Consider the following 55121-nt stretch of genomic DNA (forward strand, 5'->3'; position numbering starts at 1 on the left):
ACAGCAGTGGATATGACCAGAAAAATAGTAACGCTAACAAAGCACTGCTGTAATGCTTTTTTTCCCTCATCAACAAGCTAAATCACTTTAATAACACAAATGACATTCATCAGAGAGCCATAGTCACCTGTACGAAGAAAAGACTATTTTGACATTGTGTTTGAATATCTGTCTGTCTGTTAGGCAATGGTTTAATTTCATTGCTAAGTTACAGGCACACTGACAGTCAAGTCACATATACTTACCTTGAAGCAAGAGTAAATAGGGAGCATGGTGGAACTTTGTAGCTGTTGTTACACATTTTCATTCTCCTACCCTGAAAAAAGAGGCTAAAATATATATTCACTGCCAATGATGAATAAGTAAAAAGCAGTTATAGTTATCACTACATCAAAAAACGCCTCATAAAATAAGCTAGTGCTAGATTAAACCAGAGGCAGTGCTATCCATTAACTTCACCAGATAAGCAACTAGCTTCTACTCCACTATTTGCCATTAGAGGGTATTCTCTACAATTTCAGCTATGAAATAAATGGACTGTCAGAACAACAGGTAGCTGATTCTGCCTCCCTTGTTTGCACCCTTTCCAGTGTTTATCTCACAACAGCACCACGTGTTTGCCCAGTCTCAAGGTCTGATTACAGTGAATTGTCACTTGAGGAGAGCAGGCAGGGAGAAGAGCAAGTCAGGCTGCACCTCCACTTACAGCCTCTTTGGAGCACAGCAGCATGCTTTCCTGGGTCTGAATTCTTGCAGCTGTATCCTGGTTGTTTAATTCTCTCTGCTTAGAAAGTAGAGGAGTCTCTTCTTATTGGTATATGAGGTTCTGAATGGGGATGGCCTTGTTAATTCACAGCTTGAAGTTTCTCCAAAACATTACTTTGCTCACTGACCTTCACCTACTCATGAATCTACTGCATCTGAACTGAGAGGGCCAAGCTTTGGCCATGGCAATCCCAGGGATATGCACCCTTCTTCTCCTGCCTCATCTCCCCCTCAGGAAGGCTCTTTCCAGTTCTCCTTTTGTAATGATACAGAAATCTGCAGTTTCTGGTCTCCTGTTGAAGTGATGGTATCTGTCAGTATGCAAACTCGGACTTACTTTCCCTCATCCTCCTCTTGTCTTTTGGTCTCCACATAGGATGGAAATCCATAAAAGATGCTGGCACTGGCTAGCAACAGAAGACTATTGACTTTCATATCACCCCCCTGAAAGGAACCAAGTTGGACACTAAACCACAACTCTTTTAAGAGCTGATTTGTCAAAAGGAGCTTATCTTGAAAACCAGTGGCATCTTGCAGGGATCTGAGACAGCAGATGATCAAAGAATCACCAGAGAGGAACTGAGGTTACAGAAGGGCAGGAACAATTCATTTAATCGCTCTGAACTGAGGGGGACTTGCCTGTATCAAGACCTCAATGAAACATGAGGAATCTGACTTACCTGAACACAGAGGGATTGCCAAAGACATTAAAGGAGACAGCAAGACTAAGGATATCATGAGTCTTTCTTCCCTAATTCCATCACTTTATCCCTCAGTTAAAAACAATGGTGTGCCTAAAGCCTTGCTCTGTGTATGTGATCATATTGCTTTAGTTCCTCCTAAAATCTGCGCTGTAAATCTGAGGGTTCCCACCTTCAGCTGCAGGGAGATTCTGCTGAAACAGGCAGCTGGACTGTGAGCTCGGGCGAGCACGACTGACACAGATCACAGCCTAAAAATACATGTGCATCTAATCAAGACTTAAGCAGAGTGACTAAACTTTTTTTTTTTTAAGCTTCCAAAGCTTAACACACAAGACGACTCAGTAAAAGGTCCTACTGACAGAAATCTAAATAATCCCCCCTCCCCAAAAAAAAAACATTATTCGTCTATAATTCTGTGCTCCTTCCTCTGCTCACTCATCATGAGTGTCTGTAGCTTAGATGTTTCTGGATAGTAAGACATTCCATCACAAGTTCACTTTACAGTCATGGAGCAAAGAGCCCTTTGCAGAAAAATTGTTATTCAATTATCTCCTTTTTTAAAAGATTCATTCCCTAGTCCTAGCTTTCACTCCCCACATGTGCTTCCTTCTCATCAGAGATGCTGAGCAAAGTACTGTGAGTATTTACAGAAGGAAGGTGGAAATTTAGAACAATCTGAAGATTAGATCAAGGGAAAATGTTTTGCTGGTGACTGTGAAAACCCAACTTAATTGGTGACCTGCTGTCTTAATTTTAGAGGGAAAAGAAGCCACTTTCAGCATTCTCCCCTAGCTAGAAATATATCAAAATTTATTTTTTTACCTCACAAAATAAAAAACAAAGGTTATTTACAATCATGACAATAAATAATACTTTCCTTGTACTAGGATTTTTCCTGCTACTGGTATTTACCTTTGGTAACCTGTATGCAGAAATAGCATATGTGACCATATGTGTTTGCATGTTTTGAAAGTTCACAAACATACTAATTAATAAAAAATGCTCAGATTAATTGACTTCTTATTTGTATAATCACTTATCATAAACTTGTACATAAAGTGTAAAAGGGGTGCAATAAAACAAGTACAGGTTATCTGCATACACAAAAGCAGAATTTGTATGGACAATCACTGCAGATGAGCACATACAGAATCACAGAATGGTTGAGGTTGGCAGGGACCTCTGGAGATGATCTAGTCCAACGCCCCTGTTCAAGCAGGGTCACCTACAGCACGTTAGACAGGATTGCATCCAGGTGGGTTTTGAGCATCTCCAGAGAAGGAGACTCTACCACCTCTCTAGGCAACCAGTGTTCTGCCACTCTCAGAGTAAAAGTTTTTCCTCAGGTTCAGATAGAGCTTTCCAAGTTTCAGTTTGTGCCTGTTGCCTCTTGTCCTCTAACTGGGCACCACCGAGAAGAGTCAGGCCCCATCTTCTTTATGCCTTCCCTTCAGATACTTGTACATGTTGATAAGATCCCCCCCGAATCTGGGTAGGAAGGAGACCTGTGTTTTGAGCTTCCTTCAGAGCACATACAGAATGCTGAGACGCTTGTACAGTTATCATCTAAAAAGCTTGACCCTGCTATGAATGACAGTACAAAAGAAAGCTAAACCATCTAAACCTCCCCCCCCTACCCCGCCTCGAGCATTGCAAGTTCAATAGCGTTTTGCACATCTGATTAAGCAGCCAATCTGCTGCCAGGTAAGCAAAGAATTTGTGATCCTGTTTGTACAACGCTGAATTCCAGCACACAAGAGGGCAAGTTGTGAATATTCTGTGGAGCCAATTTGATTAAATCTGTTATTTTTGTAATAGCATTTCTGTATAGAAAAAGTGTTTCCATTTACCCAGTCCTAAATTTAGCTTAAACAGAAATAGGAATAGATGCTCTGTATGAGGAAAAACCAAGTCATACTTGTGTGCATGTGTATACAAGTGTGTGTATAAAATAAAGATTATATAGACATAATTATGTTTATAATCATATGTACAGATATATATGCACACATACACCAAGATATAGGGCCTAACCAGCCAGTTTCATTTCAAAGTTTATGTTTGGGAAATGAAAAATCCTTTTAAAATATTCAATATTTAATAGTTATCAGTCAGTCCTGGGCTTTTCATTTTAAATATGACAAAAGCAAATAACATTTTTTATTTTCCAATATCCAGAACAGTAGTACTGCACTCAATACAGATAATGATTAACAACAAGAAATCTTCCCCTCTTCCCTCTTTTTCTTTTCAGATCTTTTCTGTCTACGCTGTCATTTTTTAGTTTGAAAACCCTTGTGAGATTTGCTGTGTCCAGTCTTGGCACAGTTTTCTCCTCACCCATCACAGCATCCTTAGATGTTGTGGGCGTGAAGGATGGATTTTAGCCTCTTGACCCGCAGACTTCAAAGTACCATTCTGACATACTTGTGTTTCTTTGTATTGTCTCTAAGGTTCAAGACTCAGCAATGAAACCTAGATTCCTGGTATTATAAGTGAGATCAAGGTTGAAATAGATCAGAAAAGCAAGTTCAATCATAATTATTCTTATTAGCAAGAATTAAAGGACTGAGTCCAGTGAAGAACAATGAAAATTATTCTTGTAATGGATTTCATGGAAGATGTAGGAGCTTCACTTGACGTTCACAAAAATTAAAGCTAAAAAGGGATAAAATTCCTCCCTCTACATACCCAAGGGATAAGTATCAGAGAAGCAGTGCTATTTAACCTAACAGACAATGTTAGTGCAAGGATATATCCAAACCAGCATGAAAAGATTAGATGGCTTCTAACCACCAGAGGTTTATGAACAGCCTCAGGATCTTTTCCACTTCTGTGTTTCTAGTTCAAGTCAGAGCTGCAAGCTCCTTGCTGATCTGACTTCTGATCACAATTCCCTCTAAGAAAAGTTTTGCACTGACATATTGGACTATCCAGAGACCCTTGTTTGGAAAAAACCACTGCAACTACTTTCTATTACTGCTACTTCAACCACACAAATACTGGACTACAAGAATGAGCTAAGTGGCAGTGATGAGGAATAGACTCTACTGGCTGTTAAGAAATTACAAGGTGAGCATGAGTCAACAGTAACACATGGGAGTGAAAGACAAATATAATCTCAGGTCTCAGCTGGTGTACAGCACTCAGCTTTGGAGTGCTATCCCTTAAGAAAGGGTCGGATCAAATACAGACAATCTACAGAAAAACAGTAAGGATGATCAGACATTTAGAAAACAAATTACAGGGAAAAATTGAAGAAACAGAGGTGGTTTGCCTGACAAAAAGACCACAAAGTCATTAAGCATTTTAAACAAAATGTAAAAAGAAAAAAGTGGTTTTTTACTTTTAATAACAGCTTATTTCTATTCATGGCCCATACCAGAAGAAATGGGCTCTACATTGCAGCAAGCAAGATTCAGGTTAAATATTATAAGCAGCAAGGACAGCAAAGTAGTTGAACAAATTATTGGGGAGCAGAAACTCCAATACCAGATACCTCTGAAAACAGCCCATACGTCTCTTAGGAAGAACAGAAGTGCAGCTAACCCTGCCTTACAGGGAAGTACAGACCAAATGACCTTCCATACCTATGATTCAGTGTTTGATTACTTCATATTCTACCATAAGGCCTAACCACTGACTCATGCCAAATCCTGGGATAGGATAAACATAAATGACAACAGTAGAATTGACAGACAGGGAGGCCCAAATAAACAGGAAGACAGCATTGATGGTCCCAAAGGCATGACAGCAAATAACTGAGGACTTATAGTCATTACATAAAAGTAGTAGGAGGGGATGTTTATGGGGAATTCCTCCTTGTTTGAAATGCAACAGATGTGCCAGCCTTCATCGTCTATTATACCAAGCAAAAGTGGTGGCTGACTCTAAAGGGAGTAAAGTGAGGTAGTAAGAAATAAGGCTGTGCAGGATCTGAGGTAAGGAGAAATACTTCCTATTCAAAGCATGAGACCAGAGCACAAAAAAAAGGGGGGGGGGAATGAAATAACAAACCACTATCTTGCACAATGCCCTCTGCAGCATTGCTGTTTATGGATGTGACACATGATGACATTTGTCAAGCCTACAAAAAAGTATATTCAAACGAGTGACTAACTAGATGGTGAGATCTGTTTTACATGTATGGATGGCTAAAGGTGTCATTTCTAAGATCTCATGTAGCAAGAAAATGGAAGTCTAGCCAATGCTACTTAAGAATAGAGAGAAGCTCGTTTCAAAGATGACGCCCAATTTGAATTTACACAGTAAGCAAATAAGGTTGCTTTATCTGCTGCGACCCAGATATCACTGATCAGGAGGACTGGCAGAAGATAGGGATCTCTGATTTAACTGTGCAATGCATAAGTCCATGCCTAATTTCCATAGACAATGTCAGAAAAACAACATGAGATTTTAAATTTGGGCAGAAAACAGAACTAGGTAGCAACTGAACTACTGGTTTGACCATTAGGTTTGTGCTTACGCAAAATGAGGAACAGAGGAAGCAAGAACAAGACTTTTTTTTGATTATCTACAGAAAACCAAAAGAGGGACAAAAATGACATGGTGAAGAAGCATCCAGGAATGTGAGAAAAGAACTGGTGGCAATCACAGATGCCATGGGAAAACAGAAGTCACAAAGAGCATGACTGCTAGTGGCAAAAGCAAGATGATTGAACCAATTTCTTTTTCTAACTAGTGAAGACTCTTGATCCTCTTATTAGAGAATACATACATATTTATTTTGGCTTTCCATCTCATTGTATATTATAGGCTGAGAAGTGTAAGTAGATGTAAGAAAAGCAAATATCATAACAAGTTTCAAAATAATGAAAATTGTTTTTGACTTGAACATCACTACAGTTGAGCCATGAATTACAATTTTCTTATCTCAAATGATTTATCGGGAAAATCATCTATCTCAGAACAGAATGGATAACTGAGCCATGTACTAAATTTAGTGGCATGTTACTTGTTAACCCCAAATATTCACCATAAAAACACTTGTCTTCCAGTGGACTGTTTTCACCTGCAATTTTATAAAAGGCTGAGGTACCACATGAATCTCAATTAAATAAGGTTCATACCAATAAACTTGAAAACACATTGCATCTTTCTAGAGGGCAAGAAACAAGCCAGCCATATCATCATTTATACATTCCTAGACAATTAAAGCAAAATCTTTTGTTCAGATCGCAGAACTCAGCTGTGTCAGTAGAACTGCTCTGATTGAAGTAATTTAGTTTCAATTACAAAACTGTTCAAGAACAGATTTGAGTATGATACTCAAGAGATTGAAGACTTCCTTTACAAATGGAAATGTATATTTGGGGGGTGGGGGGAGCAACAAACTGGCTATTACCCAGGAAACAACAAATGTGTAATAAAATTCTGTATACTGTAAAGGCCTCCCTTTACTAGCGTGGTATATGAAACACTTCCTGTGTTCAAACTCTCCTACCATGAAAAGGTAAGTAGTAATTCTCACTCTGCAGTCAACTAAATTAAAACTGATTTTTATCAAAGTCCTGTTTCATCCCCAAAACTACTTTTGTGTTTGTAGACACAAAATGCATATGAACTACAGCTTTATAGGACACAGAGTGCACAGGCTACTTGTAGAACTCCCACTTCTGCTACCAAGGAAGTCCATAACCACCTAGGAGGGAAAACAACAGGATGCAAACTCAGGAGAATCAGGATTCTCAGATGTTTCCAAAACTTATCTTTTAACTAACTGGCAGGACAGATCTCATGTCTGATGTCTACCAGTAGCCGCCACATAAACTAGCAGATTGTTCTTTATCCTCACTGTAGAAGTTGAAATTTAAGTGGCATATGAGCCAAAACCAAAACACTTATGAAGCCAATGGTAACAATTCCATTAACTATAGTAGAAGCCAGGCTACTGCATCCAGTACATGTTATTCTCCTTTTTAGCACCAGTTCATTATTCCAATATATCACCTCCTCATTAAAAGTATTAATGGTGCAGATACACAAGCATCTTTCTTTGCAAGGTTCTAAAAAGTCCTTTCTACTTTATCTTTACAAGTAGCTTGTTTTTGATAATAACTTCTAGGTTACAGATTTTACTTTCTTTATTCAAAGACAGAATAAAGTGGGAAAAAAGTATCTGCACACTCAGCACAAATCAAAACTTCAATTTGTTAAATTGTTTTTTCATTTTCATCCTGTATGTCTTAAAAGTAGCCACATTTATTTTCATAACTGAGCATAAAAAGGATAGAAGAGACATAGTATACTTGCAGATTAGCCTGCACATTTAAAAAGCATCAAGTATATTTTGGGATGGATAGCAGGGGTAACTTAACAGTTGGCTAGGATTAAGTTCTAATCTATCTTTGTTTCCCACAAGATGCATTTATCATTTACTCCACCTCAACTTACTCATCTACAAAATGGCTGCAAATCTTACTCCTAGTACGTGTATCTCATGGAGTGTTCTTCATGATTAACATGGTTATTGGCTGGATCTGTCACTGGCTCAACAAGTTCTTCGATCACTAGAAATATTACAAAACACCTTTTCAGAGAGCTGGCTAAAACAGAAGTTTCATATCCTCTGGTCACCTGTAACTGACCTTAAAGTTTAACAATGGAAAAATTTAGTTATGCAACTAGGCATGAGAGTGGTGGATGTACAATAAACAAAGCCTTTGCATTAGGAAAAAGAAAAAGTCACAAAGAAAAGCAGAGAAACTAAGCGACTTAAAAATTATTATTTCTTAACCTGCTTTGGAGACTGTAAAGCGCTACTTGTTGAGGAAAAGAAAGTCTCAGAGATGAGCTGATCACTTCTTAGACTAGCTGAAATTGTACTTCTCATTTTTAAAACTATTTTTGTTTATAGGTTTTAAAAAAGGATTACTTTAAAAAATAAGCCGTTCCCTCCATATTTGAAAAAGGTCAGAAGACGGCATGGAAAAAGGATTAAGCTATCCTTTTCAGGCTTGGGGTCTTTTTAACTGTAAAGGGGGGGGAAGACGCACCCACCCACCCACACACACCAACATGTGGTAAAATACATTTTGTACAGAATCTTATTTTTGAAAATGCCATCTAAAAAAGATGCATTAAAATGCCACTCTCCTCCTCATATTCCATTCAGGCCCTTGCCTGTGTTACCAGAGCCAAGTCAATATACCTTCCATCTGCATGGAGGCTGTTCTCTGTTTGAACACACACACACACAGCAGAACCAACACCAAAGCTAATAGCCAGATTGTTTCAAGTAACCAGCACTCATTTTTTGAGGACAAACTGACAAACACCTTGTGTATTTTCTTTGTTACAACTATCTTCCACAAAAAGGTCACTTTATTGGGGCTGAGCCCCAATACATACATATGTATGTCAGACATGAAAACTACAGATGAGCTAAAAGACTTACCATCATTCTGTCTGCAGTCAAGAAGTGTTTGGAGGAGTACAGGGAGTCTTTTTGCTCTATAGTACCGCTCAGTTCTGGAGCTTTACTGTAAGATCGATTTTCTGCTTGAATTTAAGTCTGAAAGAATTGTACTATAGCAATCAACAGGGGAAACAAGTCAGGAATGTTTACAGACTATTTTCACAAAATAAGTAACAATCTTGTGATAACTTGGTATACAAGAACTTTTGACTTCTATTTACCTCTCTCCTGAATCAAGCCATCAAAGTCTTTACTCAGGAACACCACATAAACTAAAGCAGGTCATTTCTTAAGAAACATGAGGTAGAGATGACAAGAAGTGTGTGTATAGATGATACTCTGAGGAGCTGGGAAGAAAGGCAAGTATTTACTTACATAGGGCAGAATAATTATTGCTATTGCACAGATAAAATTTTATGATTTTAAGGCAGATGTAGAGGCTAGACAATCAAATAGATCTGCTTTACCTATAAAACTCAGAATTCTAGACCCATCTTTAATGCTAGCCTGTTGTATAACTTTTGGTAATTCACTTTAAGCAGAAATTTCCAACACAGAAGATAAAGTACAAAATGAGCACTGATGATGTATATGTTAGAGAATATCAGAAAATATTTTTTCTCATTTGAACTAAAAACATGTATTAAATAAGCCTGGATCTAGCAGACTATTTCCTTTCTCCCACCCCACCTTTTTTTTCCCAAAATCTCCTTACTCCCAAAATTCTATTTTGGAACAGCTGTGAAAACTTTTACTCAACATATTTGGAAGAAATATTAATACTTCAAAATCTGACCTACATTTTAAGGAAGTGACAAACAGAAAGCATCACCATGAAGAAAAGGCGAAAACTCCTATTTATTACAATATAGAAATAAAGGTACTACTGAAATAAAATATTATGTATTCAAAGTGTCATAATGGCGTTTATATTTAAGGTTATTTATTTTTTGCCTGAATTTATTTGCAAAATTTGACTAATCATTAGAAAAATTCAGTTCACCTGAATCTTGGCCCTTGCATTATTATTTATAGAAAACACAAAACAAAACAAAATCTTGCCATCCCCAATTCCAAAATTTTAGTGCAGCCCAACATTTAAGGAAATCCTGTGAGGCTTTGATGTCAGTTTCAAACTTAGCAGAAATAGCTCCATTCGCTTACATGGTTTTGAAGTTGACAAGTGGAACAAGATATTACACTTCTGCTGCTCCCATCTTTATCACTTACACTACAACCAATAGAGCATTGGACACGACAGATTTTTTTAGTACTGGCAGAAGTTACTACAGCAGCTGCACTGGTAATTACGCTGGTAACTGTGTCCTATGAATCACATTCCTCTTGAAGTCCCCTGCCCAAGAACTGTCCTCACTTTCATCTTCACTACTTAAACTGTCAGACTTGAAAGCACTCACATCTACCACAGCAAGTCTAGTACAATACGCCCTTTCCACAGTAGGTGCTTCTTATTTTGAGTGTAAGGAAGATATATGCTCTGTTCTTTTGAGGTACTCTTTTGCTGAATCAAAACCTAACCATTGTGTAAGGTATAAAACCTGTAGAGTACATAACTACATTTCCTTTCTTTATTTCTTTTTTTTTCCCTTCTTCTTCTACCCCCACCCTTGGATAGGATAGAGCCAGGTAAATATTGCTAAATGTTTTTTTAAAGTCTAGCTAAATCATAAAACTCCTTTAGCTTCAGCAACATTCACATGCCTGGAAGACCAACAGCAGTAAGAATAGCTGAATACTCAGTTACAAAATATATAATATGTATACCAGTCTGAAACTATTCCTCTTCACTAACCACATAATTATTTTCATTGTTTAAACTCTGTAGGGGAAACTTTATGATAATAAAGTATCACAGCCATAGGAAAAACACTCATCTGTGATGACATCAGCCTATCTTCATAATAATAAAATGATTAACGTTTCAGAAAATAAATACAAAGAAATTTGCCAATTTATATAAAGAATGACTTGGCTACCTAGAGAACATCAAAAGATAAACCTAGTGAATATTCTTAAGCATTCCTTCTGCAAAAAAGGGACAATATACAATGCATCTATTAAAAAAAAATCCTAAATGTTCCACAAGTACAACAAACAGTCTTGGCAGGAAACAGCAAACATATCTGACAACCGAAAACTAGGAAAAAACAGTGTACTGCAAAAGACCGCAGAAAACTTTAAAAAATATAGTGTACAATTTGAGGAAGGTTTACAAATAGATATTTTCCTGTTTATCCTTATAGACCAGCGAAAAGTGTATGCAACTTCATTTCTCCCCTTTTGTTAAACATTATGAACTCCTAGGCTTCACTGGCCTGCCTGACACTGCACAGATGAAAAGGGAGCTAGCATCCTACACTAAACTCTGGAAAAAAAGCGCAGTTTTGACACCTACCAGAAATAGTATAATTGCATGCTAAAGACAACAGGAGCACTGTTAGACTGAAAAAACAGTATGTGCGAAGAGAGTGTTGCTTTATTACCTCCTGATATACGTCTTCAACGCGGAGCAGATGAAGGACACATTCTTCTCCCAACACCACAGAGTACTAGTAATAGGCATTATGGATATGACATGAAATAAAGCAATGATGGCAAACCACTGGCACCACAGCCAAACACGGCCCTGATAGCTCTGAGTTGGCAGTGGTGACAATACTTTCACAAACAAGCTTACGCACCAGAGGAAGAAAAGTGTGCTATGGGCTATGGTTGGAAAAGGGGAGGGGAAGAAGGAGGAAAGAGGGTGGGGGGAGGGAAAGTACTGCTACTGCTAGCTCATGTAGCCCAGAGAATAACCTACGTGTACAGAAAGGTAGGAAATTGTAATAAGAAACATAGGAAGATTAGTCATTGTTATTGTAATGCTATGTTCACTTAAAAAAAATGTTTTTCATTAACACGCTGCCTTCTGTGTAGAATCCTGAAAAATGTTTTTAAAACCATGTTTACATAAATTTCACTAAAGTGGTTTTTTTTTAAACATAGTATCCTCACATTACAGAGAGAGAAAAATGAGAACATGTTTTTTTCCAAGACAGCCAAGCATGATAGAAGGAAGCCTGAAACAATCAGTCATGCTGTTCCTCTGTAGTAGACTTTAAGATTTAAATAAAATAAAATTAAAATTTTGTCTCATTTTTTTCCCCTAGCTGGGTCCCTTTTTCATTGCACTTTTCATTCTCTGAAATGCCAGGGAGATGACAATCAAAATAGTGCAGAGTATCCTAATTCCTCCTTATATATGATTTTGCCAGTCAAAGAATATTTCTGCAGAACAGACTACAGTATATTAGTTCATTCCATATACAATTTTCTTCTTCACCTAGCACATTAAAGTAGTTCCTTCCCAGTCTGTACATTGCTTAAACAGCCTTTCTGCATTCCTTATCTGAGCTTCCTAGTTGTATATTAGTCTCTTATTTGAAATATAACTAGAAAACAGAACATTGTGACACAACTATGCCATATTTGCAAGCAATTAACGCAGAAACCAATGGGAATCATTCATAAGTCAGAATAATTACATACCAGTCCCAAATGTCAGTACTAGAAATCATATTGTTTTGAACTTGTCTAACTCCCTCAAGGGATTGATTACATCAAAAATTCTGAGCAAATAACAGCAGATAAGAACATCCCTGAATCTAAATTTGACCCTGCTGCTTGTACCTTGCTAACTGCTATTAACCTGGGATACACTTAAACAAATGAACTAGAGACAAAAGGCAGAGCACAAACATCCAAGCCTCTTAAAATGGTGCTAAGCTCCAGTGCTTATTTGCCTAAAGATTTCAGCTTTTTTTTTTTTTTTTTTTTTTTTTAATTCTGTCTATCACACTACCATATTGATTTTAGGACTCTCAGAGTATAAATTCATGTTGTCAGAAAACTTAGATATAGTTTTCCCCTACGCATTTTTGTTCCTTTTCCCCAGCATTCCTTGATACCCGTGATTAATATCATTGTAAATTCCCCTTAATGACCAATTATCCAGCTACACTGGGGGGAGGAGGGTAAGGGCAGGGAAGAACAGCAATTTAAGAGCAGAATTTTCTCTTTCTAATTACCATATTTACATACACAAGAAATGACTGAAGATGTTACACACACACACAAAAAAAAGAAGGAATGCTTTGTTTTGATGCAGTAGGGACAAATAATACTCCTTTGTAGATCAGCTGATATCTTATAAGCCACAAAATCCAGTCAGGAACTCATTTCAGCAAATGTTCAGCTACCCAGTAACTTTCTGACACAAGAAATTATACTGGCTTCTAAAGTACAAACCATTTATTTAGGGTTTAGCTGACCTTCGTATAAAACTTGTCTTGATATAAGACTGCAGTATTTCACGAAATAAAAAATAAAATAAGAATAAGCACAGAACTATGTTGCAAAATACTAATTCTGGATGAAGTGACCTGAAATCACCTAACTGATCAAATCAGCAGCTCTTAATAACAAAATAGCTCTTAATGCTAGATCAGAACATATCTAAAAGACAATCATATAGCAGCACATGAAACCCTAATTCAGTTCCAACAATAACTGGAGAGCTTCAAAATCTTTTAGAATGAGTATTTTTAATATTTTAAATTTTGGCCAGAATGCTGAAGTGTGATGGCCACTTCTACACGCAAACCAGCATTTACAATTCAACATCCATATAATTATTTACAGATTACTTCGAATAATGAGGAAATTGGACAAGTATGGGAACCATGTACAAAACCAAATACTAACTGTAGCAAATCCTACACTGACAGTTTTAACTTCTTTGTACTCAAGATTTGAGAACCAGAGCATATCAACAGGAATGGAGAAAATTTTCATCTTCCAATGGGAGACTAACCATGGATAACTAAAAAATAGTTCCCCTCTACTATAAGCAGAACTTTTGCTGCTTAGCCATTAAGACTCTTACGATACAGGATTCCACACATCTTGCTAGCACAGATGTTTCCCAATTAACAATTATCTATAACAGATAGAATTGACAGCTTTATTCATGGAAATATATAGTTTTTTTTTTTTTTTAAATCAACTAAGGCTTAATTTTGCTTCATCAAGATACAAGTTTCTTCCCCTATTACAAAGGGAAGAAAATTGGATTTCTAATTTAAATGGCATAATCATATCAATCTTTTAAATTGAATTACTTTTTCTTTTATTCTAATCTAATAACTAATTCAACTGACCAAAGATTTTTTATTATTATTTCAAGAAGGTTGAACCCACAAAAGTGTTATTTAAAGCTTATTTACCACCGTGATACGTTGCTTAGATATGTAGCCTTCAGAATATTTCATTTTAGTTTTCCCAATAGTTTTCTAAGACTTCTAAAATTCCTGTAACAAGAGTAGTGTGTGCATGCATAGGGCAGAGGGGAAGTCAACATCATTAAACATTTTTTTTTTTAATAAATGTCACTCAGTACTTTGGAGAACAATATGCAACTTTATACAACTTTATATAATCAAATATAACTTGAACTTACAACTCGTTCTCACTTGGGAGGAAACGAAGAGGAACACATTTCTGTATTCTCAGAAACTTTTTTTAATGGATGTTGGCTTAGTTAATTCTTACAGATACTTGGTTTCCTTGATAAAAGCTCTTTTCCAAAGGTCTTTGCCTGTGCCGTTAAAGCCTCCAGACTAAACCTTCCTCAGTGAAGCCTCAAACCAAGGGCCACTGCTTTTTGTTCAGACCTGGAAAGAAGAATTTAATAGAGCAAAAAATAAAACTCATGTCAGAGCAAAAGTAAAACTCACTCTAATCCAGAAGCCCTAAACGCTTTGCAAACTTCACGTTTCACAGCGATTGCACTAATTTTTGTTCTGTGAAGCCAGTGCCAGAGAACAACAAGCAAAATGACTCGTCCAAGAGCAAACATGCCACAAGACAGAAACCCAAGGGCTCCAGCAGCTAAATCACAAGAGGCCCTAAACCCGCACAAAAACATTGGCCTGTTGCAAAATACGATCCCAGCTACAAGTTGCGTTTGTTTTTACCTTGAGCGGGATCCAGCTCGACCTCTCTCCCAGCTCACAAGCACTCCCACCGAGTTGGTGCTCGCTTGTCAACTGTGCTACAGTTTATCCACCCCCGACACGGGTAAAACAGAACGAAATAAGAAAGGGGGGGGGGAGGAAAAAAAAAAAGAGGGGAAAGGAAACACGCCACACGCGAAACACTCCGAGGAGCCAGGCGGTTTCCCAGCGGTTCTCGCCTTTTTGCCAGCGCTTCGAGCGACTCGCGCGGGTTTTTCCGCCCTCCAGTCCTTCCCCGACCGCGCGCCCTTCCCCTCAGCGGCCCGGGCCCTGCCCGCACTAAATTAAAATTTAAAAAAAAAGGAAAAATTGAAGGAAAAGCGGGTGCGAGGCCCGCGCTCCCGCCGCCGCCCCTCAGCGGCGGCAGCCGCCCCTCCCCCCGCGCCTCCCTCACGGCCCCGCGCGCCATCGCGCCCGCTCCGCTCCGCGCCCGCTCCGCGCCTTTCCCGCCCCTGCCGCCTCGGCGCCCCTGCCCCGCGCCGGCCCTAGCGGCGCTGCCCGCGCCGCGCCTCGGCGCCTCCTCCCCCAGGATCCGGAAGGCGGGGGAAGCGCGGGGAGGAGGAAAGAAGGGAGGGGGGGGGCGGCGGGAGAGCGCGCCCCATCGCCGCCGCGGAGCCGCCGCCGCTCCTTCCCCAGCAGCCACCAGCACGGAATGATCCTCCGCTCCCAGCCGGGCTGTCCCCCTGGCCGGCTTCGCCGCTCTCCCATTGGCTCCCGCCGCCCTTTCTCCCGCCCCCTGGGCTCCGGCCGCCGGCTGCGGCGCGGCGGTTGGCGGCCGCGGACGTCAATCAAGCGTGAGCGCCCGCCTCCGCAGCTATCAGGTTAGTGTTCGCCGCGGCGCTGGGGCTCGGGATTCCGAGCGGAGCTGGTTGCGCCCTCACCGCGCTGGCTTTGGGGGGGTCTGCATCGGCGTCGGTGCACGAGCGGGGCCGGCGACAGCGAGCCACCTCCGCCAGCCGCGGACATGGACATGAAGAAAAGGATCCACTTAGAGCTGCGGAACAGGACGCCCTCAGATGTAAGCAATGCAAAAAAAAAAAAAAAAAAAAAAAAAAAAAAAAATCCATCCCACATTTTTTTTTTTTTTAGGAGGGGGGTGCATTCAAACCCCGGCGAGGTTTGGGGGTGCGGTGGCACGGGAGTGGGGAAGGTGCCAGCCGGCGCGGGGGCCGCTGCTGCCCTTGAGGTGCCTACCTGTGTGTGTGTATATGTGTCTGTGCACCCAATTTGGGGTGCCCGAAGGCGCACGCGTTGTGGTCTAGGGGGAAACTATAAGCTGCTCCTGACTCGGCTGGTGTGAAATGCATTAAAGGGGCTTGCAGTGCATTAAATAAAAATAAGTTGGTGCTCCTCTCTGGCGTGTTTAGTTTGCAAATATTTGTACTGGGTGCTGGGCAGGGAGAGACAGACAGAGACTGTGAGTGAGTTGCAAATGGTTTAGTTTAAAGTGCGTCTTCATTTCTTTGCAGTGATCAGGCAAGAGAGACTGGGGAGCCATATTTGTAACTTTGTAGTCCTCATGAACGCGCCCTTTCTCTCTCTCTCTCCCTCTCTCCAGATGCTGAGAAGATTTTTTTTAAAAAAAGAATTTTAAACAAATGCTTAGCGTTTTTAGAGATCTGATATCGTTGCCGGTAGTGTAAGCGTTGAATAAAAATATTGCAAAAAAAATGCACTCTCCACCCCCCTCCATCCACACACACACATACACACTCATACACACATATACACCACACACACAAAAAAGGCTGGATGCGTGTGTGTGCGCGTGTTTTTTGCTTTTTAGCTGTTTTTTTTTTTCCCACCTTTCCCCCCCTTCCCTCCCCTTCTTCCTCGGGGCTGGACTTAAGGTTGTTGTGCAGCGTCTGCCTGAATAAACGAGAACAAGAAACTTTGTCAGGACAAAAATAGTCCGGAGTGGGGAGGGGAAGGGGGGGGTGAGTAGATGCATGAGGAGGAGAGGGGGGGGCGCGCTGCCGCGGTGGCACCGGAGCGGCGGCGGCGGCGGGGCTCGAACTCGCGGCGCGGCGGCCGCGAGGCAGCGGCTTCCCCGCGCGGGGCTGGCGGCGGGCAGCGGCCGCGGCCGTTACATAATGGCTGGGGCCGCTCGCGCGGCGCCGTGCGCGCGGGGACGGGAAGGAGGGAGAGGAGAGGAGGGAGGGGAGGCGGCTCCGCGCCCCCCGCTCGCTCGCTCGCTCCATCCGTGCGTCCATCCATCCCTCCCGCCGCCCCGGCGGAATGGGAACGTACCTCTCCGGGAAGCAAGGGCGTGCGCGGGGCGAGGCGGCCGGACGCGGCCCCGCGGCTTTTCCGCTCGGCCGTTAAAACGCCTGACGGACAAAGATGGGCAGATTTATGTAACCTTGCTCTTTAAACTTTAAAAAGTCCTGGGCGAGGAGGAGGAGAAGGAGGGAGGAGGGCTCTCGCCGGAGCCGTCGCTCGGCGGCCAAGGGCGGCGCGGCCCGCGGCGCCTCATTGTTCGCGCGGGGACGGGCGGAGGGACAAAGCGGCTCCCGCCGAGCCGCCTCCGTCCCGCCGCCGGAGTGCCCCGCTCCCCCCCTCCGTGAAACCGTTTCCTCTCCGTCTCGTCGCGTTGGCAGCGCCACCGTCCACCCCAAGTAGGACGCGGCGCCATGTTTCCCCGCCGCCGCCTTCCCTCACGAGTCGCGGCGGGACGGGCGGCGGCGGCCGTTACCGAGCGCCGCTGGCGCCGCGGCGGGACGGCCCTCGCCGCCTCCCGCCGTTACGTGCCGGCGGGGGACGCGGTGGGAAGGGGGAGAGGAGCGGCCGTGTTTTGGTGGCGAACTGCGCCATGAGGCGCTGCCGCCGAGGGCGTTTTCCTGAGGCGGCGGCGGCGGCGGCGGGCGGGGGGGGGGGGGGGCAGAGGCGCCGCGCGGCCGTTGGGGCGGCCGTTGGGGCGCGGAGGGGGCGCGCGCGCCGCCGCCGCCGACATGACGGACCGCGGCTGCCATTTTGCCGCCGCTGTCGCCGAGCGCAGGGAAGGAGGGAGGGAGGCTCGTAACGGCGCGGAGCCGGAGCGGGGCAGCGCCGGGGCCGGGGCCCGGCTCGCTCCCGCCGCCGGGGGGCCGAGAGGGGCCGGCGGCGGCCGCGGAGCGGGGTGTTCGGGGCGGCCGGAGGCTCCGATGCGGCTTCCGCAGGGAGGCAGCGCGGTACTGACGAGCTGGGAATACGCCTTCTTCCTGGGCAGGGCCCTGCGAGAAGGTAGGTCTCCCTTTCCCCTTTTTATTTTTTATCTTTTTATTTATTTATTAAATATTTTTTTCCACTTTTTACTGATAAATCTCCCAGTCCTACTGCGGGAGATTTTTCAGCGCTTATTTACATGCCCCGTTGCAAACGGACCCAACGTGAAAATACGGGGCCCGAAGCCTCTCTGGTACAAGCCCCGCTTAGCTTTTTTTTTTTTTTTTTTTTTTCCTCCCCGCTTAGCTTTTGTTCCGTTTTTGCTCTGTTTTTGACTTCCTGCAGGAGAAAGTTGAGAGCGCGTTGGTTTGGGTGGCATTTTGCTTTCGTTTGTAATTCAGAGCGATTTTTGATTAAGAAATCTAGGCCAAAACGGCTGGTCATAAATGCTCATCTGACCTGCCATTTTTTTACCTGTCATTTTTGTTACCTTTAATTCTGTCAGTGTGTTCCATGTATTAGTCCTTTCAGGTAGCATGCGTAATCATACTTATTTTAAATATTTCTGGTTTCGTACAAAGAGGAGAATGTCAGTTGGAAATGCTGTGCTGTTAATAATCGATTTTGTAAAACTTATTGGCTATAGATGCATGCATACGCTGTTTTGTCATGGAGAATTACGTGTACACTTTGGACCCTGTCTGTCTTAAATACATACTAAAATAAAGTCTATTTACATCCAGCTAGTATTTTTGGTAAAATGTCTGAAATAGAGTTCTAGAAGTGATTCTGATGCCAGTATTTAATTTATTCATGAACTTTAATAAGTATTTCAACATGAACAAAATAATTCTGTAAATTTGTCTTTATTAGTCTATACTTTCATAGATAGGCAGTATTTGTCATATGTCCTGTGGGAATCATTATTTCCATGTTTCAAAGTTAGTATAAATACATTTGGGCGGGGCGGGGGAACCTTTGCTTGCACAAATAGAAGCAAATTAATTTGTCTTGAAGCTTCGGCCCTGTATGTGCCTAAGTTTTGCAGTGCATCTTACATTTATTGCATACTGTTATGTCAATTTGCAGTATCAAAACTTTTTTTGTAAATCAAAGTTAGGTAAGAGAATGTTGATAAGGTGTTTTACTTCTTTCTGAACTTGCACTAATATTTATAGTTTGAGATGGCTAATACAGTATTTGTGTAGAATACTGATTAATGCTATGTAACGTAACTGGCTACTTTGAGATGTTAAGTCATATAATCCTGTAGGGTCAGTATGCATATCAGTTAACAGAACTGTATGATTATGATCTCTGAAAGTGGATGGTATAGGAGCTATTTCTTTCTCAGCTTATTTTTTTCTTAGTTCTCCATTTTTATGGGAATTCAGTGTTGGTAATAAGCATGGGGTTTTGGTACCTGGAATTTGTTTTTCTGTGCTTAGACTGTGTTAGACAGTCAGCATTGAGCCTTTGCATCTGCTTCCTGCCTTGCCCAGATATTTCAACTTTTCTTTTTAGCCCATTGCTCATAATGATCACTTAAGGTAGTACATTTACTGTAGTCTTCATCACTTTGCTTATCTTGCTTACAATATTAGTTTTCTGTTAAAAATAACTATCTGCTAGGAATTAGTCCGGTACAATTACTTTGCATAGATTTCCTCCAGACCCATCAGCTATTAGTAATAAAACTACTTACCTCTGCAGAGAAGATGCTCACCTGGGCAGATTTGTGAGGTCTTTTTGTTTGTTTGTTTCATTTGTATAGCGGAAAGTGCAACTCATTAATAAAACACGAAAAATTTAACACAAGCTCATTACTAACACTCTTCTCAGCTGTGCGACATAGGGGTAGGTTTTTGAAATTGTGCACAAAATCTCATCTTCTGTGGTTTAGCGCTACCATGCTGGTTCACTTAGCCTGAGGAATGAATATTGCTTCTAAAAAGTTTTATCAGCTCAAAATTGTGACAGTGATAACATACTGACAGTAACGCTGGCTATTTCTTATGCTTTGTCAACTCTCTACTGCATTTTAGAACTCATTTGACAGTGTGATTTCTCTAGTTTTCTGTAGTTTTTAATACTAAAAGAAAATACAGTGCAAGCTTCTATGCATAGTGGTGTTTTAGACGAAAATATAAACAAAAGGACTCTTTTCCCCAAGCTAGTTCCGTATTGTGATGTATGCAATAACAGTGGAGAGTTTAAACTGATACACATCTCTTTAGAGACTTACGTTTAAAAAATTATTTTGGTATTGTAATGGGATATAGGCATATGTTTTTACCTTCCCCAGGCTGAACAATCTCAAAATAGAAGGGGAATGTACTCTCGATTTGAAATAAAGTGGAGCAAGCAATGTTGTGTGGTTGTGTCTAGAGTGGCATGAGATCGGCACATCCAAACTCTATTCAGCATGCTTGGATTAAATGATTCAAGACTGCAAAAATTCGTGATAATACTTATGTGGTTGAGGGAAGGGCACAACTGTACACAACTGTAGCAAAAAGAAAGCCTTTTTTTTTCCAGAATTCCCAAGCTTGCATATTAGAATATCTGAATTTCTAGTTGCAAACCTTTACAATAAGTGTCCTGTCACAACATGCATATTCCTCTTGGAACAACTACTACCCACAAAAAGCAGGCCTGGAGAAAGTATGTGATGTCTGAGCTGTCCTCACTGAAATTCAGTCTGATTTCTCCTCCAAGTACTGGACTGATCAGTACAATATTTGGCAAATCCTATTCCTTTTTTCTTAAGCTGGATCAAATCATAAGCATCTGAAAGAAACTGTGCACACAATTGAAAAGCACCAATAACTGGAGCTGAAACTGGTTGCCTGATTTTTCTGTTTTCTCTGTGATGTTGCTAGAAAGGTGTAACAGTGTGTGTGTGTATATACACACATGTATACATGTATACTCATGTATATATGTGTGTGTGTGTGTATATATAGTAAACATAGTACACATAGTAAACCTTCAAATCCTGGAAATTCCCTTTTGACAAGCAATAGCTAACATGCAGTCACAGTTACACCACCTTTTGGATGATTCAGGTGTGTGTCCAAAACAAGAAAATTTTGTTCTGAAAAATGATACTGGCTTGCTAAAAATGTATTAGGAGGAGATAACTGGAGTTTAAATGACACCATTGTGTTGTAGTCCATCAGGGAATGCATCTTCTGAAGAAACGAGATCTTATCCTGCCCAAGTGAAACAAGTTAATGAAGCAAGGGAAAAAAAGTACTTGTTAATACAAACCTTGTGGGGCCTCAGCTTGACCTAACTATTACAATCTGTCCTTGCAGCAGGATTTATGCATTATATATCAGTGGAAAAATAGACTTTTCTGTTTTTCTGTTTTAAATGTACACTAAAAATCTGAATGTTTTAAGGTAACATTAATCACATGCAGAAATTTAGGACTTTTCAAATACCGTGAAAGATAAAGTATTTTATAAGACCATATTTTCTACATCAGTGATGCATCTTTAAATGTGAGTTGAATTGGTGGCACAAATATCAGTGCTTGTTTTCTTAAATATTTGCAGTCCAGAAGGTTGATGTTGAATATTTCTTTCTATTTCACTCCATCTGTGGATTAATCTTTCACTTCCCCTCCATCCTCCCCTTGTAAAGGTATAGGTAAGTTGCAGAAGCCTGAGAAGTAAGAACTGGACCTGTGAAATATGAGCGGATGCTGCATCTTGAATATTCTTGAATTAAATAAGAATAAGGCTTTGGCTATGGGTATAGCCCTAAAGAAAGCAGTTTGCAAGCCATGCAGGAGTGTAATGCCTCTGCGATTCCATAGCTGTGTCCTGGAAGGAAGCAGGAGTAGCAGAGGGTGGCAGTGAAGGTGATCCTCTTACTGCTTGCTGCACTAGGCTTTCCATTTACAAAGTGTATGATGGCTTTCAGCAGTCTTGATTGACAGACAGCTCAGCTAGATGAACCTAACTCTGTGTCTGTAGCTAGAGACAGGTCTCCAATGGGAATAGACAGCGTTTGTATTTTTGTTGTGCTTTGGTATAATAGAGACTTATCATCTGTTTCTATGACACTAGTGGACTTGTTATGCATTTAATTTTTTTCTTGTCTCCTCCTCTCTTGCTCTGCTATCCTTCAAACAAAATAGCTAGTAGATGCTTAGCCTGTTTTTGACCAGGTTGCTAATATCAGTCATGAAGCTCTTCCATATGTAAGAATGACCTTTGAAATCTTAAACAAAACCCACCTTAGTAGCTTGCCTTTATGCCACTCTGTAAAAGTTGGGCTCTCTGCTGGAGCACTAATTTGTCCGTTGATTTGGCCTTTCCCTTCCAAAGGGCACTTTTCCTGCTTTTTTATGCTTTGGAAGGGAAAGCTTGTCTTTTCCAAGTATGATTTGTCAATGCATTCTGTAGCAGTTGATATCTTCAGAGACTGTTTTCAGTATTAAATATGCAGCTTGTGAAATTAGTATTAATTTAAATGCAGTGTTTCCTATATAAATATATAGATGCATATCTTAACAGTCCTTTGTTACTGAGGGCAATTCAGAAGATGTACAACTGAACAAACTAAATAGTTCAGCCAAATACTTAACATTTCTAACTGAAGAAATTTCAAATTCAAGGTGGAATGCAAATATATATTTTAGTTCTGCTGTATTTAATAATTACTGACAGTCAATGAAAAACACTGAATGTGGTATCAGACACTATTTCTCAAATATAAACTAAGGCAGAAGTAAAGTGACTTGTTCATACTGTCTGTCGAAAGAGGAGAAGAAAGAGACATTGGTGTGAATTTCAAAAGCACTTAATGCAAAAATCAAACGATTTAATCACTTAAGTATTTGAAACACTTCTAGTGAAATATTTCAGCTTTTTTAGTGTTATGCTCTTAACACAAGAAAGCAAAACAAAAACTAGCTATGCACTTCTGAATGAAACAGCTTACTGGGTCTCTGATGTGTGTTATTGATTTATTAATTAGTATGTTGCCTATGCATATAGCTATACTGACATTTCTAAATGTGAGAAAGTGTGTGTGTGTGTGTATATATATATATATATATATTTTTTTTTGAGAAAGGCATCCTAACATTATTTTTTCTGGAAGCTTCTTGCACTAGAAGTGCTTCATAATTAGATACGAGTTTAAGGTATAGTCAGACTTGTCAAGAGTCTTTGCCCCTCGATGGCTTATCTATTTCACTTAGAACTTTAGGTTTCTCATAGGTGCGCAGTAACAGGAAGTAAATTTTTTGGAGCCATATATATTTTGTTTTCAAGGTTTATAGCAATGCTATGCAAAATGTTAGAGTGTAGAAAAAGTAAATTTATTGATGTAGAGCCAGATTTTTCTAGGCTATGAAAGCAGCATTTGGCTGTCTATGAATGCAGGGTAGCTTCAGTAATAATAATCCATTTCCCTTCTTTTTTTCCCCTGCTTCTTTCCTTTTGTCAAGGTAGAGGTGATGCAGGGTCCCTGATACATGCAATGTAGATAAAAGAAGACATTAACTGCGTTCATCTTTGTGGGAGTTACCATAACAGAGCTCAGATTTCAAGTTGTGGATTCCTAGCATAGTGTTATCTTCAGCTTGGTAGCAGTTTAAAAGCGGGCTTTAAATTACTGTTTTACAGCACTGCATTGAACTTGGACACAGTAATTTGCCTGAACTGCTTGAATCAAGACTATGACAGATGTCCACAGAGGTGCCATGTTGTCATTGAATCATTCCTGATCTCTTGGCAAGTGTTTTTGTGCTATTCCATGCTTGTACCTTCTTACCAAGTGAATCCTATTGTTAGCCTCTTCCCTTGGCCATTTTTCATGAGTACAACACCCTGTTGATGGGAGGATGCTGCTTCTGGTTTTAGAAGCTGGCACTCAGCCCCTCGTTTTCTGCTAGGCACTCTGCAAGCAGAACAGAATGCTGGAATGGTTAAAGTCTGAGTACTGTATATGACTAACATCTAGAAGATATTCGGTTTTTCTTCCTCGTGTTAGATCAACTGTATTAAATACAAACAGTTTGCTAGAGTGTGGTTTACAAAAGCAGAGTAAACCTGTATGAGAACCATGGAATTAGCTATTCGAAGACAACAGTATCAGGATTTGTGCACACCCATGTATGTATATTTGTGCTTTTAGTGAAAAATAGCAGAAGCACGAAAATTGTCACCAGTAGGATACTGGAGATTCAATATTGGGCTTTTAAAATCCTCCACTAAAATTTTGAGGTAAATATTGCTGGGGCTTTCCAAGAAAGAGATGTGTAAGATATGAAAGTTTGATGGGGTTGCATCATTTGGAGAAACCATAGATGAGTTTCTAAGCCCACTAGTAGTTCCATGACCTTGTTGCAAAGATTTGGAGTTCCAGCTCAGTTGAGTGGATGTAAAATAACTAGAAATTGAACCTTTTGCCATTGAACGAGACTACACTGGAAAGTATAATGTTCAGCAGTTGTTAATTGCCTGATTTCGAAAGGGCCAGTTCCAAAGTGCTGTTGAAAGGGACATCTTTGTTAGGATTTGGGAAGTGTGCGTGGGGGAGATACTGTAGACTTAACTCTGAACTGCTTTGAAGTCCTGACATGCTCCTGGCCTTCAGCTGTGGTGAGATTCTGCATTTACACTTGGTATCCATCATGGTGATAATGGAGTGCTACTCAAAATTACAAGGTATACACATTAATTCTATCCAGTCTCTTTCCAGCTGTCAATCACTGCCTCTGCTAATACAGTTCTCAAGTACTCTGGCTGCTAGATATCTTGTCCTTATCTCAAGGAAAATAGTTTGTGCTGTGCAGCCATTTCTTGAGCAGTATTTCTCCCTGCCCCAGGATTTGTAAAGTTCTTTGCACAGCACAATAATGCAAGGAAAATAATAGTTGGTTAGCTAAAAGTTTAAGGTCTTTACTGTAGTTGATGGAAGAAGAAAAAAAAAAACCCAAAGCAGATTTTTGTTTCAGATACTTGTAATAACACTTGAAAGGACATACCAAAACCCCAAATCAAGTGTTGGTTTGGTAAGAAAACAAGTCATTGCTGCTGTCACAGGGAGTAGGCACATGCAAGTTTTTGTTCTGGCTTTCTCTTCACGTGCGCATTATGGGGACAGGAGGATATCATCAGCATGGGAATTTTCCCTCAGCTGTTAAATTTAAGGTAGGAAAAAAGATGTTGTGGTTAGATGCTCATCCCAGAGCATGTCCACTGAGTGATTCTGAGCTGCCCAGAAGGAGCAGCTGAGGATTACCCCGTGGAGGGGGAATCCCAGGTGGCAGAGCGCCAGCACAGTCAGTGCTGTGCCACCTGTTTCCTCCCCCCTTCCTCTCTGCATGTGGGCAGTATGCCAGGGGTAGGAGGGGGCACAGCCAGAATGTGCGCACTCCTGCAAGCCTGGAAAGGCAGAACAGCTCTTAAGGTGTGTCTTCATTGGCATACAACAGCCCAGTAGCTGTTCTAATTTGGGCTAGAGATTATTTTGCATTCCTCTGTCTCTTGCCATTTTCCACCATGAGCTGAACTTTGCATAGCCTGTTCCACTGTACCTCTGAATCACAGGGTGCCCTAACATGGCTGAAGATCTGTCTTAAATGCGGGTGGGAAATGACATGTGGTGCTATCTCTTCAAAAAATTAGCTCTTCAGGTGTCCATTGGTTACATTTTGTTGACTGTCCTAGAGCAGAAATTGCATCATGTCTTTGAGCCTTCAAAGGAGCTTCAGTTTTAGCACAGGGCATTAATCAGGCTGTTTGTTCAAGCGTTTTTGGCCTAGTCACATTCCAGATAATACTGGAAATGATAATTCATGAAATGCTACCTCCTTCAAGGAAAGCAGCTTTGGGGGAGGGTTATTTAAATTGAGCATGGTCAACATGATATGTCCTGCATCCTTACCATCACTTTTCTATACAGTGTTTGAGCTCAGCGTGATGGGCTCTTTGCAAAACTGGGGTGAGCTTTGTCAAACCCACTTGCATCCCCAACAAATTAGACTGTCATGACTGTGAAGGTTGGGCTTCTCTTAAGCTTTATGGTACAAATTGGGTGAAAACAAAAACCTGTATAGATCCATTTTTGCCCAGGGATCCTCAAGTCTGCAGGAGTGTAAATCTAGAATGCAGTATTGAAACTAGAAGGAAAACAATTATTTGGCAGTCTGGTTACAACAGGCAAGCAAAGCTCATTCTTTCACTCTTTACTCCAAAGTGATACAGGACTTTGCAAGGACTATGCAGACTTTTTAGGAGATTTCCCTACCCACCCATCTTCGCCACTCCCTCCCCAAAAAATGAAACAAAACAAAAAACAGAGGTATCATGAAGAAGTATTTGTGCATCTTGGAGAGAAAACCTACCTCGGCTTTCAAAAATAAGGCTGGACTTGGCTTCAGCTTATCACTGCAGACTTCCCTTGCTCTCCCCTCCGTTCTTTTCACAGCTCTGCCTTCCTCCAAGTGAAGCTTCCATCTGGGTAGGAGGTATGAAAGACCATAATTCTCTCATTGTTCCCATGGCCCATTTGGTTGGGAGCAGAGGAAGATAGTTAACACCCTCTTTACCTGTTCTTTGTGGGGAAAAAAAGCTACATGGTTCCTATACTAGGGGTATCATACACAATGTATGCTTCAGAAGCATCTGATTCATTGTACTGAAAATGAGAGGCTACAGCCTTTGCTGTTACTGTTTGTAAAGCCAGCAGAATGGTATTTGAACTTGTAAACTTGCCATTTACCTTTTAAAAATTGTATTCACGATTGTGTTCTTTTATCACATTATTGAAAGACTTTAGTCATTAAAAGACTTCAGTGGACTAAAGCTCAGGAGTTTAGTCCCTAATTCATGGATTTTTCTGCCCAGGGATTGTAGGTTCTCTGAAGTGGAGACTTTGCCTTTTTAAATGTTACTATACAAGTACAGATTAAAGGTTAAGCTGATAAATGTTTTGAATATAATTACACACAGATACACTGCTATTCTGTTGAGTATGTATTTGTTGATACAGAGTATGGTTGCTGCCAGAGATGCAGACTGCACTGAAAATGTGAGCTGGGGAAGGGCTGCCAGGTATCCTGTACAGTGAATGAGTTGTAGATGTTCCTTGTGATTATTCCCCCGAAATTCAGTGGCAGCTTACACATGGTTGCCTGTACTTATCCTAGGAATAAGATGGGAGCCTCACAGTACACACACTGTGCCTATATTAAGGAGAACATATACACAGTTGGGAACATAGCTTAATAGAGTAACCATACTAGGAAAAAAATAAGAGGCTTTGATTATCAAGTGAGGAGTAATGCAAAGCGTGATGTCATGAAAGACCTGGAGAAATATAGGGGATGCTGTAATCCACACTTAATAGTGCACAGGGGATTAACAGCAATGTGATGTCATGTTCTGAAAGCATCTGAGAACACCAGAAATAGAAATCAGAGTGACCACAGGAGAACAGGTCCCAGGCACATTGTCTAAAGAGTTTGGTGAAGAAGCAGCAGTCTATTTGCTTACATACGACTGCTGAAAACTAGGGACTGATACTAGCAAACCATAAAGCAACGCACAAGCAGCAGTATGCAGCCAACCAGGAAGCACCTGCTAGAGCAGATGGCAGCGAACTGAATGGACGAATGGGGCAGCAGAGCCCTGCAAGCCACCCCGGGGGGCAGAACAGCAGACCTTGATAGTAAGCACCTGACAATTGAAGCTGTGCAGTAACATCCCTACTCAAGTACACAACAGTGCCTTGTCATAAATACTGCTAAGACATGGTGTGTGCATGGCAAGGTCCAACCTAACCAGCTCTGTGGTTCTAGGCATTCACATGCAGGTTCCTTCTTAGCTGTTCTGGCAAGTATTGGTTTGTACACTGTTTTGTCCTTTGAGTATCCTTGTATTGCTGTGTTATCTCTAATGTTTAGTAGCCCACAGCATGTTGCTTTTTTGCTGTTTCTTACTATGTAGTAGGTTTTTTGAGAAGGAGGTGGAAGAGGTAGGAAGGGACAGGTCATCTGGCCTACTTATCGTGGCACTTACTTCCATTAGTGCTTTGACATGCTTATGCCTTGTGTAGTAGACAACAGCAAAACTGACTGTATGCAACTTCTGCAAGTTGGATCTTCCTGCCGTCAGTATAACTAAGCATGAATTTCTTCAGAAAACTTGTTCCCTTAGCCTAGCTATCCAAGCAAGTTCAGACTATCTCCCTTAGTCTGACTGTTCATTCATATGTCTATAACATTATGCAGATTGAAATATGATACAGTTAAATTGATTCAGACCAGTTGAGGCCCACTCATCTCACTCAAGAATGTAACAAGACTCAGAAAGGGTACTAGCGCCAGCTACTTATATCAGACAAATGTTTGTGCTGTGTTTTGGTAAGAAAATTTGATGAAAGAGACATGTAAAATGATAGTCTTACTGTGCATTTTCAATGTGTTAGTGGGAAGTCCAAGAGATGTTTGGAGAGTGATTCAAGGTCTGGATTTTTTTATAAAATACTAAGATGTCAGGAAAACAAACAGGGATAGATTTAGTCCCGCTGTCATACTTTTGTGGTAGTGAGCTGTTTTAGATGAAATGCAGCTTTTCTAAGGTCACCTTTTCAGTACTTAGATATGCTTACATAATTGTTTAACTGTCTAGTGTGCCCTGCTATAGTATGCCTGGATGAGGCCCATTGTCCTCGGAAGGGGACTACGTTTTGAGTAGACATCAGTGCAGCAGCCAGCATGTTGGTTTCTTTGGCCTATTGCCTGTGGCAGATCTGTCTCCAGTTAATAACACGCAGTGTGCCTGGAGCCTGCAAAAGCAGTGCCCTCTCCTGGATGGGATGACCAGCTCAGCACTGCAGTTCTCTGCTTACGTGCAAGATTTTAAGTCCCGAAGAGAAAGAAATAGCAAGCAAATGTGGAGTGGAAGGGAAAGAGAGCAGGATGTGCAAGACTGCTGGCTGAGAGGACATGGGCAAACAGCTGTGGATAATTTTAATATTCAGAAAATATGATAAGGTGTGGAAGTAGTTTGTTACTGTTTATACTGCCCATACAGGGACTGAACCTGTGACCTTGGCATTAGCAGCACCACGCTCTAACTAGCTGAGCTAAACCTGCATGTGCACATTGAAAGGAAGTCAGGAGAAGCCCCAAGTGCCCAGCTTATGCAGCTGTGTTACCTTCATGCTTTTGCTCGTGTGTTATTTTCCATAGTGTTCTTAAATCTCTTTGGCTCTAAAGCCACTTTGATTTTGACTAGACCACCCAGGCATTGCACTTGTATTGCTGCTGTTGCAGTTCTGGAGTGTTTGGAGCCTGTGTGCTGTTAATGAACTCTTAGATTTGACCAGGCTTTCCACCACTTGTAAACCTGCCCAGTTTTATTCCATGATAACTTCCCTGTGGCAGTTGTTTTCACTGTACCTTTACCCAGTGTCTTGATACTGGGCAAAGGAAACAAAGATTGCTGTTTTGTTTCAAATAAAGTTCTTGGAAAGGCAGAGAAGAAACAGCAGTCTTCCCCTAAGTGGAGCACACTGAAAGTAGAAGCTAGCTGGCTCTTCTGCTCCATATTAAAGGGTTCTTCTTCTACATCCATAGCAATTTCCAGCTCCCCCTCAAATCTGTTATCTGCCCCTGCAGAAGCTTTGTCTAATTCCCTGTTTGCCTTTTCTCTTCCTACTGTCCTTGCCAAGCAGTGAGGACAGATACCATTTTCTTTGGTCTAGTGCACGGTTTCTAGCCAAATCTGACTGTAAGCTCTGTCCTGTGCTGGTTGCTGAGCCTATGAGCATTGTCTCCCTCAACTCTGGCCTTGCTTCATCTTCCTACGTGTGTTTCTGCAAACTTCCTTTTCTGGCTCTTGCAGAGAGGATAAGACAAAAAAATATCTTGCTTTTTGCATAATTATCAGCCTTCCAATAACAGGATCAAATCTGTTTCCACAGAAAATCTTTTCTTCTGCAGCTGTGAAGCTCACTAGCCTCCACAGCCAGACATGAGACACACGATGGCTGGTGGATGGTGAAGTTGTGTGCTCTATGCAGTAGCACTTGCCTTTGCTGACATTATTCAGAAAGAAACATCTCTCGGTGATTCTGAAACTACAGAGCACTGTCTCAGATGAGCAGGCTGGCTGGCTAAAGGAGATAATGCGGCAGGCGAAGGCCTCTGTGCTGTGGAGCAAGGACACAAACAGATAGGGATGAAATTTAGTGGCTTTAAGGTTTGGTTTTGGGGTGGAGCTTATTTTATTTTATTTTTTCTACTTCTCTTTTCTTCTTTTTATTTTTTTTCCAGGGGCTCTATATGTGAAGCAATAGATGTGTGAGAAAACTGTTTGTCCTTGAATTAATCTGAGTACCCTGATACTTAAATACTGTTATACTAAAAAGATGCATGTGTATGCCTTTAGATTTGTTTTGGGGAATTTTGTTTTGTTTTTGCATTGAAATAAATTTAGGTAGGATCTTGATCATTTGACTTAATCTTTGGTTTCTTCTAACCAGTCTAAAATTCTGGAAGACTTGTGTATAGTCATTCCCTATCATTTTTTTTATTTATTTATTTTTTAGGAAAGTTGTAGAGACTTGGAAAACGTATTTCCTGTCTAACTCTGATCCTCCTACTCTCAATGAATCATTTGTACTTTTATGTTGCTTTGGGCTGACTTCCCTATTGACTTCAGTGCTTAGGATTTAATTAGAAATCTAAGGATGTTATTTGGAGCTGTAAAACTACATAGGATTCTTCTCCATGCTGCTGCACAGAGAGGGTTATAGTAATTTATTTTAAAAAAGGAAATTAAATATTTGCATATTAACTGTCCTTTTGTGTGAACTGAAGAGTTGCTTCATACTTCTATGTACATCATTCTTGCAAACTTTCTTTTGTCCAATACTCTCTGCTTAAAGCAACCCCTTCAAGCCTGTAAACAACCCCCAAACCTCAGCAGTTGAGTTTTGGTTCTCTGGTTGCCTGTTAGAGGAGGGGGGCTATAATGCAGTCAGAAGGATGTGTTTTTCAAGGTATTTGTGTACAGGGGAGAAATAATCCCCAGAAATTCTCCATGGATGTGAAAATATCTGGATAGTGTCCAGAAGGGTGGGGCCTTCCTGTGGTGACACAGACCATGATGCCAAGAGCTTCTAAAGAGCCCGAAAAAACTCATCTAATGTTTGCTACTAATGGACTTGAGTCTTGTAAGACTGACTTGAACTCTAGGGTGAAAATGACCTGTTTTGTGCAGGGTGGAGCATGTTTAGCAGCTCTTTTGCATCAATGCTCTTGTTTTGTGTCCGTTGAAGATAGCACCTGCAAAAAGAGTGCTGCTCAGTAAAGCAGATTGTAACTTGCTATACACATCCCATGTCAGCTGCCCTGCTCTCCCTGTTAGGCACCTTCTGTGTTGCACAGACATCTGGGGAAATTATCGCTGTCTCCCCCTCCAGTCTCCCTAATGCAGCAGGGCAAAGGAGATAAGTCAAGAGATGTGCTTAAGTAGCAGCAGCCTATATTCACTAAACCTCCCCTTCCAGAATCATCTGCAACATACCTTGTAATTCCCCAAGAAAATAGTTGCCTATGTGGAGAAGGTCTTGCCCTAAGGTATGTGAAGCTACCGTAATGAGAAGGAATGAGGATGAAATCCAGCAGTGCCTGCTTTAGGATTGCCAGCGTCTGTCTGTGGGTTTCAGAAATGTCTGAGTAGGCAGTGATCTGAAATACACAGTTCTCCAGTGTGAAAAGGTTGAAGAATTTTTGCACACAGGAAGAACCTGTTTTAACAGCTAATGATACATTGTAATAGCAGACAAGTTGCAAAAGTGTCAAAGTTGTGTGTTAGTTTAAAAATATGTATATTCTTTAGAGTGCTTATTGTTTTCATTTACCAAATGCAGTGCTACTTATAACAAGTAAGCTAAGCCAGGATTAATGTTTCTGAAGTCTAGCCTGTGTTTCTGAAGTGTAGCTGAGACCCTTCAAGAGATGCTAACCTAGCGAGCTAGCAAAATTAGGGATCAGATACTGAAAATAACCTGTAGCATGCTTGCCAGTTTAATTAAGTACTTTTTATTCAGGTCTGTTGCTTGAGTTGTGTTGTAGTTTGCTTATGAATGAACTCTTTATTTTCCATGCGGAACTTCTTATATACATTTTGCATTGCTCTTTTTTCAGGTTAAAGAACTCGTTCTTGACAACTGTAGGTCATGTGAAGGCAAAATTGAAGGCCTTACAGATGAATTTGAAGAGCTGGAATTCTTAAGTACAATCAACGTAGGCCTAGCCTCAGTTGCAAACTTACCAAAGTTAAACAAACTTAAGAAGGTAAATAAAATGCTGTATGCCATATCTTTCCCTCTCTGCAATATACTGATTATAAAATAGTTGTTTGCAGAAAAACTTTATTTAACCAACCAAATGGCTTTGTCATACATGTTTTGTGCCAAAAACTCAAGATGTTTATCTGCCTTTTAGCTCGAACTAAGTGACAACAGAATCTCAGGAGGACTGGAAGTATTGGCAGAAAAGTGTCCAAACCTCACACATCTAAATCTAAGCGGCAACAAAATAAAAGATCTCGGTACAATAGAACCTCTGGTAAGTTACTGTGATACAGAATGAAATCAAAACCTGTCATTTTGTGATGAGGAGAGGTAATGCACTGGCTTAGTAGCGCCTGAATACTTCGGACCTTGAAATTCCAAACCAACTTTCAGCTAAGTGTCTTCAGTTTTGGTGTTTATCTCTTCAGCCACTGGCCTTTGCTACCAGACTGTAGGGTGACTGTGGCTCTAGACTAACTGACACACCTAATAGGATACTGGTAGTCCAGCACCATTTGCAGGGAGCACAGTGTAGCCAGGACTGGTGCTGCATCTCAGCTGGGAGCGTGAGATGTTGCCTCCCTCTAGCGGCCAGCCCTCTACAAAAGAGGAGCCACCCATATCCCCGGGAGTCAAGACTTGGCATGGGGCAGAGATCATGCAGTGAGTAGGCAGCTGCATGGCTGTATCCACTGCATCCTACTGCATAGGCAATAGCTTGGGGAGGAGAAGACTGAGAGGGGATCTTATCAATGTATACTATTACCTTAAGGGGAGGTGTCAAGGGGATAGGGCCAAACTCTTTTCTGTGGTGCCCAGTGACAGGACAAGAGGCAACGAGCACAAACTGAAACACAAGAAGTTCCACCTGAATATGAGGAAGAACTTCTTTACAGTGAGAGTGACAGAGCACTGGAACAGGTTGCCCAGAGAGCTGGTGGAGTCTCCTTCTCTGGAGATACTCGAAACCCGCCTGGATGCAATTCTGTCTAATGTGCTCTAGGTGACCCTGCTTGAGCAGGGGGGGTAGACTAAATGATCTCCAGGGGTCCCTGCCAACCTGAACCATTCTGTGATTCTGATTCTGTGATTCACACAGGTTGTGTCCTCTAGGGCTGTCTGTTTGGAACAAAGCTGTGCACCCAGCAGTGTCACACTGCAGTCTTGTGCCCTCCCTGAAATATGAAGGCTAATGTCACTCAATCAGTGCATTTTAGAAGCACAGCAACTTTGCACCAGTGTAACTCACCAGAAGAGAGTAACCAAGAGTCAGCTCAAATGACTGGCATGTGTTGCAGGTTTGCCTCCCTTAGCCAGACTCTCTACTTGAACTGAATGTATTTTCTGTGAAGCATTCAGTCTAAAATTATCAGCCACCACTTCTGCTCAGTGGTGTGGGATGTACTGGTGATAGTAGAAACCAGCTGCAATGCCATGTGCTGCCACGCTTTGCCTGCTCACTTTCACTGTGGTTATTTCAAATGCTGGGTTTAAGTTTATCAGGTTGCAGTTCCAAAACCCATCCAAATATCCATTCCTTTAGTGCTTCTTAGAACTGTTCTTCAGTTTTTAGTTTCCGTGCCCTTAAATCTCCAGAATTGAGGAGTTTCAGCTTGTTTTTACTTCCAAAATACTTTCTCTAAAATGTCTCAAGGAACAGTTCTTAGATGAATTTGTCTTGGACCCCTTTCCTTTAACAGGCGAGGATAGCAGAGTAGTTAAACTCCTGTAGCAAACATGTGAGAAGGAGGATTGTAACTGCTTCCAGTTCAGGCTTATTCTTTTCTTGAAGTCATCATTGCTCTGTATCTTCAGCTCCAGAAGGGAGATATTTCATAAGACTTGATACAAATCCTTAACTGCTATACTTGTGTATACCTCTTTCTCAAAAAACAAACAAACAAACAAACAAAAAAAACCCACACCCACATCACTTTCTGTTCAATTTCCAACTGTTTTTTAATTCTTCTGAAAGTTAAGTAGACTACAATCATTAAAACTTTTAAAATGTCCCCTAGTAAAATTCTTGTGTCCAAAGAATAGGCTGTTTCTTTTTACATTGAAAGTAGTAGTTCAAAGGTATCTGATTGCTGGCTCCAATATCTTTCTTTGCCCTTTTGGGATAACTCACTGGACTGGTATTTATTCTTAGCTTGGCCCCTCACAACGTGTGATTTTGCACCATGACCTCTTTCCAAATTTCAGTCCTCTGCTTGTGAGATACTGAACTTTAGAAAGAGCATTTTCTATTCACAGATATCAAAGCAACAGTGGCTAAGCGTTGCAGAATTTTCTTCCACACCAATTTAGTAGGCAGAGAATGAAATGACCCTTTTGTCATGGGAAGCTGTTGAGCAGATTAACTCTGGCTGCTGTTGTTCTCTGTTCTTTAGGGATTTATTGTAACACTGAACTTCAGAAACTTTTCTTTCCTTGCAGAAAAAGTTAGAAAACCTGAAGAGTTTAGATCTTTTCAATTGCGAGGTAACCAACTTGAACGATTATAGAGAAAACGTATTCAAGCTCCTCCCGCAGCTCACATACCTCGATGGCTACGATCGGGATGACAAAGAAGCACCAGACTCTGATGCAGAGGGCTACGTTGAAGGCTTAGACGATGAGGAGGAAGACGAAGATGGTATATAAATTGTGTTATTTGGTACACATAAGTTAAGAGTGATATGCTGCCTAGTACTTTTTGTTTCCAGCTCTAACTTTTTGGCCGGAGAAGGGATCTCTCAGTAGCTCCTTTCCTGCCTGATGTAAAGGAGAAGTACGTATAGTACTTATAAAAAGAGTGTCCCCTGAAGGAATGAGGGGAAGGGAGATGGGCAGGGCTTGAAAAAGCTTTCTCAGTCTTATCTGTAGTAAAAGACGGGGAGTGAAGGGGTGGTAGAAGAAATGGGCCAGGAGGAAGAGTAAGACAAGCAATAAGACATTAAAAAAGAGTTTGGGGAACAGTGAACATCAGGGGAGGAAGACAGAAGGAAGAAGTGGATAAGAAAAGAAGACATGTACATACTGCAGTTTTCCAGGAACCATACAGTTGTGGAGTGTGTGCGGTTGTTTAGACCCTGATAGATGAAGGTAGGAGGGGGAACCAGACTGGGCATAGAAAAAAGCACCAGGATCAAGGAATGAAAGGAGCTGAGGCATTGCTTATTAGTAGGGGAATATTTCTGACTGTTAAAGGCAAAGTGAATTAGTTGGGTTAGGACAGAAGAGGGGAAAGCATGTGCTGAAGATTGCCTGGAGCAAACTCTGTGAAAGGCACTAATGAAGTGGCAAACAACTTTCTAATGTTAGGAAAATTAACTGTGGGTCCCACTGGGCTGTCAGTGCCATTCCGCCTCTCCGGCAGACTGCAGTCAGAGGCATCAGTTCACCAGCTGGATGAGTATTAGGCTGAGTTGGGGAATTTGCTAGACTCTTCAAACCCAGCTGCACAGCAAAAGCAGAATAGCTGGACTTGCACTTTTCTCTTGAGTGCTGAATGTGAGATCTGGTGAAAGGGATGAGTGTTGCAGCACTGCCTGGCAGAGTGGTGCGTTCAGCCAGGTTCAGTAGGGACAGGTTCTTTTCAGCAGAACACAAGCCTGGACCTGTGTTCAAATGTGTGAAAAAGCTCCAAAACACCCTTCCTACAATATGCAAAACACTCCTGGTTTGTTGCTTGGGCTAGATGTATTCAAACTCTTTCCTCTTGAAAACAGATTGAAAACTCCTAGGTTGGATTGTGTGTGGCCTTTTTGTGTTGCTCTGGCAGCACAAAGGCAAGGGGTGGCTGTTAGGGAGTGTTCCTAGTGTATTGTTGCCCTTTACAGTTCTGCTCTGTCTCTGGTGGGAGCAGATGGACAGAGCAGAAGAGCTGCAGCATCTTGTAGGCTTTAAAATGCCTGTTAGTAGTGGGAGCTGGAGCAACTTCAACTAAAGCAGTCCTGAGGCTGCTGTGACTTCCTGTCAAGGCCCCCTCCATCGTGGAGCAGGTCAGTCCATGGGTACTGCTGCCACACTGTCCTGTTGCGAGGCTAAAGAGACACAAGACTGTGTCTAGCCCTATGTTTGGAGAATTGCATGAAACTGTGTATGAAAGTTGCATGAAAGTTTTGCCTTTAAGCAATGCTTTCAGTTTCCTCCTTAAGTTACTAAGAAGCCACATCTCAAGTGGTAATGCTGAAAAAATAAATATCTGAGTGGTTAATCTTGTTTGCCTGCATAGAAGAGGAATACGATGAAGATGCTCAGGTAGTAGAAGACGAAGAAGATGAGGAGGAAGAGGAGGAAGGAGAAGAGGAGGATGTAAGCGGAGAAGAGGAGGTAAGGATTCATTGTAGTTAATAATGAGCATGGAGTGAACATTCTCTAACTTGGAATAGCTGGGCAAGAAATAGACCAAATATTGAACCTTTTGGTACTTGAAGCATGTACTTTTTTGTGGGGGTGGTGTTTGTTGTTTGTGTTTTGTTTTTTAACTTGAGAAGCATTAAAATTACAATGGGGGTGGCATTGAGGAGTGTCTCTGTGAGCCAGCTGCCATCTAGTGACCACTGACATTAAATCATTCTGTTTGCTGGGCTGATGTCAAAAAATATTATCAAGAATGTTTGTGGAGTTTTAGCATGTGGAGCCTTTGAAGAGCTGGAGTAACAGTCTCCACACAAGCAAAGGAGAGAGTGGGAGAAACTACAGCCCAGAAAGCACAGAGTGCCAGCACTGAACCTTTACACCATGGTGTTGATCTGAGTAAGAGTTAGAGTGACAATGGGATAAACAGGATGAGCACAAAGAGCAGAGAGTGAAGTTGTCTTTGTGAGGGCCTGTGGGTAACTGTTGCTCATGTTGTTCTTAACACACATAGAAAAACAGTGTAGCAGCTCTTTGTAAGAAGAGGCTCTGTGGAGTCTCTGAGACTGGAGTCAGGCCCTGCTCTAACAAGGTCACACTGATATTGTAGAAGTTACTGTGCTACTTGATGTGGTACATGAATTACTGACCATATGCTCTCAGAACAAGGTTCCTCGTTGGACATGTACTGTCTGATACTTAAGGATGCTTAAATTGTTAGCATGGTCTGGGTCCTGTGTGTAGGCTATGCTGAGCCTGTCACAATCTGCTGAGACTTTGCTGTTAGTAGAACCACTCAGAATGGGACTAAAAAGTGACTGTAGGAGATCATCGAATCCATCCTCTGGCCAAAGAATCTCACATACTTAGCTCTCACTCTTTCTGACTGGTTGGCCAGCCTGTTCTCAAAAATAACAGCAGCTTCTCAGGATCTGGAGATGTGTGTTCATCTTTTAACTCTCCTTATCCCTAGACATTGTGTCTTCTACTGTCCAATCATCAACTTTAACTAAGCTCAAACTTCATAACAAATTTGTAGCAACATAGCAGTGTGAATTATAAGATCACTTACTTGCTGAAGGCTGTAACCTGGAACTGGCAGCTATGACTGCTTTTGATTTCCTGCAGTGAAACCTGGGCCAGAGTCCAGTTATATTGTAGCTAACAACTTCAGCAACTGCACTTTTATATACGTATGTGGGAAGTGTCTGCCTTTTTGTCTGGTTTTTGTTTAAGATGCTTCAGGGATTTTTTCCCTGTTGTAAAATGCGGTTTGATATTGTGAAAGGTGCTGCATGAAAACCAACTTCTTTTTAATCCTTTCTTTTCTACCTAGGAGGATGAAGAAGGCTATAACGATGGTGAGGTAGATGATGACGAAGATGAAGAAGAGCTTGGTATGGCAGTAATCCAGTTTTTGCTAGAGATTAAAGAAAAATGAATAGTATAGTAAAGGCAGGCTCGCGTTTGTATTCCTGCTTCTTTGATAGCAAGCCAGCTGCTGAGTAGAAGCCTGTTGAGCTTGTTCAGCTTCTGAGTAGCATGTGGAAGCACTAATATAATTCAAGTTGCATTTTATTTTGCAGATGAAGAAAGGGGACAGAAAAGAAAACGAGAACCTGAAGACGAAGGGGATGAAGACGACTAAACTGAATAACCTATTTTGAAAATTTCCTATTGTGATTTGACTGTTTTTACCCTGTATCCCCCCTCCCCACACCCCCAAATTTTTTTTTTCCTGATTGTAATGTTGCTGTGGGAATGAGAGGGAGAAGCAGACTGGGTGGGCAAGGGAATAAAATACTATTTTTACTGCCACTCCTCCTCCTATTCATTTTAAATTTTTTCTTTTTTTTGTCCCTCTCTTAGTCCCTGTAACTGCAATAGTAAGTATAAACCAAGTGGTAATTTGTTTCTTATTATTGGAGTGGATAGTTTGACATTTTGAAAAATAAAAAGTTTAAGAACAGTGGATGATACCCAAAATATGCATAATCTGTTCTGGGACAGCTGAATATCTGTTTGTTGGGATTTTCCACCGCTGCCAGTCACTAAACGTATTGTAAGCATTTTTTAGGGATGCTGCAGATCTAGGCAAAGCATCCCTCCACAGCAACAGGTGTGAGAATGGCATATTGATAAAGTGATTTCTTTGTTGCCTGTCCGTGAATGACTGCCATTTTCAGCCAATGCTTTCCCCTGCTTCTGTAGGTACCTTTTATTTTGCTGTTTGTAAATAGTGACCAAATGTTTTCTCTCTTTCTTTTCTTTTTTTTTCTCTCCTTTCCTCAGGGTGTTCCTTTGAATTTGGTTCGTGGGGTGAACCTGCAATCCCCCTTCTCCCCATGTTGTGTTTTTTTCCTTTCTTTTTTTTTTTTCCTTTTCCCCCCCCCCCCCTTTTTTTTTTAGCTAGGGTATAGCCAATACACTGAAAATGGCAGGCATTTAAATATATATATAAATATATATAAAAAGTGTTCCTAATTCCTGAGTTACTAGTGAAATGAATTTGACAATTGTAATAAAAAAATGTTTCAACCCTTTTAAATAAGGTGTGTACTATTTTGGTCTGTAATATATAACACCTAGTCAATTTTAAGTGATGAGAAACTACTTCCACTTGTGCTATATACTTTGAAAATTTTTACAAACCTAAATACAGGAGGCAGTTCAGCATGTAGAGTAGGAGGTTTCTTTTCATACACTCAAGCACGAGATACTAATACAAAATTGTATTTTCTTACCTAGTGGAAGTCAGTAAAATGACTGAAAATACCTAGTGAATGTACAGTTTTACTTTCATATCCCTCTTTAAAATAGCTTTAGAAGTGACTTGTATTTCCTAGTCAATATTTCATCTGTATAAATACATTTGCAACAGTTTTTTTTCCCAGAAGAGCCAAACTTTGAGTTTTATGTCTGTTTGTCATTGATGAATTTCAATAAATCTTTTTATACAATTTTTCTGTGGCTTATTTGAGTAAAATGGGCCACTGGGAATGAATTGCATACCTTTTTAAAAAAGGCATTTAATAACCTATTCTGGTAAATTCCCTGATATTTTTAGTAACCTGATGATATGTTTTGCTCTATAAAACTACTCTTAGCCATGGTTGGGTGAAACCAAGGGAGAGGTTTTGGTTTTAATGCAAATAATGGTGTGCCATTTTTATTTCAGAAACAAGATTTTTTTTTCCCCTGTGTTGTCATCATGAATATTAGAGTTTAGCATGTTCGTGTGTACCTTGTGTTTGATCTGACCCCTATTAATGCAGGCTGAGAAGAAAGAATTCCTGGTTTCCTCTATCTGATTGAGAAAAATTTGTTCAGTGTATTAAGTAAGTTGATACAGGTAGGAGGTCTGCTGTGGCATTTCACTTGTGATTAACTGAGACAAAGGCTTCTTCCTGTTACGTCCTGACAGTCCAAAGCTAAGTTTCTCCTGAGTTTTCCGGTTGTGAATGGACTCTGCATTACAGAAGAACAGCAGAGCAGGTAGCATATGCCACTTGCTTGCAATAGCTTTTATGGGCCATGCAAGAGAATGAGAAGCTGTAGAAGAATTACTGGATCTCTAAAAATAGTTTTTATAAAGCACCCTTTTCCATAGCAGGAAACTGCACTATTGTCAAGCGTTTACGTAGGATGAATTTTCTAGCGCAAAAGAAGCAATAGCTGGCAAACCTGCTCCCTCCAAAGCCAGGGTCCGCTGCTATGAAACCAAAACCACGGACTGGCAGGGCCAGGCCGGGCCAGGCTCCTGTGAGGCAGACAGCAGCTGCAAGCCCTCATTAACGCAGGGGCCGACCCAGGAGCTCAGGAGCTGTAACCCGAATAGAGCCTTTGTGCTGCACTGAACCTCTCTATGTATGACTTCAATTTGGCTTTGTACTGGGAAACTCGGTTTTTAGCTTGGTTCCCCAAAGCTTAGCTTCTTGCTGGAGCTCTTAAAAGGACTCCTCAGCAGCAGGACCTGACCTTGTCTGCAAACAGCCACTCCAGTTCCCAGAGCCTTAGCAAATGAGCGCACCCGGATGAAGGTCCCCTTCGCGTGCAGGAAGTGCTGCGAGCCCAGGCTCGTGGCGATGGAGCAGCAACTTCTCTTCTGACCTTTGTCACGCACGGGCTCTAACGAGTTGCTTCTGGCTTGCGACGCAGTTTGTCTTGTCTCTTGGAAGCACTCTGAAACCCTTGAAGTTCCTCACCCTTCGTAAGCAGGGAGCGGCCCAGGTGTCCCTGAAGTGACTCTTCTTTTTGCAGTGCTAAATGTTTCAAAGCTTGCTGAGAGAAAAATAATTCCAAAGTAAACTGCAGCATAAGTAAGTCCTCTACTGCCCGTACCTAGTATTTACCAATTTCTGTGTGAAGTCCTGCTCACTTCTACTGAAACGCTAATCTTCCTGAGAGGCTATTAGCTGCCAACCTGCCCTCTCCCTTCTCACTGAGCAGCAAGGTTTTGAGTGCAACTGTGCTAGGAGGAGGTGGGACTAAGTTGCTTAGGCCACTGAAATATAACCAGTTATTGTGGACTGTTTCATAGTCATTTCTCAGCGTACAGTCTTGCCATGCGGAGAGCCAGTGGGCTTGTTTCCCCAGGTGTATTTGTTTATACGTGAATGCTGGCTAAATGTGTTTAACTTACTTGCAACCTCTTTTGGAAAAAAACATGAAGCTCTTTTGTAATAGCTCAGAAGCTTGAGCAGTGTGTGTCTACTGTCAGATATGCACGACGGGAGAGCTCATCTCCTTCAAATGCGAAGTTTTTGGGTCACGTAGCTTTTTCCGCTGTAAGTTTGCCTTTTAACCACACCTTAACTAAAGGGCCCTAATCCTGCCCAGACAAGGGCTGGGGAGTTGGAGCCTGCTCTTTTTCCAGGCTACCTAAACTATTCTTTTTGCACATTCAAACTTAAATGAATAAGCTTTACCTGGAACAGCTGGGATTGCTGTGGGAATCTCTCTCCTTCACGGAGATCTGGTGGCCTTCCTTGGCTTCCTATTTCAGAGATGCCCTACAGTTTGTTTCTGGGGTGTTTCAGTTTGTCTTGCTAGCCAAAGCTGTCCTCAAACTGCCTAGAAACTACTGCTGGGGCTGTGAAAACGATAGGCCTATTTCACACTCAAATTTCCTAAATACTTCCGCATTTGTGGGCAAAAGTAAGTACCGCCAGCAGATGCTGTGCATTGGAAGAGCACCTCTGCTTTTACCTATGGTTTGAAATGAAGTACAGGCCCTTTCTGTTGCATCCATAATTTGCTGCTGGGAGAGCAAATTTGACCCTAAAAGCTGCAGGAGAATGAAGCTATCCAAGATCATGTCGCAGTCACCACCCTGAGTGGTCTTATTTTAAGATATATTTTTTTAAAAAAACCTTTAGTTATACAATGTCTGACCAACCTTTACAGTGATAGCAAACGGAGCGCTCAAGCGCGTCTTTGGCAGGCTGCGACATGCTGATCAGCTCTCTCCAGCGCTCATCTTCCGGCCGGTTGCCTTTACTGGCTCACCGGCGGCGGAGACGTAGCTGCTGCTGCCGCGGAGAAGGTGGGGTCGCTGCCGCCGGCCGCTGGCCACCCGCCGGCCGGCTGAGCGGCGCTGCCCTGCGGGGACGGTGCCAGCCTCCCCGGGGCTTTTCCTAAAGCAAGTGCTGCAAACAGCTCTCCAAGTCAGAGGCTTGTGCCTGCGCTAGCAGGAATGGAAAATAACGCGCTAAAACAATCTATTGTCTCTCTCAAACACCTTGAATTTAAATTCTCTCTCTTTAAAAAGAAAAACTCCTCGAAGCCACCCCGGTACTGCCCGTGCTGTGCAGGAGCCGCTGCGCTAACGAAACGAGGTTTCTCGGCACCCGAGCGCCTCCGCCCCCGCCAGCCGCGCGGCTCGGCTGCCGCCGGGGCCGACCGCTCCGGAGCAGCGCCGCGAGCTGCTTCCCAGCCTTGCTTACAGCCCGCGTAGCAAACCAGCCATCACGCCCGTGCCGCTCTGCCCTGCGCGGCGCGCGCGAACGAGCGCCTGCGGCCCGGGAGCAACGTGATCTCCAGCAGAAACGCTAGCGCCGAGCCGAGCGCGCGGGGACGGCGCTCTGCAGGGCCCTAGCAACGGAGTGGCCTGGAGGTTTGCATTTCTGGCACCCTGGAGGAAGGCTTCTCCTTAGCTGATTTGATGGTGCTTTCCTGTACCTGAGCTATTCGTGGACTTTAAAGCAAGGGCGCAAGACTTCGGTGAAGGTCGGAAAGGCTTTCCAAGCCCAAGGGACTGTCAAAGTTATCCAGTCATAGGAAAAGAGAGAGACTGCAGGCTGTGTGGAGCAAAGGCCCTGTCTGGACTGTGCTGCAAATCTCCCACTGCTATTTTAAATGATGCTGCCTTAAAACTTTGGCCCTTGTGACAGAAAAGCTGTTCCTTCATCCTCCTGCCCCAGAGAAGGTCACTGACTTGCTTGGCCACGTTTGTTGTTCTGGATCATTTTGCACTGAGTTTTGGGTACCTGCAAAGAGGCAAATCCACTGGCTCGTAGCCAGACACGGCAATCAACAGTCCTCGCTGAAAGCGGACTCCTAAAGCAGTGATGCTCCATAGCCTTTAGCCTGCACGTTCTCGCGTTGTGACGATTTAGGTAGGAAGTGTTAAATTCTTTCCCTATTTTGCTGCAGGACAATACTGATTTTGGCCTTAGCTGCTTTGACCAAGAATTGCTCACAGCTGTCTTTAAAGATATTGTATGTCCCAGGAAGAATGAATCATGGTGAAACTTAGACCTCTGCAAGGGCTGCAGACCTAGGACCAGCGAGAAATTCAAGCCTAGGAACAAGACGGCTGAGGATGTTCAGTCCACAAAACTAAGGGAGGAAGCGTACTGCAGGGTTACTTAAAAATGAAGATTTACTTCATTAACAGGCCAGCTGCACGGAGCCCAACCTGACAGGCAGCTTCCTATCAGCTTTCTGGAAGCCAGGACTGCTTTGGCGACTGATTTCAGTGTGCCGCTATACCCGCAGCGGCAGGAAGCTTGCAGGATGGTGGAGAATTTGGCCTGGCAGGAGCTGTTTCAGCATCCAAGGAGGACTTCAGAGCTTGCATTTGGCAGGCAGCAAAGGGAGCACCACTGCAGCCACACAGCTGCTCTCTGGAGCCTGCCAGCTGGAAGAAGGTGGTCATTTGGCAGGTGGGACTGCATTGCTCTTTCTTTGGATACTGCCTGCTCATTGCAGGCTTACCCTCACCTATCCTTAACACTACCCCAGTGACTTGTCATTTGTTGCTCCTGGGAGCAGACAAGCCTCAGAAAATCAAACAGCAGCACCGGCTGCGAGGTTCGGGAGGCTCCAGGGGGATGCTGCAGTGCAGCAAGACGTTTTGAAGCACAGCAAAAAGCAGAAACAGCTCAGACAGGTGCTAGAGAGCAGCACGAAGCAGCAAAGCAGCTCTGCTTGCCCAGCGTCTGGGCGACGGCGGAGGGAAGGTGCCAGGGCAGTCTCGTGCTGTGCCAGTGCTGAGGCTCCTTTGCGCTCTGCAGGAGTGGAGCAGACCACAGGAGGGACGAGAAGTCACGGTTCTCCTACCAGCCGATCTTTAGGGCTCATCTCCAGCCCTCTCACCCCTCCAGACCATGACTGAGCCCTGTGCTGCAGCAGGAGCAAGCGGGCAACCTGGAAGCTGGCAGAAGGTATGGCACTGCCTGCAGCTCCCCGGAGGAGGACGCCGGGCAGGTCTGAGAGCAGAACCACCAATGCTTTCACGGTGGCCAACGACACTGGGGGCACTTTGGCGGTTCTTAGTCGGTATGCAACACAGCAGGCAAAGAAATACGGTGACGTGAGACACGGGCACAAACCCCACCCTCAGGGCCGCCCCCGCAGGGGATGGTCTGCCGGGGCGGCGAGGCTCGAGCCCGGCTGCCCTCCCAGCGCGCAGCTGGAGGAGTCTCCTCCTCCCCGGAGCGAGTGGCCGCCCGGGGCCCCCCCGGCCCACGTACCCCCGCGCCGCCGTCGCTGCGGCCCTCGCCGTTCCCTGGGACGAGCCTCTGCAGCAGCAACGCCTGCACGAAGCCCCGAGGACGATAAACTTTCAGCTGCCATTTCCCCCCACGCGTTGGACAACTGCACGATGGCAGCAGGGTTAATGGCGTGAATTGTGTTAAAACAGGATGGCGAGAACTTTCTCCTTCGGCAGCCCAGGACATAGACTAGCATCGAGTATGACAGCAGGCGTAGCTCACAAGCTGTAGTTATCAGTCCCCTTTGAATGAGGAAACTTGAAAACTGCTTTTCCATCCAAGCATCTCCTATTAATTCTTCCTCCAAGTGTATTTTGACTAGTTTTATTTAGCTTGGCAGTTCTCGCTCTCCACGGGGAAACATTTGGTCTAGATAATGTCCCGTGTCACCTCTCCGCCATCAGGCATTTCTTCACACCGTTGGTTTTGTTCCTTCTACACAGAGCCAATAAAACCAGTAAAGACCTTTTGGCAAAGCATTAGCATTTCTGCTGGGAGTTTTTGTTCTGCCTACCGACGCTTTCCACCTGCAAGGCGTTTGCACGGAGAAGGTGGCGTTAGCCGAGGTCGTGCCCGCGGGCGCTACAACCCAAATAGCCTCCTCGGGAGGGAGCCGCCTGCCCTCGCTTCGGCCACCCTCGTAAACCAGCTTCGCTGGAACTACCAGTTTTACTGTGATTTTTTTCAACTATGTTCAGCAGCTTGATGCTACAGGGCAATAGAGAAAGCGATGGGGTGTTTTCACCCTGAGCTGCTGCAGCCCCGTGGCCTTATGGATGTGCTAAACGTCTGGCACGGCCACATCTGGCACGACCACATCTGGCTGAGCTGGTCGTGCTCAAGCACCAAATTCCCCTTTCAGCTTTTGAGAGCTCCCTCCCAGGAGAGGCTGGAAGGAGCCGTATGCTGGGACATCACTTTGGATCAAAAAGTGACTGTGCCTCATTTTTTTTAAAAAATGGTGTTTTGCTATGAAAGAGTCGCGATGCCAAGGCGTGCTCGCACGCGCACAGTCAGAGCTCCTGGATCGAGCGGGTCCAAGCTCTGCTACTGCAAAACAGCCCAGTTTAAAGGCGTTGGCCATCGGAGGGACTGCCCTAATCCTCAGTGAAATGTCTCAATGGGAAATCCCTAATTAATTGAATAACGTGGTGTCTTCCTGTCTGAATTTGCTTATTTTCAGATTTCAGAGAGCAGCTCTTGTTGTATCTTTGTCTGTAAATTAAGAGGTTCTTAATCATCAGAACCTTTTCAAGTAGGCACTTGCAAGATGTTGGGAAACACGGAAGATTAGCGATAATCCCGAAGATAGGAAGCGTAACAGGAGCCAGGAGGTAACTCATCCCTCAGCCTCAGACACGGAACGAGGCCCGCAGGAAGCGGGCCAGGCTGAGCCGGACGAGCACAGAACGATCGCGCTGATACGGAAGGCAAAAAACAGCAGAAAAGCTACACGGCACCACAAAGTCATCCTTAACGACGAACCTTACAGAAGATTCGAGGTTTTTGATTAAAACCTGTTAAAAGGGCTTCCAATAAGTGAAACGCTTGGCGGGGCCGAGGCTGGACGGCGTTCCCGGCGGGACGGAGCCCGCGGGAGGGGCGGCCCCCGCGGTGCCGCCGCCGGGCACGACACGGCCCGGCGCCCACGCCGATGCCGCCGGCCTCGTTAATCACCGCCGCCGCCGCCAGCCGCGCTGGGGCTCCTTCCACGGGAGGAACCTTCGCTCCTCTCTTACAAGACGTAATTTAACCAAATAAATCCCAGCCCAGCTTGAATAAGGCCGCAACACGTAAGATTATAAGCGCAAAGGGGACTACGAGGTTCCTGCTCCGACCTTGGGTGCACAGCAGAGATCTGGGAGCAAACAGAGCTTACACAAGTAACAAAGCACCCAAAATTCGCTTAAACGGTGTTTTTTGCTTTGGGAAAAGGCAGCTTTGTGGTATAACACAGCCAAGCAGGGAAACGCAAGCGAGCACCCCAGGGAAAGGCACCGGCGTTGCCCCGTCCCGCTCTCGCGCTGCCCTGGCACCACCCCAGCACACGCCCGAGCCAGCAGAAACCCCCCCAGCAGCCCCCGGCCCATTTCCGAGCAGCCTTTTAAACAAAGGCCGCTTTCCTAAGAGCTCGGTGCTGCCAACACTGCCAGAGCGGCACCTGAAAACCAACAAACAGCAGCAGGAGAAACAACATGAGCAACCAAAAAAACCAAGCAGCTCCAGCCCTGCTACCAAACTACAACACGCAGCGGCAGAAAACAAATGCAACAAAGCCGCAGAGCCCCCTTCCAGCCCCACACGTGCACCACTGAGGCAGCACCGCTGCCAACACGGACTAAAGCCAAGGGGACGTCCCTTACCTGCAAAGCCACCTCCGCGCTCGGGCCGGGTCCTGGTGGGCACTGGGGACCTCAGCCACATTGCACGCAGCCATCCCAGCACAGCACCCAGCTGGGAGCAACCTCCCCACCGCCCCCCAGTGCAGCCCCAGCTTTAGCTGCCGGCTGGGGCAAAGGGCTGAGCCCAGCACAGCTGCCCCCAGCCCCCTCATTTGCAGGAGCCTCAGGGTTGCTAATTGCAGAAAGGGGAGACCTGGGCACCCAGGGTTGGAGCAAACCCTTCCCTGCACGGGGCTGTGGATGCAGCAGCCCTCGGTCCCCACAGCCAGCATGAGGCACCCACCAATGCTGCTCTGGGTGGTGGCATCAGCCAGGGCTTCCCGTTGGTTCGCATCAGAAAAAAGAACTGGGCCACTCGCAAGGGCTGGTATCTTTAAAACATTTATTTCATCGCTATTTTGTGGCAGCATAAATAAGAGCCGGCAACAGCATGTTGAACGCAAAGACGGGAGAGCGGTGGGTGCTGGGCACACTGGAGATCAACGGGGAGGAGAAACCATTGCACCGACGGTGCGAGGCAGTTTAACAGCTTGATTTACGTGAAAATATACACACACGCACACATATATATATAGGCAAAGTAACAATATTTGGTGTCTTTCCCTGTGCGAGAGGCCTAATTCACAGGCACGTGGTTGCACGCGCCTAGGGTCTTTTCATGGACGTATTTATCAGAAGATGACGCGCTACGTGCACAGGGGCACGCACAGACGCACGCACCCCTCCGGGAGCAAACCCCTTCCGTGGGGTCCAGCCTACAACCGGACCCGAAGGTGCTCCGGAGCGACGGGCCGGGGCGGCCCGCGGCCGTGCAGCGGCGAGGGGCCTTTGGCGCCGGCGAGGGGCTTTCCCGACCGGGCGGGAGGGTTAACCCGCAACCCGAGCTAATCCGCAGCGCTGCCCGCTTTCTCGGCGAGGGCGCTTGCAAACTTCGGCCCTTTCTGGAAACGGGCTAGTGGAGCGGAAACTTCCAGTTTTGTACCCAGGGGCATCTGCCCTCACGTTTTGCATAGGAAAGAAGTTAATAGCGACAAACCATCTTTACTTGCTCAAGGACACGCTGCGTTTTCCCGTGCCGGGTTTAACCGGAGCTGCGCCCGATGGGTTAGTGCCGTACGGAGGACACGAGGCTCTTCTACTTGCTCCAAGAAAAACGCCGGGGTGCAGGTCCCACCCCGCTTCCTTCCATGCAGTAGCTTTCAGCTATAGTGCAGAGGCCTTTTCTTAGTGCTAGACAAGACTACAAGGACATATTTCCAGTTAGCATGTGGGCTCTTGGCAGGTCACTCGACTTCTGGCTCATATTCTGTGTAAGTGGATACAATAAAATTAAAGAGCGAGTATAAACAAAGACAGTTTATTTATAAAACGTCCCGGGAAGTTAATTATTCTTCGGGCTGTTACGTAAATTTTTTAACTCCAACTGTAGCTGCCGGATGCGTATGTCCTTCTGCGAGAGCTCGTCCTTCAGCCGCCGGATCTCGTCCTGCTGCCGGAAGAACATGCGGAGCAGCTTGGGAGAAAGGAGACGGAGCTGCCGGGAGGGCGCCGGCGCCGCCCGGGGCTCAGCCCGCGGAGGGACGCGGACGCGGACGCGGGGGGAGAGGCGCCGGGCGGGCTCCTCGGGCCGGCTCCGCGCGGGCGCTCACCTCGTTCTCCGTGCGCGGCGGCACGTTCTCCAGCAGGTCGATGCCGTTCACCACCACGCTCTTCTTCTCGCGCGCCGGCGCCTTGAAGACAATTTTGGCCGTCTTCTTGTAGCCCTCCTTCAGCGACATCAGGATGGGATCTGGGGCAGGAGGGCAGGGGCTTGCGGCGGCGGCCCGGACCCCGGGGCCCGTCCCGCCGCCGCCCCCCGGCGCTACCTCTGTTCATCCCGCTCAGCCACTCGTCCGGCGTCAGCGCCGGCTCCGTGCCCGGAGTCATGGGGTAAATGTCCTCCTGGTAGGTCTCCGACTAAAAACACGGGGAAGAGAGGAGCGAGCGGCTCCGCGGCTCCGCTGGCGGGTGCGAGGGGGCACGCGGGAAGCGGGCGTTTTCCCGCGGGAAAGGCGCCGCGCCGCGGATCCCCTGGAATCTCCCCCCCCCCCCCCCAGGACGAGCCCTCCCGCCGCGCGTTTCCACAGCCCGGGCTCATTTTGCACGGAGCAACGGCAGCGAGGGAAGCGATGCAGAAACGCGGTGTTCCCAAAGGCCCGGGGTAAAAACTCAGGAGCGTCGAACCCGCCGCCCGGGGGGACCCGCACCCCGCGGGCGTCCCGCGCCCCGGCACTCACCCGCCGCGGCACGATCATGGAGATGGGCTCGATGAGGCCCTTGAGGGTGACGAGCTTGTAGAAGCGGAAGACCTCGCAGGCCGACACGTCCAGCCCGTGCTTCGGCATCACCCCTGCGGCGGCGGGGCGGCGTCAGCGGGCGCCTCGTCCCCACGGGGACGCCCGGATCCCACCCCGTCCCCGCGCCCTGGACGCCGCGGAGCCGAGCGCGGCAGCAGGACCCGTGCGAGGGCCGGGGCGTTTGCAAGAACGGAGGGAAAGTCAGGGGAAATTGCAAGAATCGCGGCCACTCGGGGAGGTTTTCCCGCAAAATCGCGGGACGCGGGGCCGCTCGGGAGCCGCGCGGTACGCGGGGCGAGCGAGCGAGCGTGCGCGGCAGGGGCTCCCCCCTGCACGGGGCACGGCCGGGGGAGCGCGGGGCCGGATCCTTACCCAGGCCTTTCTGCGGCGCGGGGGAGCGAAACTCCATCAGGTAGCTCAGGTAGGGCTTTTCCGAGCCGATCTCGTAGTAGCGGATGTTGCCGTCTCCCTGCGGCGGGGAGGCAGGGGCAGGGTCGGCGCCGCCTCGCCGGGCACCTCCCGCTCCGCGGCGCCGTCCGGGAGCCGCGGGAAGGCGGCAGGCTGGGGCGGGGGGCTGGAGCTGCCCGGCTCCGCACGCCCTGCCCCTGCCCCTGCCCCGGCCGCCTCAACGCAACGAGAGTTAATAAAACCCTGCAGCGGCTGCCGGAGCGGAGCTCTCCCTCGCGGACCCGCCGGCGGCCAGCGCGCCCTTGGCAGAGGTTTTCTCCCGGGCGCCGGCGGCACGCGGCGAGCAGCTCCGGCCCCGGCAGCGGAGCCCGCCTACCTTGCCGGCCAGGTAGAGCATGTGCGTGTCCGCGTCGTAGAAGGGGAAGAGGAGGCCCGAGAGCCCGTCGATCTCCTCCTCGATGAGCGGCATGGACAGGTCTTCCTGCGCGACGGCGAGAGCGTTTGACGGAGCAGCAGCCCGGAGCTCCGGCGCGGATGCTTCGGGGCCGCTTCCCCTCCCCAGCCCGCCCTCCTCCTCCCGGCTCGCAAGGGCGACGTTTCATTTCCCGAAAGGCCCGGAAACGCCCTTTGGGAACGCGGCCGGGATGCCGAGAGGGGCGCGAGCGCTGCCGCCCGGCTGCGGAGCCCCCCGTGCCGACCTGGTCCCAGAGGGCGATCTGCCGCGTGTTCCAGCGCGAGACGCCCGTGGTGAGCAGCCGCTTGGTGCTGCCCAGGAAGACGACGCGGTTCACGCGGTGGTTCTTGCAGCTGGCCTCCTGCAAGAGAGCCCGGCGCCGGCCGTCAGCCCCGCTCCGCGCGCCGGGGCCGCCCCGCCGCGCCCCGCGAGCCCCTCACCTGCAGCACCCGGCCCGAGCGCGGCTCCACCACGCGCAGCCGCTTGTCCTTGCAGGTGGTGGCCAGCAGGCTGCCGTCGGCGTTGAAGGACATGCAGAGGATGACGTCCGCGTGGCAGTCGATCATCTTCACCGGCTCCCCGATGTCCAGGTTCCAGATGAGCACCTGCGGGCGGGCGGGCGGGTGAGGACCCTCCCGGAGCAGAGCCGAGCGCCACGGGCTCCGCTCAGGACACCCCAAGCGTCTCCCCCAGGGCGGGGCGCCGGGATTTCGGCGCTCGCTCTTCCCACGGCGTCGGCGTTGCACGGTCCCCGCAGAGACCGCAGGACGCGCAGCGATGCACCGTCCTTCCCGCTTACGCCACGGCATCCCTCCGGCGCGGGCCGTGCCCGGAGCGCACCTCCGGTCTCCGTGCATTCCCGCAGTTTAGCGGTGCTCCGAGGCGGCGGGGCCGGGGGCACCTCTGCTCCGTGCAGCAGCTCGGCCCACCCCGGGAGCACGGGCAGCCGGGGCCCCGGGAAAGCCCCCGGGAAAGTGCCGGCGGCTCACCTTGTAGTCGTAGCCGGCGCTGAAGAGGATGTTGTTGGTGGTGGGGTGCCACTCGACGAGGCCCACGCGCCGGCTGTGCCCGTACAGCTCCAGCACCGCCTCCGTCATGTTGCGCTTCAGGCCGCCCTCGGGGATCTCCCAGATCCGCACCTGGAGCGGGGAACGCGCCGGTCGGGCGCCGGCCGCGAAGGGGCTGCCGCTTCCCGGCGCCCCCGCCCGCCCTCTCCCGAGCCGGACACGCGCGGCCGAGCCCGCTCCGTCCCGACGGGGCGGCCGAACCGCCCCGGTCTGCAGCGCTGCGGCTGCCCACCCTGCCCGAGGGCCTTCCTCCTCCTCTTCCTCCGCGGCGCCGCCCCGCACCCTCGGGCCTCTACTCACGGACGTGTCTTCGGAGCACGAAGCGATGATGTTTTCGATGAAGGGATTCCACTTGATGTCGAGCACGTTGCCCTGGTGGCCGCACACTTTGGGGTAGTTCGGCTCGATCCGACCGGTCTGCGATTAACCACGGGAAAAAAATATAAAAAGGCATGCAATATCGTATTTATATAGATAATTATACGTATAGTACATACATATAAAATATTTAAAATGCGTGTTTTATGCATAAATGTATATACAGGCACACTTTGCCCTCGGAGGGCGGGTGCGGGCGCAGCCGGCTCGCGCGGCCCCCGGCGCGGGTGCACACCGGGGCGGCGTGCCCGCAGCCGCTACGCCTCGCACAGCGCCGAGCTCGGGGGCCTGCCGCCCCCCCCGACTTACCGCTCAGTAAGTGAAAACTCGACGGCCATTTAGCGGCCGTGTATCGGGCCGGCGCCTGATTTTGCAGCTGCTGTGACTGCGCACGTCGTGCAAGGACCTGCGGGCGGTGGAAACGCCCCGGGGGCCGGGGAGCCGCGGGGGAGTTTTCTCGTGCATCCCTGCCAGGGCGTTTTGGGACACAGCGGGTGCCGGGCAGGAGCAGCCGTTTTTTTTAAAGATTCACGTATTTTATTTGCTCAGCAAAAAGCCAGTTTCCACTTGGATAAAACTGTTCCATGTCATCCTTCATAAATAGCATACATTATATATATATATATGTATGTATATATATATATATATATATACACGTACAAGACGAGCGTGCGGCTGGTCTCGAAGCCCGGGGGATTAGATATGTGGGTCACCGCATTACCAAGGTAAGGGAAAAACACAGGTGTCTGCTCTCATTACCCCGAAACGCCCCCAGCTGCCTCCCGGCCGGCTGACGGGGCCGTTTGCCCCCCGTGAAGCCCCTTACAAACTGCATTAAGTCCCCGCCGGCGACGGGCGTGGGATTACGGCCCCGGGCAGCGCCGAGTGCCCAGATGCTCCCCCCGGACGAGCTGCCCAAGCCCAAGCTCTTACAAAGCGCTTTAGGTTGCAAAGCCAAACCGGTGTTTTGGACGCCTTTGCCGTGGTGCCGTCAATTCCTTTCCAAAGGAAAGAATTCTGGAAAACGCTGCTTTTGACTGAAAAACATATGAATGCCGGAGAAAAACCTGAGCGCGTCCCCGTCCCGCTGCGGGTTAACGGCACGCGAAGCCCCGGGGCTCGCCGCACCCCGGGGCTCGCCGCACCCCGGGGCTCGCCGCGCTGAGCCCCAGCGGCGCGGGCGATCTCGCTTCCCCCCCGCGCCCCGACCTGCATTAGCACGACGCTGCCAACAGCCTGGAGCAGAAACGCGTGCAGCAGCTGCCGAGCTGCGAGAGGCCGGACCTTTCAGCTGCGCAACTCCAGATGCAATCGCTTCGATTTTTGAGCAACCGGCTGAGTAATTTTCTTTGCAAAGTAGATTTGATTTTTCTTTTTTTTTCTTTTTTTTTTCTTTTTTCAAAATTCACTACACTTTCCAGAGGGCAAAGCAGAGTCGGTTGCTAGCGACCGTGTCTGTCCGGGAATGCAAGGGTTTTGCTTAAAACGCGCCCAGCACGGAGAAAAGCGGAGCAGAGCCACGGAGCACCATCAGGGTGCGATGTCCCCAGCAGCCGGGCAGCACTTCCCACCTCCAGCTCCAGCACTTTATCACACAGATCTTTGATAAAATTCCCAGAAGATCTCCAAGTTCTCTTGTTTTCTGTGAAGAGCTTCAGGTACGCCCAGAACCTCCACCCAGCTCTCTGCGCTCGGACCAGCCACCCAGAAACCTTCAGAAAGAGCCTCACCACCCTCAAACCCCGTCCACGGGAGGAGAAACCCCCCGGGCTAAGGCGGAACCCCACCGGGCCGGGCCTCGCTCCGCCCGGCTCTGCCTCTCTCCTATCAGCCCTTCCAGGGGAGCAGCGAAGTCCTGCCGGAGCCACGGCAGATTTACAGGGTTTCCTCAGAAATCCTGGCGCGCCCGCCAGTCGCTAGCGGCTGAGATTAGCAGAGCAAAGGCATTTTCTGCTGTCACTTAAAGGTCTCCCCTGCTGCAGAACGAAAAGAAGGAAGCAGAGCAGATTTCACGGAACCGGGGCACATTCCTGCCTTTCTCCAGCCTAAGCTGAGGTTATTCCAGGTTTACTCCTTAAACAGCCGGCGGACGGCAGCCGCGCGAGCGTGCACGGCCGTGCAGTGCTTCTGCGTAGCCCTCGGCACTTCATCGCTCGCCCCCGGCCGGGCTCCGCTCCTCCGAGCCGCCGGTATCCCGGCCCGGGCTACGCTCCCGGCTCCCGGCTGCGTGCCTCGGTTTCCCCAGGGGAGAGGATATCGCCCGTCTCGAAGGCTTCTCCCTGGCGAGCTGCAGCTTCAGGGGCGCTCGAGATAAGCAAACGGCCCCGGATTTCTCAGGCTGATTTCTCAGCGCATCACTTCTTAAGGGATTTAGTTATTCTTTTAGCAATTACAAAGACACGCAAGTTACAAAGCAGGGAAAGAAAAACGCGCGTGGTGCGCGAGGATGCCGGCTCGGAGCCAGGCAGCCGCAGACCACGGCGCGCGGCAGCCGAAACCCCGGCGCCCCGCTGAAGCGCTGCTCGTCCGCGCCACCAAGGCGGCAGCCGGGCTCAAGCTTGTTAATTAAAAAGACAAAAGCCCGCATAACGTTGCTGTTAAATTGGATTACGGACATGAAAAAACAAATCCACGTTTCCCGGCCGCTAGCCGGCAGAGGGTGCAGGCATCCGCCGCGGCGGCGCCGGCTCGCGCCCCCTCCCCGCGCGCGGCCGGGGCTCAGCCGCAGACGCGCCCCCCGGGACAACGCTCGCGTCTCCCCCGCCGAGCGCCGCCGCCCCTTCCCGGGCCAAGGGTAAAACTTCACGTTTCCGACCCAAGCGCGCCGGAGCCGGAGCCGGAGGAGCCAGGTTTCCCGCAGCAGCTCGGCCCGCTCGTCTCCCTGCAAAGCGCGGGGAGACCGCGGCGCGCCGCAACGCCGGCCGGGAGCAAACGCAGAAGCACCGGTATCTTCCGTAGGCCTCAGGGACGTCTCCCGCAGCCTAAGAGCCGACGCAGTACACGTGCATTAACTGTGCAACGAGCTTGCCGTTCTCTGCAGTACAGGTGCATTAACCGTGCAACGAGCTCGCCCGTTCTCTGCAGCCAGGGCGCTCGGGCGTCCCGTACAGGTGCATTAACCATGCGACGAGGTCGCCCATTCTCTGCAGCCAGGGCGCTCGGGCGTCCCGTACAGGTGCATTAACCGTGCAACGAGCTCACCCGTTCTCTGCAGCCAGGGCGCTCGGGCGTCCCGTACAGGTGCATTAACCGTGCAACGAAGTCGCCCGTTCT

General features: G+C 46.0%; 2 protein-coding genes and 1 long non-coding RNA gene across 7 annotated transcripts in view; 1 reads left to right on the forward strand and 2 right to left on the reverse strand.

The window, feature by feature from the left end:
- Positions 1-208: 208 nt before the first annotated feature.
- Positions 209-15368, reverse strand: LOC134144869 (uncharacterized). Of its 3 annotated transcripts, none has more exons than XR_009959499.1 (4): positions 14429-15368; positions 9129-9254; positions 8887-9017; positions 209-316 (listed from the first exon to the last, which is right to left on the reverse strand). It is a non-coding gene; the product is annotated as an uncharacterized LOC134144869 (long non-coding RNA). The 3 variants fall into 3 exon arrangements; XR_009959500.1 differs by lacking the exon at positions 209-316 and adding an exon at positions 3199-3952 and having other exon boundaries at positions 8887-9003; XR_009959498.1 differs by lacking the exon at positions 209-316 and adding an exon at positions 3199-3952.
- Positions 15369-15797: 429 nt separating this feature from the next.
- ANP32A (acidic nuclear phosphoprotein 32 family member A) lies at positions 15798-39768 on the forward strand. Its single transcript, XM_062583613.1, has 7 exons — positions 15798-16002; positions 32314-32463; positions 32614-32736; positions 34902-35100; positions 36682-36779; positions 38143-38203; positions 38393-39768. The coding sequence occupies exons 1-7, from the start codon at positions 15949-15951 to the stop codon at positions 38452-38454; spliced, it is 747 nt and encodes a 248-aa protein (XP_062439597.1). The 5' UTR covers positions 15798-15948; the 3' UTR covers positions 38455-39768.
- Positions 39769-47570: 7802 nt separating this feature from the next.
- The window catches only part of CORO2B (coronin 2B), a 20496-nt gene continuing 12945 nt past the window's right edge, over positions 47571-55121 (reverse strand). For 2 of the 3 annotated variants that reach the window (XM_062583382.1, XM_062583381.1), the window contains 10 exons: positions 51771-51887; positions 51393-51542; positions 50844-51008; positions 50648-50764; positions 50326-50430; positions 49914-50010; positions 49482-49594; positions 49071-49161; positions 48855-48994; positions 47571-48718 (listed from right to left, as the gene is read on the reverse strand). In XM_062583382.1, coding sequence (XP_062439366.1) covers positions 48587-48718; positions 48855-48994; positions 49071-49161; positions 49482-49594; positions 49914-50010; positions 50326-50430; positions 50648-50764; positions 50844-51008; positions 51393-51542; positions 51771-51887 — 1227 coding nt within the window. In that variant the 3' untranslated portion in view covers positions 47571-48586. The remainder of the gene's footprint in view (positions 48719-48854; positions 48995-49070; positions 49162-49481; positions 49595-49913; positions 50011-50325; positions 50431-50647; positions 50765-50843; positions 51009-51392; positions 51543-51770; positions 51888-55121) is intronic. The other variant, XM_062583383.1, reaches the window with a different exon arrangement.

The sequence above is a fragment of the Rhea pennata genome, chromosome 10, assembly GCF_028389875.1.
Source record: "Rhea pennata isolate bPtePen1 chromosome 10, bPtePen1.pri, whole genome shotgun sequence".
Taxonomy (NCBI): Eukaryota; Metazoa; Chordata; class Aves; order Rheiformes; family Rheidae; genus Rhea; species Rhea pennata.

What these genes read in the sequence shown, in the direction of transcription:
- ANP32A (XM_062583613.1), top strand. Translation starts at nt 15,949, where the DNA reads ATGGACATGAAGAAAAGGATCCACTTAGAGCTGCGGAACAGGACGCCC. An exon ending in GGAACAGGACGCCCTCAGAT is followed by an intron (nt 16,003 to 32,313) that starts GTAAGCAATGCA and finishes CTCTTTTTTCAG; the next exon opens with GTTAAAGAACTCGTTCTTGA. An exon ending in TGAGGAGGAAGACGAAGATG is followed by an intron (nt 35,101 to 36,681) that starts GTATATAAATTG and finishes TTGCCTGCATAG; the next exon opens with AAGAGGAATACGATGAAGAT.